This window comes from Haliotis rufescens, unplaced genomic scaffold, assembly GCF_023055435.1.
Source record: "Haliotis rufescens isolate VD_foot unplaced genomic scaffold, xgHalRufe1.0.p SCAF_11, whole genome shotgun sequence".
NCBI classification, from domain to species: Eukaryota; Metazoa; Mollusca; class Gastropoda; order Lepetellida; family Haliotidae; genus Haliotis; species Haliotis rufescens.
The window spans coordinates 6,460,856-6,532,944 of record NW_025963791.1 but is presented as its reverse complement, the minus strand read 5'-3'; the positions used below and the strand labels follow the sequence as shown (position 1 = coordinate 6,532,944).

The following is a 72,089-nucleotide window of genomic DNA, read 5'->3' as shown; positions in this document are numbered from 1 at the left end:
GCGTTAAACAACAAACAAACAAACAGTTGTCAATTTAAAAAAAACAATCTGGGTATACTTTCTTTTGCCCCTCAGTTTATTTAACAAAAACAAAATGAAACCCTGTCCCTGGTCTATAGCGATTATCTTTTTACATATACCTCGCATTGTAGGAAAATAAATAATGTTCCTTTTTCTTGGAGAAAGATGTCCAAAGAATATTATTTATCTTATTTATTTATTAACACCTGTTAGTGTTGAAAAAATAATTGCTTCTATCGTGCTCAACTACACTGTCGTTCAGACAGTTGTCTACAGGTAACCATGGTTATCGTCCAAACTGATGATTGTCCATTCACATTCATTTTAAAATTGTCTTTGTGTGAACAATATCGGTTAAATGAAGACTGGCGTGTGGCACGGTCTTGCATGCCCCTACTATGTTTGAATTGTTTGTGTATTTTGCGAATTTATTGTTTTAATTTCTTACTGACTAAGCAAAAGTAGAATTCATATTTTGGATAAAATATCGCTAACTTAAGATATTTTCAGTTAAAAATCAATATACATTTATGATAAATGAACTGAGAGGTATAGTTTCTTTTGCTCCTCAGTTTAGACATATTTAAATAAAGATAAACGTCAGACGTAATTGTGAGTGTTTGTTTGTTGTTATTTACTCATGGTAGAATGGAGATAAACATACTGTATTTTCAATGTAGATTTAACCGCGCTAAATTTAACATTTGAAACCTCACGCTGCGCGTTCGGTTGTTGACAGTTGTGCGCTACATGGATGAATAATGGCTCTGTACGTGAGACCGTTTGCTGGTGCAGTCAGACTGAACTTCATCATCATGGGCGATAACGCATGATAACGGCGTATAACGCGCGATAACGAGTAGGGACTGATATTATTGTAACAAATAAACTTACTTAGAGCAGGAGATCATTATCGGTATTGGCTACTCAGAACGATCTCTCGGGACGCCCTCTCGGGACACCCAGTCCTTCCAGCAACTCTACAGGAACTCAGCAATGTTCTCACTGAGGAGTGGGGCAATCTTCCCTTGGCAACCATCCAGTCACTTATTGGCAGCATGAGATTACGGTGCCAGGCTGTGATCGCATCACGTGGATCGCATACACGCTAATCAGCGTAATGTAAATGACCTTGGTCTATTGTGTATATTTGTACAGGTCTTTCAAGCACCCCTATATTTACGATGCTTAAGGATCAACCCATGACCACGTCATAAAGAGTTTTGGCTGCAGACGAATGATAGTCACCAGGCGATTCAGGCAGACTGGGCGGAAGAGAGAGTGACAGACCTCCTGTCACCGTCACCCAGGAAACTTTACATGCGTATCCTCCATCTGAGGAATGATATTACTGTGACGTCATTATCTGAGACAGTCATCCTGTCAGTTGATGGTTATAGGACCTGGGTACAATAACAGTGAGTGAGTGAGTGAGTGAGTGAGTGAGTGAGTGTGGTTTTACGCCGCTTTTAGCAATATTCCAGCAATATCACGGCGGGGGACACCAGAAATGGGCTTCACACATTGTACCCATGTCGGGAATCGAACCCGGGTCTTCAACGTGATGTGCAAACGCTTTAACCACTAGGCTACCCGACCGCCCCGGGTACAATAACAGGGCGTGCAGACCACTAAGAGACATATCGCCGACACTGTCAAGCATGTCCTGCTTGACTGCATTGATTTCCCATTTATGGAATAAATATTTCAAAGTTTCATCGCTCAAGGATCTCTTTTATCAAGTAAGTTCTCATTTAATTATTGTTTTTTAAAAAGAAATAGAATTATTCAATAAATTTTGAATATATGTTTTGTAATTAATAAATATTTTAAAATTGCTAGAGGATAACTTGTTAACTGAGATTGTTAGTGGCTTTACCCTTGATTGGGGTTGAAGTAGTGTAAAATGATTGTCCCCCAGTGAGGGTACGCCAGACCACGTCATTCAAAGTAATGTTTTTCCAACACAATTTTAATCGTAGTATATATGTTCATTTAACCTCGCTAAATTTGTCTTTAATCGCCAACAGCAGAAGGGATGATGTAAATCCGGCTGGGGTCCATGCATGTAGCAAAAGTACTGTAAGTCCCCATGGACCCTTGCATGGTGATCTACCTTCAGCTGCTGGCGATCTATAGCCCTTTTTCATATTGTACCTTTATTTATAGTGACATCTTTTAATAGTTGTATGCTAGATTTAAATATAATTCTGTGATATTCCAGTAATTTTAGTGTCCATCGATGATATATTTTAATTTAGTTAAAATAAATGTATTAAAAATGTATAATTTCTCGTCACGATAAGGCTGAAATATTGCCGATGTGACGTAAAGCATTAACTCACTCACTCACTCACATATACGCACGTATGTTTAGGTACACATGTGTAAAATTACTTACGTTAGTAAATGTTATTCATGTAAACGGGCTCCTGGTGTAAATATACATACGTAAGTAAACGCGTTCACATGACAAGTATACTCATGTATGTATATTTACACACACATGTAAATATACACATATATGTATAGATATGCATGTGAACGGGGTATAAGGCATCATGCAAGAGTCTCATCACGCGCAATGGCCACGGCCGAGGCTGTTCTTGGTTGAGTATCGATTTATACAATAACATAGAGTCTGGAGTTCGGCGTGACGAGCGAACGCTTTAACCACTAGGCTACCCGACCCCCCCCCCCCCCCCCCCCCCCCCTGTGATGTTAGAGATAAAACCTGCTATTGGTATTGGGCTCAGAAATTGGTGCCAACCCTTTGGGATTCGAGTTGGAATATTGGCCCCCAGTTACCTGTGCTTGTCGCTACAAGCGTCTAAAAAGATCAGGTGGTAATTCTCGCGGACTTGGTTAATATCATTAATCGATGCTAATGATATCAATCACTCTATTGTTTGATCCAGATAAGATTATTTACAGATTACCGTCACATTGGAATATAATAAATGTATCGTTAAACAATATTTTTCATTGAATATCTAGTAAATTATATGCTTCAGATAAAACAGTTGCCAACCAGGCACCTAAACTAATTCCATTTTATTTTAATCAAGGGGGCACAGGTCGTCCAGTCGTCTAAGGCGCCGTAATGAAGAGTTTTGCATCCCTTGGGCACGCCCAAAACCTATGATCGTGAGTTCGAATTCTGGTTCGCCTAGATTATGTTTCTAGGTTTGTCAGCACCATACCTGTGTTCGTGTGTTTCACCAAAATGATAAACGTCTAAGACCTGCATTGCATTTGGATTGTGATATTACTGGAATCGTGTTCAAAGCAGCGTTAAACTCAACCCACTCACTCGCCAAATAAAGATTGCTGGTGATGATATATATAGTAGAAATATTCTATAAAAAGACATTTGCCTGGATTTTATTTTATTTTCACATTAACACTTGCAATCAACAAGAAGAATGACTCATGCACAAGCCAATAACAAACGTATTTATTCATAGGCGTCTGACGTCAGCAGTGTTGCTCTTGGAAATTAATCCTCCAGTGCATATAAAAGGTGAAGACAAATGCGTGTTGGTATCACTTTCTGTCTAGATCTCGAGAGTGCCATATCTGAGCGTTACAAGGTTTCCCCACTGCATGGCCGTCAGCGTAGACGCTGTCTGCACCCCTGTAGACGTGCTTGACGGTGGTTTCCTGTCAAAATGGGACGTCGGGCGGGTCTTCTGGCGACAATCCCTGCACATCTGAGGCGACGACGTACGGTTTGTGAAGATATTCGTCGTAGGCCAGGGATGCTTTTTGCAGTCACTGTTGCTGGCTGGAATCGATTTTGTAGGTGTTGTTCGAATCCAGTTGTCTTGTCGAATATTGGTTACGCGTGGCCTGCCACTCCGAGGATGGTCTCTGACTGCATTCATCTGTTGCCAACGTTGCCATAACACCAAATGGTGTTTCTGTTGACGTAAATTGTCTTGCAACATCACGTTGACTCGATCCTGCTTCAAGCACAGTGCTTGTGATTTATTGCTTTGATCATTGTCGGGGCTGATTATCTAGCTGTCTTCCCTTTGTCCACAGCCATTTCCATTCTATTACCTAGCAGTACTAATTATCCCGGGCCTCCCGCTTGCCCATTGCCCATAACTAATCAGTGATTATTTAAGTCCTGGCTTCCAGTTCCGTCGCTAGCAACTATCAGCGTCAATTATCTGGTTTCTTTCCTTGCTAAGTTTCAACCTTTGTTATCTTATTACTTTTGTTATTCTTACAGGTACGTTTATTTGTTCTCTGCCTCATAGCATTTATTCACCCGATGAAGGAGTTAGTATATACTCCGAAACGTTGTGTTCCTCATGATAAAGAAGTTGATATCCATAAATTCTATTTCTTAAATGTTAAATTGTTTTCTGTTTTCACAGCTCAACGAAAATAGTACAACTGGAGTGAGCATCGTTAAAAATACATCTCACAAATGTCACTCAACTTCCAGAACTATTTAATAGGATTGGCATTTATTTGAACTGAGGTTTCTGCAAAAAAATATGAATCAGAATGTCTTGAATGTTCTTGAAATAAAACAAACGATCGAATCACGCATTGGTGTTTAAATAGTGGTAACTGACCCATACGTTTTGTTTCCCCTGTCGGTTTCGTTTGTATTTATATGAAGTATGAAATGGAAAATATACGTACGGATAAATGGAATCACTGTAAATGTTACCAGATTGGCTCATTCCAAGTGAACCAGGGTGTAGGTTGAACAGGCTGTGTTGGTGGGAGTCAAGCTAATTGTGGTAAAAAGTTCTCATCGCTGAGAGAATCCCCCAAGGAAGCAGTGAGGAGGTTTTCAAAGATGATAGAACTTTATGTCTGCTTAAACGACAAAGGCTGCACAACTCCGAACTTCACAAATAACAAAGAGGCCAGTCTGTGCGATCGCAAATGTCGCAGGTTTGCGTGCCATGTACTTTCTCAAACATCAACACATCTCCTCGCTTTATGTCGGCACTACAGTTGATGCGAATCCTATATCGCAGCACAGAAATAAAAGTAGCAAAGAGTTGCTTCCATTCCAAAATTTCAACAGTTCACTTTATGTACGTCAGCTGTCATGAATATGGCCGTGTTTTCAAACCATTGTGAAACTTGAAATTTTTTTTTCAAAAATAACAAGAGTTTGCCAATAACGAGGCTATATCCCCCGCCCCTGTTGCAGAATTTATGACATAATTAAATCTAAACAAACCCTAACCTTTTTTAACCGAGGTGGAACTTGTCATGGAAATTGTAAAAAAAAAGAAAGAGTTTGGAACCTAAGTCCATCTTGTTGCCATGGAAAAAAATAAAAATTTCTAAAATTTCTAAATAGCAAAAGGCACCAGTTTAGCATGTACCTGACAAACCTGCAAAGTTTGATGGAAAAATATTGAACGGTTTAGGAGTTAAGCTCTGGAAACGAACCCTACCCTAACAGAACCTAAGTCCATCTTGTTGTCATGGAGAAATAAAAAATTTCTAAAATTTCTAAATAGCAAAAGGCAGCAGTTCAGAATGTACGTGACAGACCTGCAAAGTTTGATGAAAAAATATTGAACGGTTTATGAGTTAGGCAGGATGCACACTACGACCGTTATTTTTGACGCATGCGTTTACGGATGCGTTAGGGTGCGATTTGATCAATACACAATATGCGAATTACACGGGTTCTGTCATGCGATGAACTATGCGATAATTGTCTTTTCATATCTTTTAGATGTTTGAGAAAGAGAAAGGGGGAAAGAGAAAATGGTGGATCCATCCTTTCACCAACAATCGTCTGGATGAGGGATCCTTCCATCGTTTGGTGAAGGAACTAGAAGGGGATTGTGATGAGTTCCATGGATATTTCAGAATGTCGAAAGATATGTTCGATTACGTTTTGGCGAAAATTGAAGATGTCATCAAAAGACAATTCCGCAAGTCCATTTCACCTAGGGAGAGATTGGCAGTTACATTAAGGTCAGTTACGTTCATTTAGCGTTGGTTTAAAAAAGAACAAAATTCAAAATCATTGAATATGAACTTTAATTTTTAATATCATCCACTCTTCTGTGTATGGTACAAAATAAGATTTCAAAAATCTAAATAAAATACTATTTGTCAAAAATTGTGAGCCATACTCTTTGTCAAATATAGTGAGCTATACTCTTTGTCAACTATTGTGAGCCAATCTGATATTCAAATATTGTTACATATTCCACATTTGTGGTTGGTATTCAAAAGAACCCTCTTGCTGTGGGTAGTAACTTTGATTGTGGACATCTGAACCAAAAGTAGCTTCGTGGAACACCTGAACAATTTTGATTTTGACCATGCTCTTGCTGGATTCTGAAAGTTGACTCAGTTGAGCAGCATATGACATCATAGGACACTGGCAAATATTTTATCCTGTTGTTCTTGCCTCTCCTGGTTTCTCTCATGACTCACCTTTAACATCGACACTATTTGAGATGACTATTTGTTGTTGGATAATTGTTTCACCTGTTTCTTTTTGGGTGGTGCGGGTGAAGGAGAAACAGACCTTGAAGAGCAGCTTGGGAGGGAGACACAGACATGCTACGTTTCTTCCGCCTGAAATAGATAGAAATGATAGTTAATGTTTTTACATATCAAATGAAAAATGTGCTTTTTATTTTCAGATATCTGGCCACAGGGGAATCTTTCACGTCTCTTTCCTACAACTATAGAATCGGAGCAACAACTATTGGTCTCATTGTGAAGGACGTCTGTGCTGCTATCTGGCAGACAATGCAGCCAGAGTTTATGAAGGTGCCATCAACATCTGATGATTGGAGAGAAGTAGCCAATGGGTTTGAGGAATCTTGGCAGTTCCCAAATTGCTGTGGAGCTGTCGATGGAAAACATGTAGTGATGAAAGCCCCACCCAACTCGGGATCAGTATTTTACAATTAAAAAGGCGCATTCTCCATCATCATCCTGGCTGCAGTTGATGCCTAGTACAGGTTCATCACACTTGATGTAGGATCATATGGTATGAACAATGATTCTGGTGTATTTCGCTCATCAAAATTTGGACAGGCACTAAAAAATGAATCTCTCTCGTTGCCACAAGACAGAGCACTCCCAGGAGCTGAGGATTTTGGAGAACTCCCCTACGTATTTATAACTGATGAAGGTTTGCCCTTGCTGAAGAATCTCATGAGACCATATGGAGGTCGAGGAAGAACAGAAGAGGAGCGTATTTTTAACTATCGCCTCAGCCGAGCCAGGAGGATAGTCGAGAGTGCTTTTGGGATTCTGGCTACAAGATGGATAGTGTTTCACACCAAAATAATGACGGAACCGAGCACAGTGGCATATGTGGCAGTGCCAGCACCACCTTTTCTGCTTTCTTTCAATTCTCTTTTTTGCGCTTGTACGTGTCCTTTAAACTTCTCCAACGAGTTTTAGCTGAAACAAATAAACACAGTAAATACAGTAAAATACAATAAATGTATAAGATAAACACGCACAAGCGTGTGATTTGGTAGTTTACATTGCATCATAGGAACACGTGTTGTTTTTTCATAGAGAAAAGTATAAAAATAACGGAGCAAATCACCTGTTTCATACAACACGAGCAGCCATGTGGTTGGAAAACCCCTTTCTAAAGTGCCAATTAATGACGTCACCCATGGATTTCCCTTGTGATTTGGAATGCGTTGCGTTAAAAATAGGAGCACCTCCTATCCAAATCGCATCGCATCGCATGGCAGTCAATTTTCGCACGTAGTGTGTGACCTTAATGACAAAACCACTGCTTGCGTTTTTTCGATCACATCCCATGACGCAACGGATTGAAATTCGGACGTAGTGTGCATCCCGCCTTATGCTCCGAAACGTGACGGACGGATGTATGGACGGACAGATGGACGGAGCCCGTTTCTTTATTCCCCGCCAACTTTGTTGGGCGGGGGATAATTATGGAAGCCCTGAGCCACCGTCTCAAGGGAGGTCTTATCTCCCACAGAATACACAACATGAGGTGTCCGAAAAAAGGAGGTGATTCAGGTGTATCAAGGAGGTCATTTATGATCATTCTGCCCTTCACGTCAATGTCTTTGGTGTAGCGTTCTTGCACTATTGGCCAGTAGACCTGATTACAGGTCTTGTTTACAAGCTGGTTGATGATGGTCATAGACGATACATACTGACGTCAACGTTGTGTGAAAACAACCCCGCCATCCCTGTCTGACAAGGATGGCCACTCCCTGTCTGATATGATAATCAGAGCTTAATTTCCGATAATACAGGCCTGGGAGGTTATGAAACTACATACTTTTAGGCGATAAGTACCTCCCAGGCGAGTGTTCCCTGTTTTTGATCAGTCACGAAGTCAGCGAGCCTGACCAACCGATACGTTAGTCGCGACTTACATGTACGACAAGCATCCTGCAGTTTTGGTCAGTTGACGATGTATCACTTCACAGCACACAGTTGAGATATAGATTGTTCTTAAATCATGTTTAATAGATCTAGATGAAAAGAACAAGAAAAATGGTGTAGTCTGTATTTGATGACAATAGATAAATACATGGTTGAAACAGATTGAGACATTTAGATTGTAAAGATTCAATAGAGACATCTGACTTGGTTCAGATTCCAATTTCAAGACACGATAGAATATAAGCTTCCGTCAAATGTGATAGTCTCCCCTCATCATTAAAAACAGGACCCGTGAAGATCCAGGGTGGAATAGGTCTTCAGCAACCCACGCTTTCCGTAATGTGCTTGTCGTAAGTGGTAAGTGGTGACTAACGGGATCGGGTGGTCAAGCTTGCTGACTTGGTTGATGCATGTCATCGTATCCCAATTCCGTGGATCGATGCTCATGATGTCAATCACTGGATTGTCTGGTCCAGACTCGATTATTTACAGACCGCCGCCATATAGCTGGAATATTGCTGAGTTCGGCGTTAAACAACAAACCAACCAAACCAAATGTTTCGATTGTCTGTGGTCTGTGACTTTATGCCCTAAAACTACCAAAACTAGTGCTAGCCCACTGAGATAAAAGGCCCTATTGTTTAACCTCTCAGTGCCGAGAGCAAGACAGATAAAGAACAAGTACCATCTTTTAACATTTACTGGTGGACGCGGCCGGGCATCGAACAACCAACCTTCTGCTCTCCGGGCATAGTGGGGCTGATATGAGTGATGTTAGAGTGAGTGAGTGAGTTTGGTTTTACGCCGCTTTTAGCAATATTCCAGCAATATCACAGCGGGAGACTCCAGAAATGGGCTTCACACATTGTACCCATGTCAGGAATCGAACCCGGGTCTTCGGCGTGACGAGCGAACGCTTTAACCACTAGGCTACCCGACCGCCCCCGTGGTGTTAGAGATAAAACCTGCTATTGGTATTGGGCTCACAATTTTGTGCCAACCCTTTGGGATTCCAGTAAGAATATTGGCCCCCAGTAACCTATGCTTGTCGCAACAAGCGTCTAAAAAGATCAGGTGGTAATTCTCGCGGACTTGGTTAATATCATTAATCGATGCTAATGATATCAATCACTGTATTGTCTGATCCAGATAAGATTATTTACAGATTACCGTCACATTGGAATATAATACATGCAGCGTTAAACAATATTTTTCATTGAATATCTAGTAAATTATATGCTTCAGATAAAAAACAGTTGCCAACCAGGCACCTAAACTAATTCCATTTTATTTTAATCAAGGGGGCACAGGTCGTCCAGTCGTCTAAGGCGCCGTAATGAAGAGTTGCATCCCTTGGGCACGCCCAAAACCTATAATCGTGAGTTCGAATTCTGGTTCGCCTAGATTATGTTTCTAGGTTTGTCAGCACCATACCTGTGTTCGTGTGTTTCACCAAAGTGGTAAACGTCTAAGACCTGCATTACATTTGGCTTGTGATATTACTGGAATCGTGTTCAAAGCAGCGTTAAACTCAACCCACTCACTCGCCAAATAAAGATTGCTGGTGATGATATATATCGTAGAAATATTCTATGTATATCAATATTTATTTCACGTACTGAAGAGGCCACAGGCCTATAGTACAATTTGAAGAACATACAATTTTATACAATTTATGTACATATCTCACCAAATCACCTCACGTCATTCCACATCGCATCTCAACACAGTCACATAATTTCACACATACAGTACAATACCATACCCTGTAATTTCATAACTTCTATTTTACCATATCACAACTTGTTATATCAAGATACTCAGTTGAAATTTCAAGTTATTATCTTGGAATTTCAACTTGGTATGTACCTTGAAATTTCAACTTAGTATCTTGAAATTTCAATAAAAAGAATTTAAAAATGTCCCTAAAAGGCTTCCGTACCTGACTCCTTGACAAAGTCAGTCATAATTCCCTTACTTAAGAAAGGAAACAAACAAAATCCAGATAATGACCGATAAATATCTCTTTTGTGTGTACTACACTTTACACTTCCATATTAAAAACCAGACATCTAATTGGGCAAATGTTAGAGATAAACGTGACAGAAATTCAGGCTGGTTTTCGACGGCTTAATTATTCGAGTAAATATCCGATAGAGTCTATTTAGATTTTTAAACACACAATAAATATTTGCCAAATATTTATATAACGCCGTGAATTGTGATTTGGCGAGGTTTACAATGAATCTAATTTTCAGAAGTCACTTTCAGTAATTTTGAATTGCCTAAAATGACAGTAAATGATAAACAGAAGGGGGAATTTAAAACTGTGCACATGAAGTGTATTAGTCTGCGTGATGTATTTTGAATTTTATTCCATTTCGAAATCAGGGTTGAAGAGGAGGGACATATGTGTCGCTGTGGCATCCAGGGGGTTGACACTCTGAAAAAAACGATAACGTTGACATAACAACAGATAATGTAACTGATAATAATACAAAACAAACTCGCAGACGAAGACGAGTTTGTTTATTTTTATTATTAATTACACAGTCCTGTTGTTCACGACAGACGTAGGTGAACATTCGACTGAAGCACGAGCAACTTATGAGGGACTTACACTCAGGAAAGTAGTCCGTCATCATCTGACCTCAGGTCATCACCATGGAGTAGCCAATCACGGGCCTGGAATTCGATCTCACACATATGTTTGATACGAGTTATCTCAAATGGGTTTCTCACCCACAGGTGTGCAAGAAATCACATTTCAACATGTCATACCACACAACACATTAGCAATTTCATAGCTTGTCCCATCATATCTTATCATATCATACCATATAATGCCATGTCTTTCCATGCCAATTTATATCATATCAATCAATCAATATTTATTCAACACTGGAAGACCGCAAGCCATATAATATGTACACTAAAAAACAGTATTTACCCAATCTCTATAATACACATAACATATTGCATCATATCCCCTCATGTATCATATCACACCACAACACTTATATCACATCATGTCATGTCACATCATATCATTTCATATACATATAACTATACTAAACCCTTTGTAATATCACGTCCCACAATATCATATGACAGCCTTATAGTTTAATACCATTTCTAACTCTTTTGTTTGTAGTTTATTCAAATGGCAAATATCTATAAAAGTGTACTTAATGTATATACACAATAGTTTCATAATACCAAGCAGCTAAGATTATTCTTTCATAAGGTTCTGTCGGTATAAAAAGGCATAATATATGTACATGGAAACATTTTGTAAGATACTTCTTTTTGTGTTTGACAGCAGTGTTACAAATTTAATAATATTAGGGTACCTGTAATAATAGGCTTGCAGCTTGCAGCTTCTCTAAGGTGTAAATACACTGGACATACAAGTAAGAACGCAAGTAAATATTCTATAAAAAGACACATCAATTGCCTGGAAGAAATTTTATTTTAACATTAACACTTGCAATCAACAACAAGAATGACTCATGCACAAGCCAATAACAAACAGATATATTCAAAGACGTCTGACGTCAGCAGTGTTTTCCTTGGAACTTATGCCTCCAGTGCATATAAAAGGTGAAGACAAATGCGTGTTGGTATCACTTTCTTTCTAGATCTCGAGAGTGCCATTTCTGAGCGTTACAAGGTTTTCATCTGATAAACATGTCCTTGCCTCCACCTTCATTCAACTCTTCCACGTCTGGATCTGAGGGATCTTTCAGGATCGCTGTGATGGGAGCTTCGGCAGTAGGTAAGAGCGCCATTATCAACCAGTTAATCTATGGAAAGTTTCTCCGAGGCTACGCGGCCACGATACAAGAACGCTATATTACCGACATAGACGTGAACGGCAGACACGTCGTGCTTGACATCTTCGATACCCCCGGGGCTTACTGTTTCGCCAACGTAAGGAAACTGGCCATGACCAACGCCGATGCCTTTGTGTTGGTGTATTCTGTGGGAGACGAGTCATCCTTTGAGACCATGGCTAATCTGAGACATTTGATTGTCCAAGAGAAATCTGTCGACGTTCCTATCCTTGTTGTAGGAAACAAGACTGATCTGACAACCACCGATCGCTTCATATCCAAAGACAAAGCTCAATGCATGGTGACAAGCGGCTGGAATCACGGCTATATGGAAGCCTCGGCCAAAGACAACGCCAACATTACCGAAATATTCCAGCTGATTGTGAGCCAAACAAGATCCTATTTAACCGACAAAAGACGGCGCATGACTACACCAACTGCCGCCCTAAAGGCACTTAGACGCAAACTGACGAGGTCCAAAACCTTCAACTAATATAAAAGTTCTCACCATGGGGGTGGTCACCGATTGAATGGTCTAACTGAAGTGCTGATTGTTATGCTTGAACATTATGACGTTTTTATGATGAGTGTCCGCACTTAACTGAATATTCTAAGCATGATAGGTTCATATAACTGTCTAGTTTATTGTAAATAAAATATTAAATCTGAAGCCTATTGTTCTGTTTTTTTTCCAAGCAGTGGATATTAAGACCGGCTACTTCTTGCTTAACAAAGGTATAAGAATATATAACGAAACATCACTATTTCAGTATCATAAAGAAGTTGTAGACATAAACGTTCTGTCTACCTTGTCATCCGTTAACTTCCATGAAGTCCCTATCAAACGAAGCTACATAACTGCATGACAGCTGGTGGCGCGTGTCACAGACGGCTACCACTAAGGCGCATGATCCAAGTACACGATTCATGATTCTAAATTATTTATACATACGCGACCGACTGAAGGAGTAATAAAAAGACATCACAAATTCATACATGCATACAGAGAGAGAGAGAGAGAGAGAGAGAGAGAGAGAGAGAGAGAGAGAGAGAGAGAGAGAGAATGGCAAGTCCCTTGGACATGGCGACATTATAATTGAAATGTTAAAATGTTCTGAACCTGTCATATTTCTATTCTTATTAAACAAGCTATTTGATTCTGAGGTATTTCCTGACTACGGAAGCCTTTCATGGGTCATTTGCTCTAAAACAATTCTAATTTTTTTGAAATTTCAAGTTACTAAGTTGAAATTTCAAGATACTAAGTTGAAATATCAAGATACTCAGTTGAAATTTCAAGTTATTATCTTGAAATTTCAACTTGGTATGTACCTTGAAATTTCAATAAAAAAAAAATTAAAAATGGCCCTAAAAGGCTTCCGTACCTGACTCCTTGACAAAGTCAGTCATAATTCCCTTACTTAAGAAAGGAAACAAACAAAATCCAGATAATGACCGATAAATATCTCTTTTGTGTGTACTACACTTTACACCTCCATATTAAAAACCAGACATCTAATTGGGCAAATGTTAGAGATAAACGTGACAGAAATTCAGGCTGGTTTTCGACGGGAAATTCTGCAATGGATCATGTTTTCACTTGCAAGTGAACAAAACTGTTCCCTTTGTTGACTTTCGAAAGGCACTCGTCTCGTAGTAAGCTTTGGAATTGTTTCTTCGCATCTGGTTTAAGCGGGCCAAAGTTAAGAGCCCTTAAAGCCATCTGTACCTCGATGAAAACATGTGTAAGATGCAGCGATGGTGTGTGCTGGACTGTCATATCGGTTTCAAACAAGGCTGTATATATTTAGCCCTCTTTTATTTTCATTCTTTATCAATGAAATTTAATTATCTTTGGAAACTTTAGAACAATGGCCATAATGCCACGTTATCGCATTGTCGCGCTTTGGTTAAGTTTGACATCTTTTGCTTGTTTTTGTATGGGCGACAACGCGACACCTAGTTGAGACCATTTATATTTGCCTTTGTCCAGTTTGTGCTTTTAAGGACAAAACCCTTGTAAGGGGTATTGTCATAGCTTTCTCATAACACCAAATTTCTGTTATTTGGAAATATACTAAACCAAATTAAAAACTTCACAATCCTAAAATTTTAACATTTTGACCAGTTATCATTGCGGGCTGTTACGACGTAAATTGTAATAAAAAGGTAAATTGTAATACTTGCAGCAAATTGTAATAATTTTGACGTAAATTGAAATAACAACGTAATTTGTAATAATATTTGACGTAAATTGTAATACGCAAATTGTAATAAAAATTGACGTAAATTGTAATAACCTTACTACCGTAGTGTCCAAGACGCCAATTGACTAGAAATGATCTTTGTCAGTTGAGCTTGTGTTTCACATGTACAATTCGAGAAATACTGTGTATGATGACAAACGTACAAAACTGTTTAGTTAGGGATTGTTGGTATAGGCTTTATCGTACAATCGTCATTAAAGGGTGGCATCAACATAGTGAAAGACATTTATTGGAAGTGATTTGATGTTTGTGGCATGCTATCATCTACGTAGAAGATACTACCATCTGCGTAGAAATACTATCATCTACGTAGAAGATACTCTCATCTACGTAGAAGATACTTTCATCTACGTAGAAGATACCTCCTTCTACGTATATGATAGTATCTTCTACATAGATGATAGTATGCCATCTAGATACTATCGTCCACTTACATACTGTCATCTAGAGTATGTAGAAGTGCAGTCATATATGTGATACCAATGACATAGAGCTCACATTTACTGTCATTACATACACACCTACATGCGCGCGCACACACACACACATACATACATACATACATACATACATACATACATACATACATACATACATACATACATACATGCATAAACACATACACAAACACACACATACATACATACCTATGTGTGTATGTGTTTGTATGTATGTGTGTATGTATGTGTGTGTGTATACTGATGAGGGCATAGTATCGGGGATAAATATAATTTGGTTTCTTAGTTAGTCACTATTTTTTTCATTTGAATGTTAAGATGGTATGCTATAATTTCAATATTTTATTACAGTGCTTGATGTTAGCTGGAATTATTTTAATCCTCTTAAACCCCCAGAGAAGATTATCCTCTGAGGTAATTTTTGTCCGTATATATGTCACAAATTAAGGATAACTTATGAAAAACGTAATTATCTGTTTCGACAATTATGTACCGCATTATACGTGAGGTACCAAATTTGGTATCAAGGTTGCTTGGCGCAATCAATCAACGATTGTCGAGTTTAATGATCTTAGAATATTCTTCGTATAAGGTCAAAGAGAATATTTACGTTAGTGACAAAACCCTTTTCATTATAGATTTTCCATCCTTTCAATTTTGATCAAAACAAATATATTTCAGCACTAATTGATTGCAACAAATTTATTATACATTCTGATGCTCTTTGAAACTCAACAAGACATGCCCGAAGTTACCGGATATTATTTTTTATGCTTTGAACTATGATTTCGTGCCGTTATCATGATGGATTCTGTTTTTGTTGTTGGGGCAAGGAGTTATTATCCCAGCAAAAGTTGTCAGTAAGTTGTTGTTAGTTCTTCATGACATATGAAAGGAATCGAGACAGTTACATTTATTCATTTATTTCATTAAATATACTTCTTGTTATGAAAGGAAATATTATATGTTATATTAATTATCCATATGTTAATCATATATTGCTACAAATATTGCATAAGTTAACATGGTTTGCATTTATTTATTATTATTTCTTTATCTGTGAAAAGTTCACAGAGATCGAGAATACACAATATCTAATAGTATATGCAATGTAGGTAAAAAATATCCACGCCCCTCTTTTGATATTAATAAAAACATTGTATATAATGTTATGTATTAAGTATTTTCCTTTCCCATGCATGGGAAATCTATGCTGCATTTGCTGACGACTGTTTTTTTTTCCATTTGACATTGCACAGGAGATTTGTCACTCATTTGATGTATTTGAATTCTTCGTCAAAATATAATACAAAACACACAGAGTATTTCTCAAATAAATAAGAAAACTAAGTTCATTCTAGTAATTAATCCTCCTCTGGACAACTATAGAAATGAAATTCCAATGCGTTTATATATACATATAATTATACAACAATTCACGATAACGACCTCAATCCTCCCCCACACCCTTACTTTAATGACAATTGTACGATAAACCCTGTACCAACCCTGACAAGGATAGGTTCTAGTCATTTAACGCCTTCGACACTATAACTTATAAGGTTATTACAATTTATGTAAAGAGTTATTACATTTTACCGCAAGTTGAGATTATTACAATTTACGTCAATTTTTATTACAATTTACGTTGTTATTACAATTTACGTCAAAATTATTACAATTTGCTGCAAGTATTACAATTTACCTTTTTATTACAATTTACGTTGTTATTACAATTTACGTCAACATTATTACAATTTGCTGCAAGTATTACAATTTACCTTTTTATTACAATTTACGTCGTAACACGGGCCCTTATTGTGTATTTAAACAGTAATGGCCACGTATTGTCTTCAGATAACACCCGTTTTTGTGCAGGTGAATCGATCAAAATCATGTGCACAGCACTAAAGTGGTAAAAGTGTTTTTTAACGTGCAACTGGTCACGTGGCCATAATACCGCACGTGTTTTCAGCCATACTTGTTAGCAGTCATTAACAAAAAAGAAAAACACAAGAAAACAAAAGTCTTTACGGCCATTTGTCATGCCACGCCTTTCAAATGTGCAACGTGAACGTGCCATCGGCATGTTGCAGACGGGAACGTCCGTAGCTGAAGTCGCAAGGACGATGGGTTGTAGTCGACGGACTGTTTATGATTTACAGACGCGTCTACAGCAAACGGGTACCACCGCTGATCGCCCTCGGCCAGGTCGACCACGTGTGACGTCACATGCAGAGGATCGTCAGATTGTCTTACGTCACCTCCGTAACCGATTTTTGACGGCTACATCAACCAGAAATGAACTGTTTAGGGGTAGATTGAGTGCGCGAACTGTTCGAAACCGTCTGAGAACTGCTCACCTTCAAGCACGACGGCCATACTGCAGGCCGATTCTGACTCAATTACACAGACGTCAACGGCAATTGTTGGCACAGCGACACTTACGAGGGACTCAGAGGAATTGGAATCAAGTCGTCTTCAGTGATGAATCCTGATTGAGTCTTCGATTTGCTGATGGTAGGGTGAGGGTGTGGTGGCAACCTCAACGCTGCTGCTTACCGCGACCAGGTACTGGCACCAGAACTTCTGCCTTTTATGGCAGCACATGCACCCGGTTTGATCTTCCAACACGACAATACCAGACCCCACACAGCAATTTTGACAAGGAATTTCCTTCAGAATGCGGGAGTCAACGTCATCGACTGGCCGTCAAGGTCACCCGACCTCAATCCCATCGAATGCCCTTGGCAGAAGTCTGCGCACTCTCAAGAACCAACCACAGAATTTGCAAGATCTTGGCACCATTTTGCAGCAACAATGGCGTCGTCTTCCCAATCATGTGTTCACAAGCATCACAAGGTTCATGCTGAGGCGTTGTGTGGCAGTTGTCAATGCTCATGGTGGCCATACACGCTACTGAACTTGTGTGCCATCAGATTCTCGGGCTTGGGACTTATGATTTAAACTGTTGATGTTATTACCGAATACCGTAGGTGCTTGGAACAAATTATTGTTACCACCGTTAAATAAAATCCTTTTTTGGACATTAATGATTAAAAATTACCTTCTCTGATACATTTGTCCGTTGTATATCATATATGGGATTACTTTTAAAAATGTGAAGTTTTTAATTTGACTCAGTATATATCTTAATCAACTAATATTTGTAAATTAATATGACTCTTTTAAAGGTAAATTCAATGTAGGCAATGCACAAACTGACCGCCGCGTACCAGTGATTTATATTTCACATAATATTTATGCAGCTAAACACACTGTGACCCAGAGACTCCTTAAGAAAATCTACCTTGTCAGACTTGTCATTCTTTCATGGTGCCGGTGATTAGTGTCTTAACTTAAGGTCACATGGTCTGCGCACATTTTCTTTCCGACCACGACCTATACTGAACAAAGTTTAGGATCATGGATATTTTAATGAAATTGTGTGCTCAGGCTTCTTTACCAAAACATATTCCCCAAAATATTCATGAGTTTTTTGTTCAGTATACTAGTATATTGAAAGTGAGGAGTGAACGGTGAACATTCATGCAACGTCATTTTGTCATGTTTTCATTGTAATTTTGTTCATTCTCTAAAATAAAAATTAGTTGTTTGTTTGTTGTTTAACGGAAAGAATAGGTCTTTAGCAACCCATGCTAGCCGTAAAAGGCGACTATGCTTGTCGTAAGAGGCGACTCACAGGATATGGTGTTCAGGCTCGCTGACTTGGTTGATGCTTGTCATCGGTCCATATTGCATGGATCGATAATCATATTATCAATCACTGGATTGTCTGGTCAAGACTCGATTATTTACAGACCCCCTCATATAGTTGGAATGATGCTGAGTGCGGCGTTAATCAACAAACAAATAAAACAAAGTAAGATCACGGCAAGGTTTCGGAATTGGAATAATGACCGCATTTCGTCCCGGCGAAGGGAAGTTATCCGTTGTCGAGATATTATCAAATATAGTTAACAATCTCTCTAAACAGGAATTAGGTAAATTTTTAAGTGACTGATACTGGATATTATCAGCACCTGTAGCCGTGTCATGAGCTTGCCGTAAGGTGGTATGCAGCTCATAAATGGAAAAAATTTCACATTATAATCCTTACCATTATCAAAAGTGAAATTAATTTTCTTTCTTTGTTGTAAAATCCTGGACTACTAGATGTAATGCATAAAAATTAGTCCTCAGTCCTCTACAATGCCACTGCATAATATAATTAGAATAAACTATCTCTTTGGTGGATTGATGGGGGATCTACCCCACACTTTCTTGGAGGGCGACAAGCTGTGTGCCCTAGGATGGATGTTTTTCTGACACATCCATGTCCTCAAGGGATCCAAGCTTATGAAACAGTTTCATTTGGATATCAGACCATTTGGAGATTCGGCCACTTTGATATTTGTTGTAAGATTCTGCTCTAGATTTGATTAAGGTTTTAAACAAATGTGTATCTTGTGTTCTGGAGGTAATTGAGATGATGATGTTTCTCGATCACAAGATGACTGAACTTGGAAGTGATTCTGGAGTTTGAGTTGACTGTTCAGGTGAAACACCGAGGAGATACCGTTTTCACCCATGTCAAGTCTTCTTTGAGAGGCATTTAGAAGTTGGAGTACTAAGTAAGGATAAGATATATGGATGAACAAATCTTTATTACAATAACCTACTTAACTGTATAAAACACTTGTCAACCATACTCTGTACATCACTTGCTTGATAACTGTGTTAGAACCTACTACCGAACGTCGCTCCTAATTGTAATAGAGAAGTTGTTCACCAATATATCTTAACCTTACTCATGTCAAGTCTGTTTGACAGTTAACAAGATCTGGTTACTGACGAATTTGATACTTTAGTGGTTGTTTCAGAAGGAGGTGTTCTAGTGATGGAAGCTTAGGTTTCTTTTGGGTCTGAGTTTTGAACAAGTATTTTTGCGTCGGCAAAACTAATGTTGCTGGTGAATTTTATTTTGTTTATTTCCATTTGCTGTTTCCAGATTGAACAGTTTTTAGAGAGAGACGAGTGATCTCAGGAGCAGTTATGGCATCTTTTAACGTTCCTGACACAGTCTTCCGTCTCACCACAGTGAGCACATGTAACAGACAATGTGCAAGTTGGTGGTTTGTTGGTTTGTGTTTAACGCCGCACTCAGCAATATTCCAGCTATATGACGGCGGTCTGTAAATAATCGAGTCTGGACCAGACAATCCAGTGATTGATATTATGAGCATCGATCTACGCAATTGGGATACGCAACGTCGCCTTTTACGGCAAGCATGGGTTACTGAAGACCTTTTCTACCCCGGATCTCACGGGCCCATTGTATCGTTTTAACCATGCATCAACCAAGTCAACGAACCTCACCACCCGATCCCGTTAACCGCCTTTTACGATAAGCATGGGTTGTTGAAGACCTAATCTTCCCTAGAGGGTCATGGGTTTTCAGTCAAGAATTCATCCGTACAAACACGGGTACATATGGCACAAGTCAAAATTGGGAACTACAAATGTGTCGAAACTGAAATTGTACCCAACACATCTACCACAATGAAAGCCTCACTAATACCCCGTTCACATGCACAACATTTACTCACATAAGTAATTTTTCACATGTGTACATGTAAATGTACTATGCGTTAACATGAAATATAATGAATGTGTGTAAATGAAGTATGTAAATGGTGTAAGGTACACATATTCATCAGTCTTTTCACCACGTTCAACATGAAAAGGTTGTTTTCCAAAAACGTCAGTTGTGAAGAGAGTTACGTCACAGAAATATTCGCATGAAGCAACATGTGTTTGGTCTAATCTGTACAAAACTTTTCCCTCCTTGAAACCCAAAGGAAATTCTGTCCATCCAGCTCTGAATGTCCGCGTAAAAGTCGGTAATGCTGTGTTCTGAACAGCCTCAACTTAAGAATACAGAATTGTTTGGTGTTGGCACATTAACAGATATATTAATTAGATCATCCTCTGGCATTGGTATAAGCGTTCCCATGACAACATATGCATCCAGCGCAAATTTGCACTTGTGTAAATTTACATTTGCATCTGATCCAGACATATACCCCGTTCACATGCGCCTCTATACATATGTGTGTATATGTGCATACGTGTGTAGAAATACATACGTGAGTATACTTGTCATGTGAACGCGTTTACTCGTGTGTATATTTACACCAGGAGCAAATTTGCATCATGTCTGGAGCAGGTGCAAATGTAAGTTTAAATTTGCACTGTGTGTATATGTTGCAATGTGAACGTTTATGTCAACGTAAGAGGATGATCTAATATAATATCTGTCCTTTTGCCAACTTTTATGTGTATATGCAGAGTTGAGCGTACGGTGTTTTCTTATGGTTTCAAGGAGTCAACATTTTGTGTAAAAATTAAATCAAACACATGTGGCTTCACGTGAAAATAATTTTGGGTGAAGTAACTCTCTTTTCATGAAACTTTTATTGGAGTGAGTGAGTGAGTGAGTTATTATTTAAAGTCACATGAGCAGTATTTCAGTACTTTTATTGGAAGACAACCTGTTTTGTGTTGAAAGTCGTTAACAGACAATTTACATACATTATTTACACACCTAAGATGCTTTTCATGTGAACGCATAGTAAATTTACATATACGCACGTATGTATAGGTACACATGTGTAAAATTACTTACGTTAGTAAATGCTGTGCATGTGAACGATCTCATGGTGTAAATATACATACGTAAGTAAACGCGTTGACATGACAAGTATACTCACGTATGTATATTTACACACATATGCAAATATACACATATATGTATAGAAATGCATGTGAACGGGGTATAAGGCATCATGCAAGAGTCTCATCACGCGCAATGGCCACGGCCGAGGCTGTTCTTGGTTGAGTATTGATTTATACAATAACATAGGAGTCTGTTGACGGGCTGTCATAGAAGAGGAGGGGTAGCCTTGTGGTTAAAGCGTTCGCTCGACACGCCCAAGAACTGGGTTCGATTCCCCACATGGGTACAATGCGTGAGGTCCCTTTCTGGTGTCCACCGCCGTGATATTGCTGGAGTATTTCTAAAAATGCGGCGTAAAACCATACTCACTCACGAATTTAGCTGTGGTAGAAAAATGGCAATCATCTTTAAACGGTCATCTTTGGAGGTCATAACACTGTCATTTCTTACCTCAGTCGTCACTGAACCAATTTAATTTACACAGAATTACCAAGCCACAGATGAAGCTTTAAAAACTGTTGCAGGAATGAGTGATGATTAAATAGACATTAAATTAACAACAGTTCTTTCAGTTGTCAATGAAGATCCGGGATAGAACAGGTCTTCAGCAAACCTTGCTTGCCGTAAAAGGCGACTATGCTTGTCGTAAAAGGCTACTAACGGGATCGAGTGGGCAGGTTCGCTGACTTGGTTGATGCAAGCCATCGATCCCAATTGCGTGCTGACGCGTGAAGATTCTTGGGTAGAATAGGTATTCAGCAACCCATGCTTGCCGTAAAAGGTGACTATGCTTGTCGTAAAAGGCGACTAATGGTCAGGCTCGCAGACTTGGTTGATGCATGTCATCGATCCTAATTGCGTGGATCGATGCTCATGATATCAATCACTGGATTGTCTGGTCATATAGCTGGAATATTGCCGAGTGTGGCATAAAACAACAAACTAACCAACAACCAATTGCGTGCTCATGAAGTCAATCACTGGATCGCCTGGTCCGGAGTCGATTATTTACAGACCGCCGTCATAGAGCTGGAATATTGCTGAGTGCGGCGTTAAACAACAAACAAACAGTTGTCAATTTCATAAAAACAATCTGGGTATCATTTCTTTTGCCCCTCAGTTTATTTAACAAAAACAAAATGAAACCCTGTCCCTGGTCTATAGCGATTATCTTTTCACATATACCTCGCATTGTAGGAAAATAAATAATGTTCCTTTTTCTTGGAGAAAGATGTCCAAAGAATATTATTTATCTTATTTATTTATTAACACCTGTTAGGGTTGAAAAAATAATTGCTTCTAGCGTGCTCAACTACACTGTCGTTCAGACAGTTGTCTACAGGTAACCATGGTTATCGTCCAAACTGATGATTGTCCATTCACATTCATTTTAAAATTGTCTTTGTGTGAACAATATCGGTTAAATGAATACTGACGTGTGGCACGATCTTGCATGCCCCTACCATGTTTGAATTGTTTGTGTATTTTGCGAATTTATTGTTTTAATTTCCTACTGACTAAGCAAAAGTAGAATTCGTATTTGGATATAATATCGCTAACTTAAGATATTTTCAGTTGAGACATATTAAATAAAGATAAACGTCAGACGTAATTGTGAGTGTTTGTTTGTTGTTTAACGCCGCACTCAGCAATATTCCAGCTATATGACGGCGGTCTGTAAATAATCGAGTTTGGACCAGAATATCCAGTGATTGACGTCATGAGCATCGATCCACGCAATTGGGATACGATGACATGCATCAACCAAGTCAGCGAGGCTGACCACCCGATCCCCATCACCACAAGCATAGTCGCCTTTTACGGCTAGCAAGGGTTGCTGATCTCGTAATTGTGATTGTGATTCGGTGATTGTCCACAGTGAGGAAGAGGAAGATGAAACTTAATTTATATATTAATTTTGATTTAGGTTACAACAAGGTATCATCTCTATTTAATAGTGATTCTACCATGAATTTGGCATTTACTCGATTCCGATTGGTCAATAAGAGGCTATTAAATCACAATAAACCCCCTCTGATTGAAACAGCTGGTTTGACGACCGCATCACCGCGGAAGCTGATATTCACAGAATAGTACTTTTTTCAGTCATTGTCGGTAGGCATATTTAAATTATTATATCTTCAATTACAGGTTACAAAATGCTCAGGTGCAGTTACTACAATATTCAAAGGACGTGTAGCAATGCATTTCGTGCAGAAAACACGATAGAAATCTACAAAGGGAATGTATTTACATTTTGGAGACATCAGAGAGCTTGGAATTTTGGCGCTTTTCTATATACGACTGTGACGTCATAGCTTTTGCGTCACAATGACCGATATGACGTCATAATGGTGACGCGCGATGTAGAGCGAAAGCCTTGCAAAGTTTGCTTTGTTTTCTTTACGGATGCCCACCTCATGTTAGCTTACCAAGTCGCCGTGCTTATATGCTTTCAATGCCAGTCATATGTTCGAGTGAAGTATTACGATGTAAACAAACTGCTTGAGTATACACAGCACCATATTTTGTTCGGTGATTCCGTAATTCAGATCGATAACCCACTCAAAACGCTGACCTCAACCCATGCCGCTTCACTCAGTATATTTGCTAACAAAAAAGAGTTCGCATTTTATTTACTCATGGTAGAATGGAAATAAACATACTGTGTTTTCAATGTAGAGCAAGGTAACCTGTAGATTTAACCGCGCTAAATTGAACATTTGAAACCTCACGCTGCGCGTTCGGTTCCAATTCAATTTAGCGCGGTTAATCTACATTTAACGTAGCTCTACATTGAAAACACAGTATGTTTATCTCCTAATTCATAAATACATGATCACAATATAGTCCGAATGGTTCAATCGACTCAATGGACCCATGAAGATCCGGGGTAGAATAGGTCTTCAGAAACCCCTCCTCGCCGTAAAAGGCGACAATGCGTATCCTAATTGCGTAGATCGATGCTCATAATGTCGATCACTAGATTGTCTGGTCCAAATTTGATTATTTACAGACCGCCGTCATAAAGCTGGGCAATTGCTGAGTGCGGCGTTACACAAGAAACAAACAAACAAACAATCGACTCAAAGCTTTTAGTAGAGATTTCTTTTGGTAATGGAAAGGGTTTTGTTGCTTTTTTTACAAACCTGTGAACGTATCCACTCATGGAGAGGTTATTAAACACGTTTGTTACATGTATTTCATTACTCGGGGTAATAATCGCTTTATTCCTGATGATCGTGGTGGAGAATACTTGATATGCATGTGGTTTAAGTTCAGCATGTCACGGATGGACTGTTCACTTGCGATGCTGCAAGGAGTTGTCTAAACATAGTTTTATTTAAGAAGAATATGGAGCCGTACTGGCTTGTGCGAATACCTTTCCATTACAAATTATATGAAACTGGGTCTAATTAAATATACTACTCAATGTATGCTAAGGATAACATTTTAATGATATCCAAAGTCATCCAACAAATTGAAATGTCCCGGTACACAATTATTGGGTAACCCCTATAGGACCCCAGTTTTATGAATGAACCGATCTCCATGTCCTACAGCGGGCTACGCTGACAGGTGTGTGCTACATGGATGCATTCTGGCTATGTACGTGAGACCGTATGCTGGGGCAGTCAGACTGAACTTCATCATCATGGGCGATAACGCATGATAACGGCATATGACGCGCGATAACGAGTAGGGCACTGATATTATTGTAACAAATAAACTTACTTAGAGCAGGAGATCATTATCGGTATTGGCTACTCAAGACGCCCTCTCAGGACGCCCTCTCAGGACGCCCTCTCGGGACACCCGGTCCTTCCAGCAACTCTACAGGAACTCAGCAATGTTCTCACTGAGGAGTGGGGCAATCTTCCCTTGACAACCATCCAGTCACTTATTGGCAACATGAGATTACGGTGCCAGGCTGTGATCGCATCACGTGGATCGCATACACGCTAATCAGCGTAATGAAAATGACCTTGGTCTATTGTGTATATTTGTACAGGTCTTTCAAGCACCCCTATATTTACGGTGCTTAAGGATCAACGCATGACCACGTCATAAAGAGTTTTGGCTGCAGACGAATGATAGTCACCAGGCGATTCAGGCAGACTGGGCGGAAGAGAGAGTGACAGACCTCCTGTCACCACAACCCAGGAAACTTTACATGCGTATCCTCCATCTGAGGAATGATATTACTGCGACGTCATTATCTGAGACAGTTATCCTGTCAGTCGATGGTTATAGATCCTGGGTACAATAACAGGGCGTGCAGACCACTAAGAGACATATCGCCGACACTGTCAAGCATGTCCTGCTTGACTGCATTGATTTTCCCATTTATGGAATAAATATTTCAAAGTTTCATCGCTCAAGGATCTCTTTTATCAAGTAAGTTCTTATTTAATTATTGTTTTTTAAAAAGAAATAGAATTATTAAATAAATTTTGAATATATGTTTTGTAATTAATAAATATATTTTAGAATTGGTAGAGAAAAACTTGTTAAATGAGATTGTTAGTGGCTTTACCCTTGATGGGTGTTGAAGTAGTGTAAAATGATTGTCCCCCAGAGAGGGTATGTCAGACCACGTCATTCAAAGTAATGTTTTTCCACCACAATTTTAATCGTAGTATATATGTTCATTTAACCTGGCTAAATTTGTCATTAATCGCCAACAGCGGAAGGGATGATGTAAATTCGGCTTGGGTCCATGCAGGTAGCAAAAGTACTGTAAGTCCCCATGGACCCTAGCCAACAAATTAAAATGTCCCGGTACACAATTATTTGGTAACCCCTATAGGACCCCAGTTTTATGAATGAACCGATCTCCATGTCCTACAGCGGGCAACGCTGACAGGTGTGTGCTACATGGATGAATTCTGGCTATGTACGTGAGACCGTATGCTTGTGCAGTCAGACTGAACTTCATCATCATGGGCGATAACGCATGATAACGGCATATGACGCGCGATAACGAGTAGGCACTGATATTATTGTAACAAATAAACTTACTTAGAGCAGGAGATCATTATCGGTATTGGCTACTCAGGACGCCTTCTCAGGACACCCTCTCAGGACACCCGGTCCTTCCAGCAACTCTAGGGGCGGTCGGGTAGCCTTGCGGTTAAAGCGTTCGCTCATCATGCAGAAGACCCGGGTTCGATTCCCGACATGGGTACAATGTGTGAAGCCCATTTCTGGTGTCCCCCGCCGTGATATTGCTGGAATATTGCTAAAGGCGGCGTAAAACCAAACTCACTCACTCACTCCAGCAACTCTACAGGAACTCAGCAATGTTCTCACTGAGGAGTGGGGCAATCTTCCCTTGGCAACCATCAAGTCACTTATTGGCAGCATGAGATTACGGTGCCAGGCTGTGATCGCATCACGTGGATCGCATACACGCTAATCAGCGTAATGAAAATGACCTTGGTCTATTGTGTATATTTGTACAGGTCTTTCAAGCACCCTTATATTTACGATGCTTAAGGATCAACGCATGACCACGTCATAAAGAGTTTTGGGTGCAGACGAATGATAGTCACCAGGCGATTCAGGCAGACTGGGCGGAAGAGAGAGTGACAGACCTCCTGTCACCGTCACCCAGGAAACTTTACCTGCGTATCCTCCATCTGAGGAATGATATTACTGTGACGTTATTATCTGAGACAGTCATCCTGTCAGTCGATGGTTATAGGTCCTGGGTACAATAACAGTGAGTGAGTGAGTGAGTGAGTGAGTGAGAGAGAGAGAGAGAGAGAGAGAGAGAGAGAGAGAGAGAGAGAGAGAGAGAGAGAGAGAGAGAGAGAGAGAGAGAGAGAGAGAGAGAGAGAGAGAGAGAGAGAGAGAGAGAGAGAGAGAGTGAGTGAGTGAGTGAGTGAGTATGGTTTTACGCCGCTTTTAGCAAAATTCCAGCAATATCACGGCGGGGGACACCAGAAATGGGCTTCACACATTGTACCCATGTTGGGAATCGAACCCGGGTCTTCAACGTGATGTGCAAACGCTTTAACCACTAGGCTACCCGACCGCCCCGGGTACAATAACAGGGCGTGCAGACCACTAAGAGACATATCGCCGACACTGTCAAGCATGTCCTGCTTGACTGCATTGATTTTCCCATTTATGGAATAAATATTTCAAAGTTTCATCGCTCAAGGATCTCTTTTATCAAATAAGTTCTCATTTAATTATTGTTTTTTTTAAAGAAATAGAATTATTAAATAAATTTTGAATATATGTTTTGTAATTAATAAATATTTTAGAATTGGTAGAGAAAAACTTGTTAACTGAGATTGTTAGTGGCTTTACCCTTGATGGGTGTTGAAGTAGTGTAAAATGATTGTCCCCCAGAGAGGGTATGTCAGACCACGTCATTCAAAGTAATGTTTTTCCACCACAATTTTAATCGTAGTATATATGTTCATTTTACCTGGCTAAATTTGTCATTAATCGCCAACAGCGGAAGGGATGATGTAAATTCGGCTAGGGTCCATGCAGGTAGCAAAAGTACTGTAAGTCCCCATGGACCCTAGCATGGTGATCTACCTTCAGCTGCTGGCGATCTATAGCCCGTTTTTATATTGTACCGTCATTTATAGTGATACCTCTTAATAGTTGTATGCTAGTTTTAAATATTAATCTGTGATATTCCAGTAATTTTAGTGTCCATCAATGATTTTAAAATAATTAAAATGAATGCTTTAAAAATGTATAATTGCTCGTCACGATATGGTTGAAATATTGCCGATGTGACGTAAAGCATTAACTCACTCACTCACTCACATATACGCACGTATGTTTAGGTACACATGTGTAAAATTACTTACGTTAGTAAATGTTATTCATGTAAACGGGCTCCTGGTGTAAATATACATACGTAAGTAAACGCGTTCACATGACAAGTATACACACGTCTGTATATTTACACACATATGCAAATATACACATATATGTATAGAAATGCATGTGAACGGGGTATAAGCCATCATGCAAGAGTCTCATAACACGGATTAGCCACGGCCGAGGCTGTTCTTGGTTGAGTATTGATTTATACAATAACATAGGAGTCTGTTGACGGGCTTTCATAGGAGAGGAGGGGTAGCCTTGTGGTTAAAGCGTTCGCTCGCCACGCCGAAGAACTGGGTTCGATTCCTCATATGGGTACAATGCGTGAGGTCCCTTTCTGGTGTCCACCGCCGTGATATTGCTGGAGTATTTCTAAAAAAGCGGCGTAAAACCATACTCACTCACCAGAAAAATGGCAATCATCTTTAAACGTTGTGAGACTGGTGGTCATAACACTGTCATTTCTTACCTCAGTCGTCACTGAACCAATTTAATTTACACAGAATTACCAAGCCACAGATGACTCTATAAAAACTGTTGCAGGAATGAGTGATGATTAAATAGACATTAAATTAACAACAGTTCTTTCAGTTGTCAATGAAGATCCGGTATAGCATAGGTCTTCAGCAAACCTTGCTTGCCGTAAAAGGCGACTATGCTTGTCGTAAAAAGGCGACTAACGGGATCGAGTGGTCAGGTTCGCTGACTTGGTTGATGCAAGCCATCGATCCCAATTGCGTGCTGACCCGTGGAGATTCCGGGGTAGAATAGGTCTTCAGCAACCCATGCTTGCCGTAAAAGGTGACTATGCTTGTCGTAAAAGGCGACTAATGGTCAGGCTCGCAGACTTGGTTGATGCATGCCATCGATCCCAATTGCGTGGATCGATTCTCATGATATCAATCACTGGATTGCCTGGTCCAGGCTCGATTATTTACAGACCGCCGTCATAGAGCTGGAATATTGCTGAGTGCGGCGTTAAACAACAAACAAACAAACAGTTGTCAATTTAAAAAAAACAATCTGGGTATACGTTCTTTTGCCCCTCAGTTTATTTAACAAAAACAAAATCAAACCCTGTCCCTGGTCTATAGCGATTATCTTTTTACATATACCTCGCATTGTAGGAAAATAAATAATGTTCCTTTTTCTTGGAGAAAGATGTCCAAAGAATATTATTTATCTTATTTATTTATTAACACCTGTTAGTGTTGAAAAGATAATTGCTTCCATCGTGCTCAACTACACTGTCGTTCAGACAGTTGTCTACAGGTAACCATGGTTATCGTCCAAACTGATGATTGTCCATTCACATTCATTTTAAAATTGTCTTTGTGTGAACAATATCGGTTAAATGAAGACTGACGTGTGACATGATCTTGCATGCCCCCTACCATGTTTGAATTGTTTGTGTATTTTGCGAATTTATTGTTTTAATTTCTTACTGACTAAACGCAAGTAGAATTCATATTTTGGATATAATATCGCTAACTTAAGACATTTACATTTATGATAAATGAACTGAGAGGTATAGTTTCTTTTGCTCCTCAGTTTAGACATATTAAATAAAGATAAACGTCAGACGTAATTGTGAGTGTTTATTTGTTGTTTAACGCCGCACTCAGCAATATTCCAGCTATATGACGGCGGTCTGTAAATAATCGAGTCTGGACCAGAAAATCCAGTGATTGACGTCATGAGCATCGATCCACGCAATTGGGATACGATGACATGCATCAACCAAGTCAGCGAGGCTGACCACCCGATCCCCATCACCACAAGCATAGTCGCCTTTTACGGCTAGCAAGGGTTGCTGATCTCGTAATTGTGATTGTGATTCGGTGATTGTCCACAGTGAGGAAGAGGAAGATGAAACTTAATTTATATATTAATTTTGATTTAGGTTACAACAAGGTATCATCACTATTTTATAGTGATTCTACCATGAATTTGGAATTTACTCGATTCCGATTGGTCAATAAGAGGCTATTAAATCACAATAAACCCCCTCTGATTGAAACTGCTGGTTTGACGACCACATCACCGCGGAAGCTGATATTCACAGAATAGTACTTTTTCAGTCATTGTCGGTAGGTATATTTAAATAATTATATCTACAATTACAGGTTACAAAATGCTCAGGTGCAGTTACTACAATATTCAAAGGACGTGTAGCAATGCATTTCGTGCAGTAAACACGATAGAAATCTACAAAGGGAATGTATTTACGTTTTGGAGACATCAGAAAACTTGGAATTTTGGCGCTTTTCTATATACGACTGTGACGTCATAGCTTTTGCGTCACAATGACCGATATGACGTCATAATGGTGACGCGCGATGTAGAGCGAAAGCCTTGCAAAGTTTGCTTTGTTTTCTTTACGGATGCCCACCTCATGTTAGCTTACCAAGTTGCCGTGCTTATATGCTTTCAATGCCAGTCATATGTTCGAGTGAAGTATTACGATGTAAACAAACTGCTTGAGTATACACAGCACCATATTTTGTTCGATGATTCCGTAATTCAGATCGATAACCCACTCAAAACGCTGAACTCAACCCATGCCGCTTCACTCAGTATATTTGCTAACAAAAAAGAGTTCGCATTTTATTTACTCATGGTAGAATGGAAATAAACATACTGTGTTTTCAATGTAGAGCAAGGTAACCTGTAGATTTAACCGCGCTAAATTGAACATTTGAAACCTCACGCTGCGCGTTCGGTTCCAATTCAATTTAGCGCGGTTAATCTACATTTAACGTAGCTCTACATTGAAAACACAGTATGTTATCTCCTAATTCATAAATACATGATCACAATATAGTCCGAATGGTTCAATCGACTCAATGGACCCGTGAAGATCCGAGGAAGATAAGGTCTTCAGAAACCCCTCCTTGCCGTAAAAGGCGACAATGCGTATCCTAATTGCGTAGATCGATGCTCATAATGTCGATCACCAGATTATCTGGTCCAAATTTGATAATTTACTGACCGCCGTCATAAAGCTGGACTATTGCTGAGTGCGGCGTTAAACAAGAAACAAACAAACAAACAATCGACTCAAAGCTTTTCGTAGAGATTTCTTTTGGTAATGGAAAGGGTTTTGTCGCTTTTTTTACAAACCTATGAACGTATCCACTCATGGAGAGGTTAATTAAACACGTTTGTTACATGTATTTCATTACTCGGGGTAATAATCGCTTTATTCCTGATGATCGTGGTGGAGAATACTTGATATGCATGTGGTTTAAGTTCAGCATGTCACGGATGGACTGTTCACTTGCGATGCTGCAAGGAGTTGTCTAAACATAGTTTTATTTAAGAAGAATATGGAGCCGTACTGGCTTGTGCGAATACCTTTCCATTACAAATTATATGAAACTGGGTCTAATTAAATATACTACTCAATGTATGCTAAGGATAACATTTTAATGATATCCAAAGTCATCCAACAAATTGAAATGTCCCGGTACACAATTATTGGGTAACCCCTATAGGACCCCAGTTTTATGAATGAACCGATCTCCATGTCCTACAGTGGGCTACGCTGACAGGTGTGTGCTACATGGATGAATTCTGGCTATGTACGTGAGACCGTATGCTTGTGCAGTCAGACTGAACTTCATCATCATGGGCGATAACGCATGATAACGGCATATGACGCGCGATAACGAGTAGGCACTGATATTATTGTAACAAATAAACTTACTTATTACTTGCCCGTGAAGAGATCACCCGTTTAATAAACATACAGCTGTATTACACATTGTGTAATACCAAAACGCGTGCTTGTGTACTCTCGGAACACGGTTCACGAACAAATATTAAAAAGCTCTCAACATCGCTTGGCTTATTCAAAGACATTGCGTGTGGAGTTGATAGATCACTGAGAGGAGCTCATGCACACTCGATGACCCCAGCAACCTTGTTGCTAGGGTGACGTCACATGGCATTGTTTCGCAGATGGGTCTTGCAACAAAATTCCACAAATTACGTCATCGGGTATTGTGACGTTATTGTAAAGTTTGAGGTACAAGGCCCGTTCCACAAGGCGATCGTATTGTAGCGCAACGACAGTCGTTAGTCTAAGTTAAAGTATGTGAGTTGCGATAGTCTTAGCCCTACGATAATTTTGTGAATTCTAAAGGTGGACCGTTGTATGGTATTAAATTCATACCTTTTAACTTTTGACGTGTTTGAAGTATTATTCTGTTAAACTCAATTGGACTATGCCGTGGATCGCGTAGGTGTCAGCTAGCCTATTCATACTCAACAGTATAATTCTAAAAACGTTGTAAATGGCAAGTAATAAATAAAATACTAAACTCGCTCCCGTGTAAAACCAATTTTATGAAACTCGCGAATAGTTGTGGTATCTGACTCGCTTTCGCTCGTCAGATACCAGAACTATTCACTCATTTCATAAAATTGGTATTACACGGGAGCTCGTTTAGTATTCTATATTTAGAGCAGGAGATCATTATCGGTATTGGCTACTCAGGACGCCCTCTCAGGACGCCCTCTCAGGACGCCCTCTCGGGACACCCGGTCCTTCCAGCAACTCTACAGGAACTCAGCAATGTTCTCACTGAGGAGTGGGGCAATCTTCCCTTGGCAACAATCCAGTCACTTATTGGCAACATGAGATTACGGTGCCAGGCTGTGATCGCATCACGTGGATCGCATACACGCTAATCAGCGTAATGAAAATGACCTTGGTCTATTGTGTATATTTGTACAGGTCTTTCACACACCCCTATATTTACGGTGCTTAAGGATCAACGCATGACCACGTCATAAAGAGTTTTGGCTGCAGACGAATGATAGTCACCAGGCGATTCAGGCAGACTGGGCGGAAGAGAGAGTGACAGACCTCCTGTCACCGTCACCCAGGAAACTTTACCTGCGTATCCTCCATCTGAGGAATGATATTACTGGGACGTCATTATCTGAGACAGTCATCCTGTCAGTCGATGGTTATAGGTCCTGGGTACAATAACAGGGCGTGCAGACCACTAAGAGACATATCTCCGACACTGCAACGCTGGTAGAACAGAAACTGGCAAAGAGTCATGTAATGTTATGTGGGTTATCTTGAATCAGGGGTAACTATTGTATCTATACAAGATAGACTCATTGACTTGGAGCAATCTAGTGTAATCCTCCATCTTGGTATGCATGCATTTAGTACAAGGGATATAACTTTACATATCATACAGATCTCAATAAAGTGAAGCACTCATATAATCTCGCAGATTTGCCACAATCACTACATCTTCCTTCTAAAAAAATGAAAGTTAGACGTTAAAGTTCTACACATATAAAAGCCCAATTAAAGGTTTGTCAACATAAGTACAAACTGCAATGAAATAAAACAGTAAGCACATTTGCTTGAACGCCGTCATATAGCTGGAATATTGCTGTGTGTGGCGTTAAACAACAAGCAAACAAACAAACAAACAAGGGAGATAATTCTACATGGCATACAGATCTCAATTATAGTGAAGCACTCACATAATCTGGCAGATTTGCCACAATCACCAATCACTTCAAGTCATGTTCACAGGAGATATCAGATTCAAGCTTTTCCTGGCAGGAGTAAGAATTAGTGTCAACCTCTGATAAGGAGAAGGTTGTTGCATCTATGTCAAGGTGACATTTGTAGCCCTGTCAATGCAGCGTCATTAGCCCTTCAATGCGGCATCTTTAGCCAAGTCAAGACAGATCTGGTGATTTTGGAATGAAACATCACTGGCGATGTTACAATGACCAGCCTTGCTACCCTCGGGCTGCACTACAGTTTTTGCAACAGAACAGGACATACCCTGTTTCCACAAGATAACAGAAGGCTCCATAAGACATCCTACCTTGACCAGCATCTGTAGCCCTGTCAATGTGGCGTCATTAGCCCTGTCAAAGATAGCATCTGTAGCCCTGTCAATGTGGCGTCATTAGCCCTGTCAATGTGGCATCTGTAGCCCTGTCAATGTGGCGTCATTAGCCCTGTCAAGGTGGCATCTGTAGCCCTGTAAATGCAGTGTCATTAGTCCTGTCAATGTGGCATCTGTAGCCCTGTCAATGCGGTGGCATTAGCCCTGTCAACGTGGCAGCTGTAGCCCTGTCAATGCGGCATCCTTAGCATTGCCAAGGTGGCATCTGTAGCCCTGTCAATGCGGCATCATTAGCCCTGCAATGCGGTGTCATTAGTCTTGTCAACATGGCACCTGCAGCCCTGTCAATGCAATGTCATTAGCCCTGTCAAGGTGGCATCTGTAGCCCTGTCAATGCGGTGGCATTAGCCCTGTCAAGGTGGCATCTGTAGCCCTGTCAATGCGATGTCATTAGCCCTGTCAAGGTGGCATCTTGAACCCTTTCAATGCGGTGTCATTATCCCTGTCAAGGTGGCATCTGTAGCCCTGTCAATGCGGCATCATTAGCCCTGTCAATGCGGCATCATTAGCCCTGTCAATGCGATGTCATTAGCCCTGTCAAGATGGCATCTGTAGCCCTTTCAATGCGGCATCATTAGCACTGTCAAGGTGGCATCTGTAGCCCTGTCAATGCGGCATCATTAGCCCTGTCAATGCGGCATCATTAGCCCTGTCAATGTGGTGTCATCAGTCCTGTCAACGTGGCACCTGTAGCCCTGTCAATGCAGCGTCATTAGCCTTGTCAACGTGGCATCTGTATCCCTGTCAATTCAGCGTCATTGACCCTGCAATGCAGCATCTTTAGCCAAGTCAAGACGGATCTGGTGATTTTGGAATGAAAAATCACTGGACAGTGTTACCTTGACCAGCCTCGCTACCCTCGAGCTGCACTACAGTTTTTGCAACAGAACAGGACATACCCTGTTTCCACAAGATAACACAAGGCTGTATAAAACATCTTACCTTGACCAGCACAATCACCTTCAGAACTCTTGTGGGATCACCTTGACCATCCAATTAGAATAAGACCAAGTCACCCACATGTCGCCGGACATATTAAAAGATGTTTCAAATTCCACGACTTGTCTCTATGTTATTTTACGTACGCTTCTTCTCTCACACGCAGTATCTCGTGCGCACACCTGGGAAATGTGAAGTGGATAATTTCTAAAAAGACTTTTTGTGACGCCACCTCGAGGGAAGACCTTCTTGCCCCTTGACTGAACATCAATTTATATTTAAAACCATCTTCACCTCCTCAGTCCACTTAATTACATTGTTGACTATCCCTTTCTACACTACTCATCAACGGGACTCTTGCTTCCTTGACTGAACATTAATTAATATCGAGATGATCGATATCTTTTGCAGCCAATAAACCGTTCTAAAATTAAGTTCACAGCCTCAGTCCACTTGATTACATAGTTGGCTAGGACCCGCGATACTTATAGTGAGGATAAGTTAGCACAGACCCTCTGAGGATAATGGTGTCGAATCTCATTTCTTGTGATCAGACGTATCACATAATCTTCACGAGATTTTGTTTTGAAGCAGATGGAGGCATTTTTTTTTTACAACCCAATCCCATTAGTGGCCTCTTACAACAAGCATTGTCGCCTTTTACAGCAAACATTGTTTGCTGAAGACCTAATCTAACCCGGATCTTCACGGGTCAAATAATAAAGTTGGTTTATTATACTAATGTAGATCCACAGGAATCAGTCAATGGTTATAGATCTAATAAATATCTGCAATATGATAATTTGTACAATATATTGCGTTTAATTTGTTTTCCAACAACATGTTGTCCGTCAAAAGTTGTTTTAGATTAAATGGTTGAAACAATATTGTTACATATTTTATCACTAAATTACTCAAATCACTAAATCACTCAGAAATATTCCAGCTATATATGACGGCGGCCTGTAAATAATCGAGTCTGGACCAGACAATCCAGTGATTGACATCATGTGCATCGATCCACGGAATTGGGCATCAAGCAAGTCAGCGAGCTTGACCACAAAGATCCCATAAGTCGCCTTTTACGACAACAATAGTCGCCTTTTACGGCAGGCGTGGGTTGCTGAAGACCTATTCCACCCCGGATCTTCACCCCTGTTTTTAGTGATGAGGGGAGACTATCACATTTGACTGAAGCTAACATTCTCTCCTGCCTTGGTATTGGAATCTGAACCTAGTGAGATGTCTCTATTGAATCTTTATAATCTAAATGTCCTATTCTGTTTCCACCATACAGACTATACCATTTTTCCTGTATCTCAAACGAAACCAAAAATAGCATGAACAGGGCAATACCCCATTTACCAAAACAATATATGGAAAATAATTGCCGTAAAATGAGATTCGAACCCAAACGCCCTCTCGATGGTGTTGCGGGTCCTCATATGGGCGGTGGGAACCTTTCTTCTGGTTGATTCTATGGCTCTTGTACAGGTGTCAGTATCTAGAGTCTGCATGCATACCAGCAATACAATATTGTTCATGTAAATACGGTGGAGAGTAGAAGAGAGTGAGTGAGTGAGTGAGTGAGTATGATTTTACACCGCTTTTAGCAATATTCCAGCAATATCAAGGCGGGGGACACCAGAAATGGGCTTCACACGTTGTACCCATGTGAATCGAACCCCGGTCTACTGCGTGACGAGCGAACGCTTTAACCACTAGTCTATCCGACCGCCCCAGAGTAGAAGAGAGGTATAACACTATTACATCCTCATTTAATTAATTTACTAAATTATATAGATTAATGTTAAGCTATCTATTTAGAACTTTGTTAATTAATTAATAATAATCGGCAATATCTCTTCGTTTAACGAGCTCGTTGAAGACTCATTGTCATATTTGGCATTCCTCTTCATTGCCACAATTATGCCTATGTACCCTAATGGCGTATAGCGTGAAACGCTCGTGCAGGTCGTGCTTATCGTGTGGAACATTCTATTAGTTTGAAGGGTCTACGTTTGTTCGCTTCTCTCGCTCCCGTCAATATCTGCTTCCCCTGAATAAATCATGGATCCAATTTAAATTGATATTCAGTGTGAATATACTTGAATGCTGCAGAAAGGTAATAAATATAGAAAATCAAATTTATGATTGGATGTAAATCGATCAGCTTTATCACTATGTTAAATCTGGCACATCTTCTACTATCAGCGTCAAGTGGAATGATTTTCAGTCTCGGATAACAGGGGCACGGTTGGCCCAATCGTCTCAGGTGCCGCAATTCGCTTTGTAGAGTTGCGTCCCTTGGGCACGCCAGAAACCTATCATTGTGGGTTCGAATCCAGGTTCGCCCCAATTATATTTCTAGGTTTGTCAGCACCATACCCGTGCTCGTGGGTTTCACCGAAGTGGTAAACATCTTATACCTGCATCACTTCAGGCTCTCCTCCCACATTAAGCTGACACGCCATGATATAACTGGAATAATGTTAAAAGCGGCGTTAAACCCAACTCACTCACTCACATAGGATGATTTCCGTTTTCTACGCCATGCCTCAAACCCTCAGCAGAACGTTGGCCGCGTCCAAACATAACCTACTGTCTTCAACCTCTTTGTAAATAATATTTTATGTGGGAACGTTTTGCTCTGATAGTCGACTGTAGTAGAGTAAACATACTGTAAATACGGGTTCCATCTTGCTTTCGAGCTCCGAACAATAACTATTTCAATGCTATACCGATGTTTTCAGGGTCCCTTTTTAATATAGAGTGAGTGAGTGAGTGAGTGAGTGAGTGAGTGAGTGAGTGAGTGAGTATGATTTTACACCGCTTTTAGCAATATTCCAGCAATATCACGGCGGGGGATACAAGAAATGGGCTTCACACATTGTACCCATGTCGGGAATTGAACCCGGGTCTTCGGCGTGACCAGCGAACGCTTTAACCACTAGGCTACCCGCCCCCCCCCCCCCCCCCCGCCCCCCCCCCCCCCCCCCCCCCTTTCTCAATATAGAACTATCCTCCCTGATACCGCGCATCACTGAATAGAATTACTGATGTACTATGATTCACATCTCGTGAATGTGTTTCATAGTTTTCATAACGATATAACGATTCAGTACTCAACTATTTCATGGTTTGGTTTGAAAGACAGATGTAACACTCCTCGGTCTTGGTCGGCATTGTACAGTAGCGGAGACTGAGTTACCCATGATATAGTCGGAATCGTACAACAAATTCTTATAAAATAAAAAAAACAACAACATAATTCCAGGTAATATTATCCATAATAAATGAGAACAACACGAAATTGAAATGACGAATGATTTTTATTAATTTGTTAACAACACCAATGATAGACACTCCTATCTTACATTCCTTGTGCACACATCTATTGACGAACAAAACTGTAAATGGATTGCATTCCACGTAGTATGTGATGGTGAATACGTGCACTGTCATCAACTTTCTACAACAAGACATACAATATACGGGCGAAGTCAACATCATAGCCACATTAGGCGACTAACGGGATCGGGTGGTCAGCCTTCCTGACTTGGTTGATGCACGTCATCGTATCCCAATTGCGTGGATCGATGCTCATGATGTCATTCACTGGATTGTCTGGTTCAGACTCGATTATTTACAGACTGCCGTCATATAGCTGGATTATTGCTGAATGCGGCGTTAAACAACAAACAAACAAACCATCGTAGCCACATTAGGTTTGGTAAATGAAATAACAGGACGAAAAGACACTGAAAATTACCGATTGTTTGCTTGTAAAACCAGATAGTGGTCAACACGTTCATTCAACAAACTAAATGAGTTACAGCGTAGCACTGTAAAAATCAAGATAATTCAAAGTTACCCTTTGTAAAAAGCGAGTTCAGTACGTCGTGGTACCGGGTCTCATTTCAACGTCACCTGATCTGCGTTTAACATCAGTATTACATCATGGCTGACATCGCCCATCTAACGCTGACGACAGGGGGAAATGGAAGCCCAACTGCCTCATCACCATCTTGAAGACGTCGCACACATCTTCGTAGACTTTAGCCGACACTTCTAAATATATATGGCCCCAGTTGCTTTTCACTACAGCTTCAATAAGTGCTCGATGGACGTGACGCTTGCGTTTTTTCAGATCCAGCTTGTTCCCTACGATCACAATGGGGACGTTTCTGCTTTTGTTCAGGGCCAGTATTTCGTCTCTAATGTCCTTGACAATTTTGAAGGAGTGTTTGTCTTGAAGAGAATACACCAGAATGAAGGCATCACCTTGAAGCATAACGCGTTGTTTCGTAGATGATCCCAGCTCAGCCCCCGAAACGTCCAACACCTCCAGCTTGAGGCATTGATCTTCCAACTGGAAGTCTTCCTGGTGGAGGTGGAGACCCGCTCTTTCCGGGTCAGACCTTAACCTGCCGTACATAAACTGCTCAGCTAAAGTTGTTTTACCTACTCCCGGCGGCCCCATGACGACAACGCTGAGCACAGACTCTCTTTCTGACGTCGACTTCGACGGCGAGAGGGATTTCATCTTCATCCGACGAAACAGCTTCATGAACTTGGATCCGAAAGGCATCGTTCAGTGTTAGTGCAGCAGTGGAGTTCCTGGTAGAGTAATGTTGTAAATCAATACGTGAGGTTTTATAGTGCCATCTGTCGTCAAAACCATTCTCATCGTCTCCTAGCGACAGCAATGATAGTTGTTTTTGTCACACCTTGTTTCTGAATGCTGCATCAATAATGTATGTATGACAACAGTTAAGTGACTAATCATTTATAAGTCGTGCCTACGTAGAAGATAGTAAGTCCTACGTGCGAGATACAAAGTCCTTCGTAGGAGATACTTAGAGAAAAACGGGGACACGGGTGGCCCAGTCGTCTAAGGTGCCGCGATTCGCTGTGCAGAGTTGCCTCCCTTGGGTACATCAGAAACCTATGATTGTGAGTTCGAATCCCGGTAGGCCCCGATTGTGTTTCTAGGTTTGTCATCACCATACCCGTGCTCGTGGGTTTCACCGAAGTGAGACCTGCATCACATTAAGCTTACATGCGGTGATGTAATTGGAATAATGTTAAAAGCGGCGTTAAACCCAACTCGCTCACTCACACACTTAGACAAAAAAAAATCACCGTGGCCCTACTACGCTTCCGTAAATTCTTAATTCCGATCAGCGATCAGCGATCAGCCAGTCTGCCCGTCCGTCCGTCCGTCTGTCTGTCCGTAATCATTTCCTTTTCCGGGCCAGAACTCGAAAATAATTCAGTGTATTTGATGGAAACTTGGCAAATCTATCAGCCACATACTGTGGTGACTTTTGCTATTTAGGAATTTTAGAATTTTATATTTTTACGTTTCCATGGCAACAAATTGGACTTGGGTTCAATAAGGGTGGTGTTCCTTTCCAGAGCGTAACTCAAAAACTGTTAAATGCTTTCTTTAAAAAACTTTGTATGTCTACCAGGCACATACTGAGCTGGTGCCTTTGCTATTTTAGAATTTTTTATCATTTATGTTTCCATGGCAACAAGTTGGACTTAGGCTCTAGAGGGTAGAGTTCGTTTCCGGAGCATAACTCAAAACCCATTCAATACTTTCTAACAAAACTTTGCATGTCTATCAGACTCATGCTGAACTGGTGCCTTTTGCTATTTAGGCATTTTAGAAATATTTATTTTTTTACGTTTCTATGGCAACAAGTTGGACTTTCATTTTGGGTGGGTTCACTTATGGAGTATAACAAATTAACTGATAAATATTTCCTTGCCAAACATTGCATGTCTATATATAAAGCACATACTGAACTGGTGCCATTTGATATTAAGGAGTTTTAGAAATGTTTATTTTAGAATGTCCATGGCAGCTATTTTTGACATGGGCTCAGAGAAATGTTGGGTCAGTTACCTGGTTTGGGACCATAACGTGTTAAAATGGGCGGGGGATAAAGATGACTTCATTGACTATGTTACGATGGTTTTGTTATTGTTTCTTGTAATTTGTCATTTGTTTGTATAAAAAAACCCACAGAAACACACTTGTTTTACTTTCCATTTCATATGGATGCGACCATGGTGGATCTTTTGTGGGTAAACAATGTATGCTTCTTCAAGAACATTCAACTGTTGACTCATCACACACAGAATTACACATTAACTTGTGGTTACTTTACAGACAGCTGCCGGGGGGATTTGTCATCTTTCTGATGACTCTTGTTTTGAGTTCCCAAAACATATCCACCTTATTCCTTTGTTCCAGCAAGAAAACAGCGTCATCACTATCCAACCCCCCCACCCCCCACCCCCCACCCAACAAAGTCTAAAACATTCTACGTAGAACTCTGAAGTTGGCAGTATGTTCCCCATGATCCCCGCGAGCTATTAGTGAGTGAGTGAGTTGGGTTTAACGCCGCTTTTAACAGCATTACAGTTATATCACTGCGTGTCAGCTTAATGTGGGAGGAAAGTCCGAAATGATGCAGGTCTCAGACGTTTACCACTTCGGAAACCCACGAGCACGGGTATGGTGCTGACAACCCTAGAAACATAATCGGGGCGAATCTGGATTCGAACCCACAATCATAGGTTTCTGGCGTGCCCAAGGGACGCAACTCTGCCTTAGACGACACGGCAGCCTTTTGCGTTACCCACAGCGGAACACCGGAGAACAAGGTGGCCACACTATCCGACGTGACTCAATTCGTTGAGCTGGGTTGTGTCCCTTGGCCGTCCCAGGATCCGCTGAACGCGGGTTCAGCTCCCAGCATTATGCCCGTCCTCGTGTATTTCACCCTCTTTAAGCTGCCCTAGCAGACAGACGTCGACAGACAGACAGACAGGCTGCCCCAACGTGATATATTGACATACCGTTCAAAGAGGCGTTATAACAAACCTGCGCAATGGCTCCTACCACTGTTTCATAACTGTTTCATGACTTAACCATTGAAGTCCTCACACCTGAACACTGAATGTTTTCAGCTGAGGAGACCCAGTTAAAGGTTAAAAGTAACCCGTAGGCCACGCGGTCCTTAAGTACGGCATGTGTTATGCTGTCAATTACCATGTAAACAGGGGGTTAAGCGAGCCGACAGGATAGGTGACAAGAGGTAAACATTGTAGAGATGATAGTCAGGTTGTGGCCGAGACAGTCACGCACTCGGCCGCTCAGTACAGCCGACGGCATGGGAAGATATGATAGTCGTGTTGTGACGAATCTGAAAAAGAATATACCCTCAGTATGTTCACTCTCTTGTACTTGAGAGTTTGCGAATGAAAATCCGGGGTAGAATGGGTCTTCAGCAACCCATGCTTGCCGTAAAAAAAGCGACTATGCTTGTCGTAAGATGCGACTTACGGGATCGGGTGGTCAGGCTCGCTGACTAAGTTGATGCATGTCATCGAATAGCGTGGATCGATGCTCATGATGACAATCACTGGATTGTCTGGTCTAGACTCGATTATTTACAGACCGCCGCCATGCATATTTATTCGTAAAGAGGATTAAGTGTCAAAGCATTTCATTTGACAAATTGATTTTGATGACATTCTCAGAAGTCGGAAGACCCAACAGAAATTGTGTATGAAGGGCTGACCATCGTTTCAGTGTTGCAAAAATATTTCTTCATTGAAATCACAAGGAACATATTATTTGTCATAAGGGACATAGTACCTATCATAAGGAACATAATGCTTATCATAACGAACATAATACTTATAACGAACATAATACCTGTCATAAGGAACATAATACCTATCACAAGGAACATAATACTTATAAGGAACATAATATCTATCATAAGGAACAAAATATTTATCATAAGGAACATAATATTTATCATAAGGAACATAATATTTATCATAAGGAACATAATTATTATCATAAGGATCATACTATCTATCATAAGGAACATAATATATATCATAAGAAACATAATACTTATCACCAGGAACATAATACCTATCATAAGGAACATAATACCTATCATAGGGAAAATAATACCTATCATAAGGAACATAATATCTATCATAAGGAACATAATACCTATCATAAGGAACATAATACCTATCATAAGGAACATAATACCTATCATAAGGAACATAATATCTATCATAAGGAAAATAATACCTATCATAAGGAACATAATATCTATCATAAGGAACATAATACCTATCATAAGGAACATAATACCTATCATAAGGAACATAATACCTATCATAAGGAACATAATACCTATCATAAGGAACATAATATCTATCATAAGGAACATAATATCTATCATAAGGAAAATAATACCTATCATAAGGAACATAATATCTATCATAAGGAACATAATATCTATCATAAGGAACATAATACTTATCATAAGGAACATAATACCTATCATAAGGAACATAATATCTATCATAAGGAACATAATACCTATCATAAGGAACATAATATCTATCATAAGGAAAATAATACCTATCATAAGGAACATAATATTTGTCATAAGGAATATAATGCTTATTACAAGGAACATAATACCTATCATATATATTGGGGCATTGGGGCCTATTACAGAAAATAGTACAGTGATAGCACATTGGGCAAATTCACCGACAAATGAGGCTCCAAGAAAATAATGTCAAAATGTCAAATGTAAAAAATACAAAGACATTTTACAAACAAGAATGCGATGAGGATTTGTCATAGCAGTTATGCCATACACCTATATTGAAGTAATTTTGAGATGGCGTGTGGTTAATCGAAACCCCACATGGGTACATGTGCGCAGCCCATTTCTGGTGTCCACCTCTGTAATATTGCTGGAATATTGCTTAAGGCCTAAAACTCAACCTCTTCACTCTCCTCGTGGTTTTCAAAGAGTAAGTAAGGTTTCGCGCCGCTTTTAACAATATTCCCGCGATACCACGACATGGTAACACCGACAATGGGCTTCACACAACTCTGTAACCATTATGGTACTCTACCCTTTCAATATAAAAAGTGGAAGGTCGGTGATTCGATCCCACCAACCCCCCTCGCCCCTAACCAACCCCACCCACACCCCACACCCCACCCCCCACCCCCCACCCACCCCCCTCGCCCCTAACCAACCCCACTCACACCCCAAGAGCGACGTTTCGGTGTAGGTTCTAACTTCTAACCTGTATATATACTTGTCAACCATACTCTGTACATCACTTGCTTGATAACGGTGTTAGAACCTACACCGAAACGTACGTAGCTCTTAATTCTAATAAAGAAGTTGTTCATCCATAAATCCTATCCTTACTTATCCCAAAATGCTGTTATTGTGCCTGGTGCTCGGCATTAAGGGGATAAATCAAGAACTCCGAATCAAGATCGATATTGTGAACAATAATCCACGCTTCGATGACAAGCAATCAATCAATCGAGCCTGACCACCCGATCCACTTAGTTACCTCTTACGACCAGCATAGGTTGCTGGTGACCTATTCTAACCCGTATGTCCGCTGGGGTATTTTTGTAAATACAAAAAATCGGACACCTAATTCGTATAAATAGCATGTGACAAACACATACTTATGTTATAATCTCCACTGCAATTAACTAAACGGCGATGGTGATCAAGACAAGTCCAGCTTCCCACTGATCACAAAATGCGGAAAAAACAACCACAGATAGTTGGTATGCGTAGTATGCTAAAGAGTCAGGTAAGCTCACAAACAATGTCAGAGTTGATAATGTGTGTGTGTGTGTGTGTGTGTGTGTGTGTGTGTGTGTGTGTGTGTGTGTGTGTGTGTGTGTGTGTGTGGTGTTGATTAACGCCACACCCAATAACGCAATAATCCAGGTATATGACGGCGGCCTGTAAATATTCGGGTCTGAACCAGACAATCCAATGATCGATATTGTGAGCAACAATCCACGTCGTCGGGGTACGATGACACGCGATCAAACAAGTCGCCGAGCCTGACCACCCGATCCACTAAGTCATCCCTCACGACCAGCTTAGGTTGCCGTGGAACTAAAGATTACTGATGTATCAGGCTTATGACAATGACATGTTTAAAATGCGCAATAATATCCTTTCAGATATGCATTATTTTAGAAAAAATGAATGTGTATGACGTTTGTTAAAGGAGACCCTGTATTGGTTTTACACGACACTTTAACTAGTGTACTTGCTCATACTAATAAGGGGTTAAATGTAATAACAGTAAATTCATAATCTGTTTGTACCACATAAAAGCTACCCATGACCGATTACGTATGAATGCTTATGACCTTTTAAAACAACCCGTCAAGTTAAATAACAGTTATGTTCATTATTCATATGTGTTATATATTTCATTATATATTCCCCGTCATATAGCTAGAATATTGCGGAGTGCGGCGTTAAACAACAAACAAAAACCAAAACATTATATTTCCGTCACATGCTCAGATTGATATCTTACTTACCACATGTCTTCTATACATCACAAATAGTAATAGAAATAATAATGCTAATGGTTATGATGATGATGATGACGATGGTGGTTATAGTAACAATACCAGCTTGAAATAACATGAGGCTTTATAATGAGCACTGTATGCATGAATATCTATGCGCCTGACATATAGTTGAATATCATAGTGAGTTCGTCATTTTATCATTACTGTTACATCGCATTAAGTACTACACAAACTCAAACACAACGTGAAGTTATACCAATATTTCTTTAATCGATAACAAGTTCAGCAGATTTGATAAAATGTCACGTATAACTTTATCAGTATACTACAAAAGGTGTAAATATTCTTTCGCCACAACCAAAAATAGTTAAATCTTTTGATGACAGAAAATTTCACAGGAGAACGGTCGGTTCGAAAAACCATTCGTTTTATGAAGTCCATAATTTTCCCACAGGATGAACATTGCAGATGAGATCCCATTATATTTCTGATTAAGTTGAACATGTAACGAGTAAGTTTGTGTAAACCTATACACGCAAGTACAGTTTCGTCGTTGTCCCACGCACCAGCGGGTGCCCGACCGTCTATTGTTGCAACTCCCGTGGTCCACCCCAAGGCTTCCCCGTGCGTGCTGACAGGGCTGTAGGGCTCTCTTCCTTCACACTGCGGCTGTTCGCGGTGAGGTGACGGCTACCTAATGAGAGACAGTCATTGTAGGTGGAAGTGAATAAAACCAGCTGACTCTGGACAACTTGGACACTTCATCACAATCGCCGTGACAGTAACTTGGTGAGTAGTAATATGTCGTAACATTTATATCTACGTATGACGATTTAATTGAAATATTTCTGGATTTAACAGATTAAGATCAGTGTCATATATTACTTGAATTTCAAAGTTAAACAACATTAGTACTTTAAGGAAGGGAATTTATGGATGTCAACTTCTTTATTATGACGAAACACAACGTTTCGGAGTATATGCTTACTTCTTCATCAAGTGAATCATTCCTTCATCCAATAAAGAAATAAGCATATACTCCGAAACGTTGTGTTTCGTCATATTAAATAAGTTGATATCTATAAGTTCTCTTCCTTATGTGTATCACTTCTAAATGCCATTCAAAAACGTGATTAATTCTTTAGTTGTATGTCTTATAGCCCAGATAAGGGATGATAGCAGTTGTTTTGGTGGCAGTTTTAGTTTTTCATATAAAGATATTTATGACTTGTCAGATCTTTATATACCCCTATTTACCGAGAGATTACACGTGAAATCATTAAAGCAACTAATTATAAAGTTCTGATGCCATACTTTTAATAAGTAATATCTAAGTTGTCACAATTGCCTGTGCAGACGCGCCACCTAGGCTTGCCTGAAACTTGTGACCGTGTGTTCGAATTTCGGGTCACCTTGATCATGTGCCTAAGTTTGTCAGCATCTGTACTTGCGGGTTTCACTCAAGTGGTTAACGTGTAAGATCTGGATCACTTTGGGCTTTCTTTCCATATTACACTGAGACGCCGTGATAAAACTGTAATATTGTTTCATATCGGCATTAAACCAAACTTTCTCACTCACTCACCCAAGTGCTGCATTGAAACATTGCATTGAAAGAATAAACAAGTTGAAATCCTCGACAGGATAATTAATTTTACATAAAAACTGTTATTGTACTGCTTAGTACTTAGTTTGGATAGAGATTGCTTTTATATTCCAGAAATATTTACATTAATTGATAAAAAAAGGTATGTAATTCAGCTGTTTGATGCCTCGGGAACAAAGCTCCTTTCTTTAAAGTTACCAATAGGTCATCCTCCCTACTTTGTAATCCTTTTAAATCTGCAAGAATTTGGGAATTTTAACTAGTTCGGAGTAACTGGGGAGTGTGTGTGTGTGTGTGTGTGTGTGTGTGTGTGTGTGTGTGTGTGTGTGTGTGTGTGTGTGTGTGTGTGTGTGTGTGTGTGTGTTGGGTAGTTTGCACTGATTTAGAGACGTTACATTTTATTTAATACCCAAAACACATACGTGAGGTAACCTTTTAATCTTTCATGTCATTCTTATTTTCCATCGTCAAAATAGTATTCTCCTTTCTCACAAACAACACCTGTCTACGTCAGTGATTCGGCTGTATGACAGTGACAACAGTCAATATTGTTCTAACTGAAGTTTCTTTTTCGACAGTGGCGTAACTACCTTACGGGCATAAACACAATTGCCCCTACATATTTTGTCTACTTGCCTTTGCGGCAATCCATCGTTCCACCCGAGGGAGTAATTGCCCATTATCTTAGATTTTGCCTGGAGACTAGATATTTGTTCAGCTACAGCTGCAAAACCAGATATGTTAAAACACTTTTTAATTGAAATTATAATCCTAAATATTTCTTTTAACAGCCTTAAGTATAATTATTATTTTAAGCATTGTTTTCTGGGACAATATATTTCGATTCATATGTCATAATAAATGATGAATGTTGTTACGCCTAAAGTTCTAAATGTTCCTGCTTATGAATTAACGACGTACTTATATGTGCATCTTTAAATGTATATTTATGAATAATATCTGTTAATTTATAATCGTATATGATAAATACCGTATCTTTTTATACATTGTATATACAATGAGCATGGTGTATACTGACAGGACTTATCTGACGACAAATCGAAACTGGTTGACGCTTTAAATCCGAACTTTCCTTTTTCAAGTACCGAGTTCATCTCAACACATGATTTTCAAACATTATAAAATGAAACACTACAATTATTTTAAATATAGTACATCGTTGAAACAGCAAGGTAGTCTACATAGTTGCTTCCGCTACCTAGCGGTTGGTGTGGATGAGGAAGCTACTACATACACATCTGCATACCAGGCATGCGACTACCGGACATAGGTAGACGACACGCCGAAGTACACAAGGATGACCTTTATAGCTTAAACTTTGTCTCACTAGGAATGTTATTTGTGTGTAAAATACTGGATACTTGTAGATATGTGATGAAAAACAAGTGCATGTTTTCGATTGTCAGTGTTTTTGTCTGTTTTTCGACATCGCTGGAGAGTATCTACGTGTGGGTGAAGGTATTATGGAAATCTGTTTTCATATACAGAACGTTTCTTAATTGTTTGTCGGGGTATTTTGGGTACGGTGGTGTAAACAAAGCGACAAAACACTTTCCATATTTATAGGATATCTGCTAAAAGCAGAGTCGATTTATTGATTTATTATCTTGTGCAGGTTTTTATGAATCAGTATGAAATAGTGATTATGTGTGCGAAAAGGTGAACGTATCCTGCCCCATGGGTGGCACCAGTCACAAACACACGCAAAGGCAAGGCAATTACTCACCTGAAAAAAACACCACGGGAACATATGGTACAAGTCAAAATAGGGAAGTGTATCAGACATCACTTTTGTCCGTGTAAGGGGCGGCAGTTCCGTAGCAGTGCAGGTATCCACGGATCGTAGCTTCTATCCCATTATTCGTCCTGTTTATGATCTTCGTTTGTTAGCATCGTATCCTGCGCGTGGGTTTCACCAAAGTCGTAATCAAGATCAATGCAACTTTCCTCCCTGACAACGGCGTGATATAACTGAAATATTGATTAAATCGACGTTAAACCTAACCTAACCTAGATAACCTAATGAAGTTAGTGTTATAAAATACGGGTGTATATATCTGTAATAATAATAACTATAAATTGGGGTAGCCTAGTGGTTAAAGCGTTCGCTCGTAGCGAGGAAGGCCTGGGTTTGATTCCCGACATGGGTACAATGTGTGAAGCCAATTTCCAGTGTCACCCGCCATGACATTGCTGGAATATTGCTAAAAGCGGCTTTAAACCGTACCCACTCCCTGTTAGACGATTACCACTTTGGTGAAAGCGGCAAGGAATGATAGGTCCTGATAAACGAAGATCTTAAACAGGAATGGAATCGAACCTACGATCTGCGGATCCTTGTACTACTTAGGAACGCAACTGAACACAGAAACGACCTCTTCTTTTTTTAACAGTATATCACTGATGCCACGACCTGCTATTTCAATCAGATAGAAACCGAAAGTGTGGCTGATCATAGTGAGTGAGTATGGTTTTACGCCGCTTTTTGCAATATTCCACCAATACCACGGCGAGAAAAGGGCTTCACACATTGTACCCATGTCCGGAATCGAACCCAGGTCTTCGGCGTGACGAGCGAACGCTTTAACCGCTAGGCTACCAGACCGCACCTGACAGAACCATGACCAGTGGATCGTGGCTCGATTAGCGACGCTACACTTACCAGCTAATTGCGGCGTCTTAGTCCATTGACCCCATAGTTTTAAGAATACGTTAAGTGCTGGATACGTTGGTTTACAGATTATCAATTATTAGATGTCACTTAAGTCTAGTATTGGCGTTCTGTAATGTCGAGTCTCCGATTGGTTCAGAATGTTAGCATTGTCGCGAATTTACAGCACTACCTCCGCGGTTGCAGTTTGGAACGTTGCATTGATCTCACACACTGTATAAACACACATCGGTGTGTCATGTGCTTTCATTATCAATCATTGCTTGTTTCAATGCTTAATGTTAAACTACGCTCGGCTATTTGGCAGTCGTTGCAAGTTTGGAGCCACCAAAGCCTAAATTGTTTCACTACAACCTCAAATTTTCCGAGGCATATGGACCGCTTCCGTGTTCTGGTGGATAGAGTGTCTGCCCGGAGTGCGGAAGGTCGGTGGTTCGATCCCCGGTACATCATACCAAACGACGTTAAGAGATGGTACTTGTTCGTTCCCTGCCTGACGGTCGACATTAAGGGTATAAAGCATGGTTCGGAGTTAGTATATTGTGTCTGAGTGGGGTATTCATGTTAAACTGCGGCATTGTATCTCAGTGTGCTAGCACTATAAAACCGGCATTAGGCCGGACTAACACACACACACACACACACACACACACACACACACACACACACACACACACACACACACACACACACACACACACACGTAAATGCACGTCGCTATATACGTGGAATAATCTTGAATTCGACGTTAAACCCCATTTCACCGAACCTCACATCCAGTTTTAAAACCCCATTTCACCTCACCTAACATCTTGTTTGTAAACCGTGTCTTAAATATATACTGTGCAATGATATTATTGTTTTTAAATCATTGTAGTCATTATTTGTAGCATTAGCTTGAATGTATTGCAACATATCTTAACAAGATAAACTTTGAATCAGATGTCATAATTGGTACTTTCTGTATGACGTTTTAACCCGTGAAGATCCCCGATTTGAAAAGGTCTTGAAAAGGACTATGCTTGTCGTAAGAGGCGACTAACGGGATCGGGTGGTCAGGCTCGCTGACTTGGTTGATGCATGTCATCGTGGATCGATGCTCATGATGCCAATCACTGGATTGTCTGGTCCAGTTGATTATTTACAGACCGCCGTCATATAGTGCGGCGTTAAACAACAAACAAACAAACAAACAAACAAACAAACAAACTCTCTTGTAGCACAAGTTGGTCACTATGACCAAAGTTCGGGTATCACTGAGGCCGTCACACACGGCGCACCGACATTATAGTACCGCCTCTGTGACCTAGTTGATAGAGCGTCTGTCCGAAGAGCATGGTATCTCAATGGGCTATGACGTTTTTCTCCACAGGCCAGGATGACGGCCCCCGTCTCTCCCCGCACCCTGCTGCTGACGTTGTTTATCGCTGCCACCGGGTGTCACGGTTATGTTCGGTTCTGCTACTTCACCAACTGGTCCCAGTACCGACTGAACGCGACGTTCAGCCCGCAGGACATCGACCCAGCGCTGTGCACACACATCATCTACGCCTTCGCCGCCCTCGAAAACAACACCATCAACCCCACCGAATACAACGACTTCACTCTGTAGGTTAATCCATGTTCTGCTTGGCGTCACGGGTGGCATGCTCGTCTCAGGTGCCCACAGACAATTGTTCCTGAAAATAGGTTTGCCTCAGGTTTTATGAACATGCTGGATATCCTGCTAAAATGTGAAAACAAAAATTGCACAGCTACTCTTTTCGAAGTAGTATTGCAGGATCTGAAGCAGTGATGAAGAACAAACATTCGTCCCATTATTCCACCCCGGATAAATTCTTGCTGATCTCTAACGCCCAAATGCATCAAGCAAATAAATCTTTATCATTATCGTTATTAATATTAATATTAATTGTTCCCCGGCAGATATGGTCAAATAATGTCCTTCAAGAAGTCCAACCCATTATTATTATTATTATTATTAATAATTGTTCCCTGGCAGATATGGTCAAATAGTGTCCTTGAAGAAGTCCTACCCATCATTATTATTATTATTATTAATTGTTCCTTGGCAGATATGGTCAAATAATGTCATTGAAGAACTCAAACCCATTATCATTATTATTATCATTATTAATATCAATATTAATTGTTCCCTGGCAGATATGGTCAAATAATGTCATTGAAGAAGTCCAACCCAGCCCTGAAGGTTCTGTTGGCCATCGGAGGCTGGGAGGCGGACAATGACCAGTTCACCAGACTGGTGTCCAGTGCAGCCAACATGGCGAGTTTTTCAGAGACGTCCATAGGTTATCTCAGGGAGCACAAGTTTGATGGCCTTGACATTGATTGGGAGTACCCTGCCGGAAGAGGAGGGCCAGCAACCGACAGAGCCAGGTTTACAACACTGGTGCAGGTATGTCGAGGTGAAGGGAAGGGGTCTGTAAATAATCGTGTCTGGACCAGACAATCCTGTGATTGAAATCATGAACATCGATCCACACAATTGGGATACGATGACATGCATCAACCAAGTCAGCGAACCTGACCACCCGATCCCGTTAGTCGGCTCTTAGGACAAGCATAGGGGCCTATTACAGCAAGCATTGGTTGTTGAAGACGAATTCTAGTCCGGATCTTCACAGGTCCAAACTTAGGCAAGTGTCACACATTGGCATTGTTATAAAATATGTTGCAAGTGTAGATGTATGTTCACTGTAGATATCGTAGCTCTAAAGTACAAGTGGGGCGGTCGGGTAGCCTAGTGGTTAAAGCGTTCGCTCGTCACGCCGAAGACCCGGGTTCGATTCCCGACATGGGTACAATGTGTGAAGCCCATTTCTGGTGTCCCCCGCCCTGATATTGCTGGAATATTGCTAAAAGCGGCGTAAAACCATTCTCACTCACGCACTCACTAAATTACAAGTTACATCAAAGAGATCCTCATAGTTCGTCATTAAAAACACAGTTGTGGTAAAACCATGGCTTTGGTGGAAATTATCGCCCTGTAATCGAGCCAAGCTTTTAACGACCATTTCTGGAATATGGTTGGCCTCAGTTATTTAGTATATCGTATATCCATTCTATTATGACATAATATATTCGTACCCTGGACCTATTCAGCACCTTTATGGGTCGGTTTCAATGATACGACACTTACAAATACCGTCAAATCAAATGACGCCGTTCTTCCATTTAAACAAGCATTGGCATCATTTGTACTCATGTCGACTTTTGTGTGCTGTCGCAAATACAACAGGAATGTCTTGTAGCATAAAGACTTCGCTCCCCTGTCTTAGTTGCTTTTTCGTAGTCTCTTTTTCCATCTTAAAAAAATATATTTTGTGATTCGTTGAAATACTCCGAGGGATCGCTCGTATGAGGTCGTGCTTTTGAATGTAGACATATGCCGAACTCGTGTTTAGACATGTCAGACGAAGCATTTTGATTGGTTGTTATATCTCATGAGCAAGAGAATTTCTGTGCTGAGGTGGTGTTAAAAGAGATGGAGCAGGTGGCGTAATTTCTAAAACGAATCTTTGTTGGTGAATGGCTCTGGGGTATTGAATGTAATAGAATGTAGATGTAACACACTAAATAATCGAGGATGGGAGATGGGTGGAATCAATAGCTAACAGGGATGGTAGGCACTGTCTGGGGCAGAATAGTCCAAGTAGATGTGGTTGTGGATTGGGTGGTCACAATGTCTGACTAGATAATTCTGTATCATCGTACCCCGACGGCGTAGTACGTTGTCCATTCCATATGATAACAATATACCGTATTCGGCGTAATAAGCGCCCAGGGCGCTCTCAAAATTAGAAATAGGGGGCTCTTATTAGAATATAATTTTGATGAGAGAAAAATACAGAGTTGAAAGATCGTAATTTTCGTGATTTATGGTGACAGCCTGAAAAGATACAAAAGAAAAGTCTTTGCGTATTATACACGACAGATATATTTTCCAGAATTTAATTGCCCATAATAAAGGAGGCATATAACACACGAGTGCATATTATACACAAATAAATAAGTGTTCATTGATCAATCGGAAGAATGCCAGTTGGGATTGTTCACTATTAGCAAATATTGCCGTGGGCGCTTATTAGAGCGGGGCGCTTATAACGTCGAATACCGTAGGTTATTTCTCGAGAGAGAAGAACCACAGACTGTGTGCACGAGAAAACATTTATAAATATATTTATTAAACCAAAATCAAGATGACAGGATTACAAACATAAAATGTTATACTTAACAGCGTCAGCATGTTTTAGCATTAAACAGATAAATTTGGGGAGATTCTTTTAGTCTTTTAAAATTATACACATTTGGCCATACATAAATTTTGTTAGGAATGTTTATAATTCGCTGCTGGGAAAGAGCTTCACATCCAAACAGAAAATGAAACACGACTCCAACCGCAGGAGAACTGCACATAATCGGACCAATCTGAAAATATTGTGCTCAAGGCCTGTTAAAATTACCAATTTTAGTTTTTAATGTTAAAGTTGATAATATATACTGAACAACAAAAGTTCCTGTGACATTAAATACGATTTAATGCAAAGTTATGGTTTTTTTTACAAAATCTGAAACAATTTCGGTTTGCAACAGATAATAGACTCCTGTAAGTGTTCATATGGTTTAATTTGGCATACTGACTTCAGAAAATGCGTGATTTCATAAAAAAAACATGAACATGCCAAAATGTCAATTTACAAATCAATAGCGTCAATCTCTGGTCAACCTCTGGTTGCGATGCAAGCAACACATCTTCGTCTCATGGAATGGACCAGGTGTCCTGTGAGATATCTGTCCATATCTGCTGGAGCATGTTTCGAAGTTCCTGGAGTGTCTGTGGAACACGTGGTTAACGTCGAAGGCGCCGATCCATGTCATCCCACATGTGCTCGATTGGTGAGAGATCAGGGGAGCGAGCCGGCCAGGGGATGACATTCACGTTGTTTTGTTGAAGGGAATACTGAATCGAGCCAAATGAGGCCGGGCGTTGTCATGTTGAAAGGTAATGCCTGGGCCATGACGACGCAAAAACGGTAGAACAACAGGGCCGATGATCTCGTCGCGGTAGAGTTGTCCATTGAGATTACCCTCTACCACTATCAAACGGGTCCTCTGTCTTGCTGTAATCCCACCCCATACCATAACATTGCCGCCCCCAAACCGATCTTCTTCCATGACACAATGATTGACGTAACGTTCACCTCGACGTCGGTACACTCGAATCCGTCCATCGCTGTGGCTGAGGTGAAAACGAGACTCGTCAGTGAATAGAACTTGTCCCCACTGCATGGCCGTTCAGCGAAGACTCTGTCTGCACCGTTGTAGACGTGCTTGAAAGTGGTTTCCTGTCAAAATAGGATGTCTGGCAGGTCTTCTGGTGACAATCCCTGCACATCTGAGGCAGCGACGTACGGTTTGTGAAGATATTCATCGAAGGCCAGGGATGCGTCTTGCAGTCACTGTTGCTGGCTGGAATCGATTTCGTAGGTGTGTTGTTCGAATCCAGTTTTCTTTTCGATTATTGGTTACGCATGGCCTGCCACTCCGAGGATGGTCTCTGACTGCTTTCGTCTGTTTCCAACGTTACCCTAAACACCAAATGGTGTTTCTGTGGACGTTATATTGCCTTGCAACATCACGTTGACTCGATCCTGCTTCAAGCATACCAATGGCTCGCAGACGCTCATTTTCGGACAGGCGTGGCATTTCGTAATGTTGAATAATTGCGTAATTTTATTGTTTTTCTGAGTGGTTGTTCTCAGCACGATGCTAAACAATGCATATGGAATCCCCTTAACGCACATGTTTTTATACCTATTCTTGAGTAGTGAAATGCATGGGGCTTGCATAAAAGTCAACTTTTGCATGGAATGCATGCTTTTCTGCAGCAGTTGCGTTTTTGTGATTTGATTCCATACACGTACTACAATATTGAAAACCAAACTTTACTTGTTTGAAAAACAACTGAAATATTGGCTTTCACAAGAATATTTGTTGTTAAGTATATATTTTAGATAGATATTCCTCACATATTCATTTCCGTTTCTTCGTTTTATGTAACACATTTCAATTTAAGATCAAATTAAAAGAGTGAGTGAGTGAGTGGGTATGGTTTTACGCCGCTTTTAGCAATATTCCGGCAATATCACGGCGGGGGACACCAGAAATGGGCTTCACACATTGTACCCATGTCGGGAATCGAACCCGGGTCTTCAGCGTGACGAGCCAAATTAAAAGAACTAAAAAGAAGAAGACACTCATCAATTACTCATCTCTGTGTCATCGTTTCCACACCAACATCAACGATATTTAACAGTTTATCTCGTAGGTTATTTCCCAGCTCCCTGGCATGACATCAGTTGCCTATCCCTGATTATAAACCTCCTGCTACGTTTGCCTAATTTGTATTGTAATTATCTTCCTATCTCATACAACATGTTGGAACTTGTCGAAACTTTTTTTCTATACATTTTAGAAAGGTCAGTTTTTAATTGTTGAAGTGAAGTCATTTGGGTGCAGTTGTCATACATATGTGTTGGTTTATGTTATTGACCTGTTGTTGGTTTCTGTTTTTAAACCGTTTTGTTTCTAAGTCGATCCCTTTTAACCAATGGTTTTGCAATCCCAACTATACATGTTAGCAATCGAGCAAACCAAATACTCGACCGGCGCCTATAGTCAATTTCGCAGAGGCAACACATGTTCTGTGACTATAACGAGCGCTCAGTTATGACTTTGACAAATATAGAATACAATTATTATATTCATAAAATGACTGAGATTTATGATCAATTCAAAAGATAAAAAAACCAAACAACTTTTTATTACACACTCCAAATAATATTATTTCTGACCTTCCCAAAGCAGGACTGCAAAATCGTTTTCGTCTATGCGTAAGGAGACCAGTGAAGATCCGGGGTAGAATAGGTCTTCAGCAACCCATGCTTGCCGTAAAAGGCGACTAGGCTTGTCGTATGAGGCGACTAACGGGATCGGGTGGTCAGACTCGCTGACTTGGTTGATGCATGTCATCGATCTCAATTGCGTGGATCGATGCTCATGATATTAATCACTGGATTGTCTCTTCCAGACTCGATTATTTACAGACCGCCGTCATGTAGCTGGAATATTGCTGAGTGCGGCGTTAAACAACAAGAATGCAACCAACCAACCAATATATCCGTAAGGCCTCAATGTGTGATTGAGGAACAAACTGGGAATCAATATAGTATATGTGGGATCGAATTCCAGGATCGGGAACTGTTAGCAAGTATGACAGGTTACTGTTCAGGGCCCCGTTCCACAAAGCGATCGTAGTGCTAAGATGATCGTAACTCCCATACTTTAACATAGACTTACGACAGACTTAGCACTAAGATCGCTTTGTGGAACGGGGCCCTGGACCGGAGGTACCTGGTTTGTAGAGGCCTACTTGGTTATTACAATGTGTGCAGAGGCTTACTTCAGTGGAGAAACAGGTTTCTCACAAAGTTTCTTAAACCCCACGAGAGTCGACAAAATATATCAACCCCACAAAAGGCGTGTGTTGTTCAAAGCCTTGCACGACAGGCATGGGTTGCTGAAAATCAATTCTAACCCGGATCTTCACCGATGGATGGATCGGGTGGCCAGGCTCGGCGACTTGGTTCGTTGCTTGTCATCGTATACCAATTGCGTTGATCAATGCGCTTGATGGAATTCTGTCTGGTCCCGACTCGATTATTTATAGACCGCTGTACATAATATTGGTGGAATATTTCTGGTGGCGTTTAATTCAAAATACAGGAGGTTTCTATTAGTACTTGGTGTATAAGGATTTATACCGAAAAGACTGCCTTTACAGTAAATAAAGAAGTCGTTATCCATAAATTGTGAACCCGTGAAGATCCGGGCTAAAATAGGTCTCCAGCAACCCATGCTTGCCGTAAAAGGCCACTATGCTTGTCGTAAAAGGCGACTAACGGGATCGGGTGGTCAGGCTCGCTGACTTGGTTAATGTATGTCATCGATCCCAATTGTGTGGATCGATACTCATGATATTAATAACTGGATTGTCTGTTCCAGACTCGATTATTTACAGACCGCCGTCATATAGCTGGAATATTGCTGAATGCGGCGTTAAACAACCAACCAACCAACCAACCATAAATTGTGTCTACTTTGTCGTCGGTCAACTAAATAATGCCTATTGGTGTGTTACAGACGCTGAATGCGGCTTTCACCGAGGAGTCAAGGATAAGTAAAAAGCCGAGACTGCTGTTGACCATCGCCGTTGTTGCTGGCATCAACCAAGCAAACAACTACTACCAGATCGAAGAGATCAGCCGGTAGGTCAAACAGCGCTTACACGTAGAGAAGTTATAACCTCGTTGTGTCGAATTTCCGGTTGTCTCGAACTCATTTGAGAGATCCAAGCATCAAAATTAAGCATAAAACGTTCCTGATGTCTTGAACATCGGATAACTCGAACCCTTTTCAGTTCCCCACGAGTTCGACACAACGAGGTTCGACCGATACAAAGCGTCATTATTAAAGGTCACCTTGGTGTGTAGGGTGTCAAACATAGACATATGCTGACAAGCGTCAATAGGTCCGAGACCCGTGAAGATCCGGGGTAGAATTGGTCTTCGGCTACGGATGCTTGCTGTAAAAGGCGACTATGCTTGTCGGAAGAGGCGACTAACGGGATCGGGTGGTCAGACTCGCTGACTTGGTTGATGCATGTCATTGATCCCAGTTGGCGGATCGATGCATATGATATCAATCACTGGATTGTCTGGTCCCGATTCGATTGTTTACAGACCGCCGTCATATAGCTGGATTATTGCTGAGTACGGCGTTAAACAAACAAACAAACAAGGGTACACTATAAACGGGATTCACATATGTGAGGTATCGAACCCGGGTCGTCGGCTTGACGAACGATGACTGTCACTACTTGGCTACCCTGCGGGCTCTAGTGTCTGACACCAAAATGCCTAATAAAATACAGTGAACTACGGTTATAACGAACTCAAAGGGACCACTAATTTTAGTTCGTTATAACCGTAATTCGTTAAAAGCATATATACAGCATAACTACAGAAAATAGTCGGGACTAAAAGGTTAGTTCGTTATATCCGTCAGTTCGTAATAAGCGCGTTCGTTATAACCGTAGTTTACTGTAGTAAGTTTATTTTGTTTCTACGTGACAATTGAAATAAACATCTGAATCTCCAAAGACGTTAATGAACACCCGATGATTTTTCATATGATTTTTTCATATGATTATTGTTAAGCTGTCATGAACATAACGTATTAACTATTGTCATATAAAATAGTGGGGTGTACTTTATATCTTTGGAGTAGTATATTAGATATAAAAAAAAGGAATTATTTGACAGAATTGAACTATGTTTTGATTCGAGTTGGAGTAGGCTTCAATATATACTCACCGACAAAAGAAACGCGAATACCATACATGTTTGCTAAAATATGAAGAATTACTCATATTCAAGAGATATTAGATTGGTTCGACGCACAATCTGTTGTCATAATGCTGTTTTGATTTTGCAGCAATATTGACTTCATTAATATTATGGCCTACGACTTCCATGGCAGTTGGGAGAGCACAACAGGGATTCACAGCGCCCTCTACCGGGATGTGGTATGTATGATTAAGTCAGTTGTAATATGGCCGATCTTTTGGACATTGTACACTGTTCCCACAAATTGGATACGTTGTCCTCGGAGTGTGTGAATGGGTGAATATGGTTTTACGCCGCTGTTAGCAATATTCCTGCAATATCACGGTTGGGGACGCCAGAAATAGGCTTCACACATTGTTCCCATGTGGGAAATGGAACACGGGTCTTTGGCGTGACGAGCGAAAGCTTTAACCACTAGGCTACCCCAACGCCCCATTTTTTCTCGGAGCCACTGTGGATAAAAGGATGGCAATTTGCATATATCATCAAGGGAAAATTATGTAGATCAAGTTTGTTTGCAAACTGGCATTGAGAATATATATTTTACAGTTGTGGCCCTTTAGTTTTTTGGATTTTGGACTATACTCCGTAATGGGACACATTTTCCCTGAAACCGCTATTGATACAAGGGCTACCTTTTGCATACATCATTAAAGGATAAATATAGAGATGTAATTTGAGAATCAACTTCGAGAATTAATATTGTACAGAGTGAGCTTTGAAATATTTTTTGGGACTTGGTGCTCAGTACTGTCAATGGGGTTTTCTCGGAAACCATTTTCGACGACGGGTAAGGGGCGTAACTCTAAACAGCAAGTTGCGACGCCGTGGTATATATTCGTTTTTAACCTAGCTCATTTAAGTGGAAATGAAGGACCGATATTTGTTTTTAACATTTCTTCACCGTGAAAAAACACCCGGAATTCCCGCATTCCAGACAAAAAAGTATAAAGCGGCAATCTGCATTGTTTTTGGACAGCGTTAATACTGTAAAGAGTACAGGCAAGATTGACAAGCTTTCGCCGTATTAAAATATGGAATTTTCAAAAGGTTAGTCACCAAACATTCCTGCAATAGTGCTCCTGCACAGTTCACCATCATGTACGTATTCAGTCAAGGCTAAGAGCTTCAAAAAGAGCGGATCGTTTATTTCAAGGGTTGTTTTTGCAGGATGACTCGATCACCGGTTGGTTGAACGCTAAAGCTCCACGTGAGAAGCTGGTCCTTGGTATGGCTGCATATGGACGCACGTTCCGTCTAGCATCGAGAGATCCCAACCCCACCAACTTTGGACTTGGTCAGCGTTCTGCAGGACCCGGGATGGCCGGACCAAACACGAGATCTAACGGAAGTCTCGCCTATTTTGAGGTACTAGCGAGACCATCGGTATACTACCTGAAAAGCCGAAGCGGTAATATTACTTTGTGGAACGGGGTCCTCATAGGCTTTGGTGGTTAGTGTGTACGACCCTCTTTTGATTGTCCATCCTGTTATGGCACCCTGGACCCATTCGTTACTATAGCTTCGTTAGAGTCCAATCAATTTACACTCATGGGCGAAGGAAAGTCTGTGCTAAGTTAGTGATAAGAGAGATTGAGACTACCGAAAAGATTAATTGAGGAATGGATCTAGGGTTTTATCGTATTAGAATTGACATACAATGCATTCTACCCTGGATGATCGTGGAGGATCCACGGCTGACATGTATAACATAAAGGCGATGTAAAAGCGGCCTCATTTTCATTCAACCTAGATCTGTGAGCTGTTAGTGAAGGGAAACTGGAGTGGTACGTACAGCGCCATTCACGACAGTCCCATGGCCTATGGTTATGTCGGCAACGACATCAACTGGGTTGGGTACGACAATATTCTCAGCGTCCGAGAAAAGGTAGGTCTTTAAATCGGTTACTAATCCTAGGTACTGTTGCCAACTGTAGGTATTCTGTTGCCAGCTGTATGTATACTGTTGCCAGCTGTAGGTATTATGTGGCCAAATGTAGGTATTATTGTGCCAAATATAGGTATCTGTTGCCAACTGTAGGTATTCTGTTGCCAAATGTAGGTATTATTGTGCCAAATGTAGGTATCAGTTGCCAGCAGTAGGTATTATGTTGCCAAATGTAGGTATTATTGTGCCAAATGTAGGTATCTGTTGCCAAATGTAGGTATTATTGTGCCAAATGTAGGTATTATTGTGCCAAATGTAGGTATTATTGTGCCAAATGTAGGTATCTGTTGCCAGCAGTAGGTATCTGTTGCCAAATGTAGGTATTACTGTTCCAAATGTAGGTATTATTGTGCCAAATGTAGGTATCAGTTACCAGCAGTAGGTATTATGTAGCCAAATGTAGGTATTATTGTTCCAAATGTAGGTATATGTTGCCAGCAGTAGGTATTATGTTGCCAAATGTAGGTATTGTTGTGCTAAATGTAGGTATCTGTTGCCAGCAGTAGGTATTATGTTGCCAAATGTAGGTATCGTTGTGCTAAATGTAGGTATCTGTTGTCAGCTATAGGAATTGTGTTTCAGATGTAGATATTGTGTCCCAGTTGTAGTCATTGTGTTCCAACTGCTGACATTGTGTTCAAGTAGCCTCGTGTGATTGATATGTAATAGGGTTCCTGTTGTCTTATCTGATTTGTCGATCTGTGGTTTGCTTCCAGGCGAAGTACATCCGGGATCGCGGTCTGGCCGGGTCTATGATCTGGTCCCTAGACCAAGACGATTTCCGGAACCTCTGCGGAGACAACCGCTTCCCGCTAGCTGGCGCCCTACTGGAACACCTGCCGTCTGACGGAGAAGTGTAAGTGGCTTTACATCAATATATATCTGGTAGCTTCTCATCAAGCATGTCAACCTATATCAAGAAGGAAAACGGTACTGTGATCGTGACTTTAAACATCATGATATGTTTTCTTGCTCTTTGAAAATATAAAGTCGACTGTGTTTTAATTGGGCTGAAGATAAAAAGTGAACAAATCCATTTTTTTTATCCAGGTTTTGCCGAGACATTTTTGTGTGTTATTTTAATTTGAAGATGTCATTAAAAACTCGAATCAAGTTACTCTGATCTGGCCGGTTCGTCGCGGACAACAGATGTAGGATTGACCAATCTCCGAGATCATATTGCCCAAATCGTTCAGATAGTTATCATTGAGCAATAAATGCACATGATCACAGTTACCTTTGCCTGTGAGAATGTATATACAGTAAAATACGGTTATAACGAACTCGAAGGGACTACTAATTGTAATTCGTTATAACCGTAGTTCGTTATAAGCATATGTACAGCATCTATACAGAAAATGGACGACACCAAGAAACAGTTCGTTATATCCGACAGTTCGTTATAAGCGTGTTCGTTATAAACGTAGTTTACTGTACGCTGCATCCTAAACCGCCGGGCAAAAGAAAGAATACCCTGAAACATTGGATTTGACCAAATATTAAAAACATCAAAACGTTATTTGGCTGAAAACAGTCGTTGAAATACTACCACTGTAACGTCCAAATCACAACTGTGATACCTTTATACAATACATCACCATCAAATAACCTTTTCTTGTTTGTTTCATTTTTAAGCCTCCATCAAACTTGGATGTATACATGGATGTTTCTTTAGCGTTAGCCCATCAGTTTATATATAACAATGTAGCAGCTTCAATTACACAATATATACGTATTTTATGGCATTATTATTTAAGAAATATTATATTTTACATATAACAATGAACCTTGTGAATAGCTACATAGTTCATATTGTATATCCCTGCATTGTTATGATATTTAAGCTTTACCTTATTTGCACATGCTTCATATACACATACGCTGGGGCGGCTTGGTAGCACAGTTGTCAAAGTGTTCGTTCGTCACATAGCTGAACCAGGTTCACTTCCAAGATTGGTACTAGGTACCTGGTGACAGGTAATGTTGGTTCAAGAAATCTCTCTCAATCAGCTAGACACCAAATATGCACTGTAGCCTACCATGACCTGATTCTTGCAAAATAACCGAGCTCTGCACATTGCCCATTGGTCACCATGTGGCCCGCCATTAACAGACGTCTACGCCAAGACAGTCTGTCCATTTGAAATTCGGTCAGTGATCCAGGACATGCCAAAACAGGGCTACAGCCTCACACAGAAGTGAGTCGAGTTTGACGTGCTGCTTTGAAATAATTGTCAGTAATTAAACGCAGCTTTACACACAAGGGAGTCGAGTTTGACGCGTGGTTTGAAAGGTGTATCAGTAATGCAAGCTTTACGTGTCTGGCAAACGCGGATCGCAGAAGCTCTTCATTTTAGTGAAAGCCACGAGCACGGTAATAATGTAACTGTATCATTGTCGGACGTCAGGAACTCAAATCGACGTAAGGTGGGAGGAAAACCCAAACTGTCGTAGATCGTAGACAGTTACCACTTTCGTGAAACTCGTGAGCAGTGAGTGCAGAGAGACCAAATATCCTAGCCCAGGCAGTCCGTGTTTCTACTACTACCGGTGCATCTTCGACTGTGCTTTCGCAAAGCACAGTAGAACATTTTAGGGCTGGGACGAGTCCAAATTTACTACCCGGGTACCCACCCCCTATTACCCGACCCTCTCCGGGTACCCACTGTATGTCTCAAGGGATACAAAATGTCCGATTGGGAATTTTTTTTAACACAGCACTTGCAAAACGTATTTAGATACACGTATTAAACGATCTGGTCATGCATACACTGAAGTAGACTTATCTTTATTCATATCTTTATTCAACCATATGAAAAGTCAGAAGGAATGGGTGCATAGTCAGAAAGAAATGCGAACATTAGTGACTTGTAGTGTAGAGTTCTAGATAATTTTTGTCATTAAACAATATATCACATGACTAACCACGGGTCCGGGTAGTCCTGTGGGTACCCGGGTCCAACTCAGTACCCACCCGACCCGGGTACCCGAGTTACCCGTCCCAGCCCAAGTAGAAATGTCATTGTATTAACAGCTACCTTGAATCTTATTATCTGTGGAATCTTATATAGGCAACTACTATTTTCGACCAATCTGGAAGTTAAAACTTGGTGGATTCTAGAATATACTGGAAACAACGTTACCTAAGGCTATAACACAAACGCTACCTCTATACATATGTGTGTATATGTGTCATGTGAACGCGTTTACTCACGTATGTATATTAACACCAGGATCAAATTTGCTGTATGCTTGGAGCAGGTGCAAATGTAAATTTACACCATTGCAAATATGCGCTGGGTGTATATGTTGTAAATGGAACTTTTATGCCAATGCCAGAGAATGATCTAATTAATATATCTGTTGATTTGCCAACGCCAAACAAATCGGACCACATATGTATCCTGAAGTTGAGGCTGATAAGAACACAGCAATACCGACTTTTATGCGGACATTCAGAGCTGGGTGGGCAGTGTTTCCTTTGGGTTTCAAAGAGTGAAAAAGTTATGTACAGATTAAACAAAACACATGTTGCTTCATGTGAAGGTTTCTGTGACTTAACTCTCTTCTCAAGTGACTTTTGGTGAAAACAACTTTTTTTCCTGTTGAACGTCCTAAAAAGACTGATGAATATGTGTACCTTACACCATTTACATACTTCATTTACACACATTAATTAATTTCCATGTTAACGCATAGTACATTTACATGTACACATGTGTGCATAGTTACACATGTGCAAAATTACTTATGGGAGTAAATGTTGTGCATGTGAACGGGGTATCAGTGAACAGGACGTTGTTTCACCTCACCTCATCCTTGATGAGTGAATGAGTTGTATTTAACGCCACGCGTTGTACATTATTTCAGTCCTATTAGGTGTGTGTGTAAGATGTGGATGGAAAAAAACCAAAATGATGCAGGCTATGGTCGCTTAGCCAAGTGGTAAAAAGCGTTTGCGCCCGGTTCGATTTCCTACATGGGAACATTCCTCTTCTGTGATAAAAGATAAAAGCGGCGTCAAACCAAACTCACTAACTCATTTACCACTTTGGTGAAACGGACGCGTGTAAGGTGCTGACAACCAGTGATCATAATCAGTGGATTTGAACCCGCGGTAATAGGATCATGATACGCCTAAGGGAAGCAACTCTGCTCATCAAATACCGATGAATTACACGACGTTTCTTTCCGTGCCAGTTCCCTTGAAGAACAACTGCCTTCAGGGGATATAAACTTCTATGCTACCTTTTGGAGTTTTGCTTCCAACTGCTTTAAAGGATGCCACAATCACTTCGCTTCAACTGTCTTATTCTGCGAAAGATGGAGGCAGGCAATATTTTATTGCAGCACAGCTTAGCTTACCGTATTAAAAGCTACTTTGTTATGCAAATGACTAACTGCACTCAGTATTTACCCCAGCACCCTGACAAATATATCAGTGGAGCACCTTATACAGAGCGATTAATATGTTGCTGATGTTAGTGGGGAGACAACGACAACTCAGGCTGAAACTTCAACAACAACACAAGATGAAACAACAACAACACAGGCTGAAACTACAACAACACAACATGAAACTACAACTACACGGGAAGACACGACAACTCGCCAACCGACAACCACGCTCACAGAGGTCTCGGAAACATCTAGGTACACCGAGAGACAATCCAAGGAGACTGGTCAGCAATGAACCAGACGGAGGCGTTTCTCGTCCAGCCGTTTGATAGAGGAGGGAATTCCAGATAAACCGTTTTAATGAACCACTTCTTTCCTTACTTGATCAAAACATGAGATGTCCTTTTTCAAGATGCTAAATATACAGTAAAGTGTATGCCCCTAAGGGAAATATATGTGTCATTTTACGAGTATACCTATATCTGAGATTAGATAAACAATTTTGTGTTTTTATTCTGCAGACAGGGTAATGTTGATTAAATATAAATGTCTACTTCATCTGCAGTGATGATTCTACACCTTCTGACCCGGGCTGGGTTACAACGACACCAACGCCTTCAACGCAGACTACGACAACTCCTATACCCACAGAGGGAACAAGTGTTCCAACAACAAAAGCCCCACGAAAGCCTACTCTGAGACCCCCAAGGATCCCCTTCTCAAGGCCAATAGCGCCTTACAGATGCAACTTTAGACTTGCAGGTGAAAATCTTTATTTGAAGAGATGTTGTGAAATACCCTTTTCTTGTGACTTGACCCGTCATGCATACCATTGGGCAGGTCTTGCAAAGCGGTATAAGTGCTACAAGTATTGCATGTTCATGTGTAGAGGTTGCACTAGGCGTACATAGGCAGTACAAAAAAGCGATCTTTGCGTTACGACTCTCTACGGTGGCTTTGTGGAACGGGTCTCATAAGCCGTAAAATGCCTTTGCTTCTACCATTACATGTCTCCTTTAGATCTTTATAAGTAAACATGATTTGTAGGCATATTATGTTCGTATTCTCCTCATTCATTTCCAACATTTAGGGTATCAGAGTAAGTGCTCTCGGCTTTTTGCTATTCTATTTAGTGTGTTGTCCCGAGGATGGTGTCACGTGTAAGGCAAATCTAACTTTCCTACAGAGTGTGGAGAGTGTCTAAACCTACAGCTATATCAGACGCGTGCAGTTGTGTTATGTCTTTTGTCTGATCTTTGAAACACAGTGAAACCAGACATCATCCCCTGATAATATACTGTACTCTTCCATGATAAAATACTTTTCCTATGAGGGGGCAAGGTTAGCCCAGTCGTCTAAGGCTCTGCGTTTTGCTGTGAGCAGAGGCGTCCATTGGGCACCTACGATCGTGGGTTCAAATCCCGGTTCACCCTGATGATGTTTTTGGATTTGTCAGCGCCATGCCCGTCTTCGTGGGTTTCACCAAAGTGGTAGACGTCTTAGACCTACATCACTTCGGGCTTTCCTCCCACAATAAGCTGATATAACCGGAGCACTGCTGAAAGCGGTGTTAAAACCAACTCACTTACTCTTCCTGTGCTATACTTTCTCTGCTGATGATATATATTCTTTGGCGATATAGGTTCTTTTCTGGTCCACCCGGCTGAGAACAAAATCCTAGGCATTCCTCATTGCTGGTTTTAAGAGGCGATACAACTGGATCAGATCCTGTGACTGATTGTTATTATCCCCAGTTACTATGGGTCATTACTCAGTCTCTGATTTGCCTGACCAAGACTCCATTATTTACATGCCGTCGTAATATGGCTGCATATTGCTATTGCGTTTAACAATATTCACGTTTGGAATGATATAAATAATTATCTGGTGAAAACATACACTCCTCTCACGTGATGTCCATTTCCTTCTGAGGATATACAATCCTTTAAGTTGATGTTATATAGGTGTATATCTTGGACGCGACGTTAAACCCCATTTCACCTCACCTCTTAGGTGACACGTATTCTCTGATTATTATATTCTTTCTCGTCTCCATATTTTCTAGATGCCAACCCCGACTCTCTGGTCCAGGGTAACCCTCGCATGTTCGTGGCCTGGAGGCGAGGAGTAATGAGCATCGTGTGTACCTGTCCTGGAGCTTTTGTCTACAACCCCTGCATCAAGCGCTGTGACTACAAGACCAACAGGGCTACCTGCAGTAGGTGGTTCTAATGGCCATGAACCAAGGAAGTCAAACACTACCGAAATTCTGAAAAACAGCATTCTTTGACAGAGGTTAAGACCAAACTATGACTCAACAACCGATACTATATTCTCTTTGTAAAGATCTATTTGAAAGGCTCTTTTCAAATTACCTCAATTTCTTTTGTAAAAATGTATACATTGATATAGCTGTATTACATTCCTATATCTTGACCGGGTGTAATATGACATGGTATTAAGTGGCCATTTCATATTTAAAGCCCCACAAAATATGTCAAAGAAGAAAGCGCATGTGATTCATACCTTGACTTGGATTATTGTATCGTTATTTTATAAGATTTATATTTTTGTATCCATTAGAAAATATTTTCTTCTTAATAAATATCCTGCAGGTGCAAGGCGTTTAGTGTTTGTTATGATTAATAAGGACTGAGTCAGATCTGATCAATCTGATGCTGACGTAGGTTATCAAGTTTGTGTCAATAATAATATAACTGTTGCCCATCCGTTGGTATTTGATGACAGACTTCAACACTCCGGGGTTCCCAAAGGTGGTGCTCCTATGACAGCATGAAATGTAGAAGTGTCATTGTGTGAACAGCTAACTTGAATCATAGTCTCTGTGGAATCTTATACAGCAACTACTGTTCTGAACCGCAAAAGAAACGTCATCTCAAGTAACATTGCATGAAAAATTGTCATTTAACTATATGGGTAATTTTTGTCAAAGTTTCTAAGATTTAACATTACCTTGTCCGGAAAAATGAAATTTGATGATAAAAAACAAAGGAGATGACAATAAAACCGATCGCCCAAACGCATCACGGCAACAGCCATGGTGACCCGATGCACGTGAGTTCCTTGCAAAATGAAATGCACATGCATTTCCCCATTTCTTGCCCTATAAAAATCCACCCAGATCGAATAACATTCAATAGTTATTGAATTGCTACCACATGTCAAGATTGACAAGAATTCACACTTTGGGGTAGAAGTATGGGTTCACAAAGGTGGTGCTTCTAAGATACCTAACAGTTTAGTACATTGGGAAATACAACACACAAGTTTACAGCAAGAAAAATGTAATACATTACGATAAGAGTTGCTGTGTTAATTTAAGCGTAATAATATCACTAGGAATTTTACAATTAGTGTACATGTTATAATATTGTGCATAAGAACATAAATCACTATTCTACCATGTATTAGGAAGTTACTCGATTCTGATTAGTCAATCAGAGGCTATTAAATCATAATAAACCCCCTCTACAATGACAGTTGCAAAGTAATACATGCAAAGTTGCGGTTACTGCGACATTCAAAGGATATGGGGCAAAACATTTCGTGCAGAAAACATGATAGAAACCTTCAAAGAGAATGTATTTTAAGTTTTGGGGACAACAGAGAGCTTGGAATTTGGCGCTTTTCCATATACAATTGTAACGTCATATCTTTTGCGTCACAATGACCGATATGACGTCATAATGGTGCGGTGTAGAACGAAAGCTTTGCAAAGCTTGCTTAGTTTTCTTTCTTATTACCAAGTTGCCGTGCATATATGCCTTCAATGCCTGTTACATGTTCGAGTGAAGTATTACGGTGTTAACAAACTGTCTGAGCATATACAACGCCATATTTTGTTTAAAGGCTGTTGTCAGTCAATCCGTAATTCACATCGACAACCCACTGAAAACACTTCACTCAATATGTTTGCTAGCACGAAAGAGTGCCCGTTTTACTTAGTCATGGTAGAATGGAGATAAACATATTGTGTTTTCCATATAGAGCTAGGTTACCTGTAGATTTAACCGCGCTAAATTTAACATTTGAAATGAAGTTTCAACTTTTAAATCTAGCGCGGTTAAATCTGAAGGTAACCTAGCTCTACATTGAAAACACAGTATGTTTATCTCCTGATTCAGTGTCACAAACGCTTCGGACATTAAACCTATAATTTATTAGAATAGCCTAAACTGAAACACTGAACGTTCACACGAAGGGTGTTGGGGTAGTGAAGTGGGTTAAACGTTCGTACTTTGTGCTTAAGACTCGTGTTTGATTCCGATATGGTCCAATGTGTACAGTCCTTCCTTAATATCGGAAGTCTTGCAGGAGAGCTGGCGTAACCTTGTGGTTAAAATGTTCACTCTTAACGCCGAAGGACCGGTTTCGTACCAACACATTGGCCGTGATATAAAGGGAATGTTGCTGAAAGCTGTGCTACACTTCAGGAGAGTTTGCAGGAATCTTGATAAAAGCCAATCACACTCACACTTGGAATAAGGATCGCGTTTGTTTGCATGTGGTGATGCTTTTGCGAGACAGCGATTAGAACGAAATCATATAGGGTCATTTACAGAGAATATGCAAAAAATGGGTGGGCTCGGTTCTACTTTCTGCAAACAAACATGGTGTTGTACTTGTCTATGATAGATCAATTCATTTAAGCTTATTGTAAGTCATACAATGTGTTTGTTATCATCATTATAGTAAAAGTACCGATAAAAAACATTCCGAAATGTCTAAAAATAAGTTTCAGCTGAAGCTGTTTTGCCTATTATCACTGTCCGCTGACTAATCATGTACCTTGTTATGTGATACGAGAGTATATTAATGCGCACATTTCAGGAAAATTTTCAAAGTTTGTGAGAAATGAGAATACCTATTTGTAACGATGACATTATAATTACGTTATTAAACTTGTGCCTTTTAAGTATGGTTAATAGCCTATATGAGTAAAAAAACATTATGTTTATCTCGTCAAGGCTATTTACGTACATTGTGTATTTCTAATCAAGGATATTTACTATCCACAACATACTCGCGTTCACAGTTCAGGAGCAGCGGTATGTCCTGAATTTTGGGGAGGAAAACTGAAAAAAGATTGTAAGTGTAGTAACCAAGCATCAGATATTCACAACGAGTGCTGGCTTGATACAAGCAAAAGTATGTTTATGACACTATACTAGATTTCCTTCAGAGATAAAATATGACATTAGTAATAGAAAAATAAAATTAAAGTCCTGAATATATACTGAATATTTATTAAACGAAAACTCTCTCTGCTGTATACAAAAACATAACAATCTTTATAAATAATGACACAATGTTCTTACTTAAGATGTGTATCATGTGAGCTTTTATATAATTTAAACCTTTCGGGGTAAACTACAATATATAACTCACACTTACATACATAATCCGGTTGGTCTTATGTCCGGGTTTGTATGTTTGTGCTCATACGGGCTTCCAGATAATCGGCTCCTGATCCACTGGATTTCACTGTAACATGTGCAGTGCTATTCCCCAAAAGTATTCATTGACAATCAGAAAAGTGGTTAGACATTTCAATTAGATGCTATGAACACCCAGATGTAACATGTCTTCCCTCATATCATTCGTTACCAACTCGTGTCATTCAAGGACACGGAATGTCATATTTTTCCCCCTTCATTTTTAGAGGCTGAAATATTATTTTTTCTTCATAAAAAGATAGCTGAGATTGGTTTTCTGTCACATTTCAAATTCAACATATATAAAGAATGTTAAAATTTTCTCAGTGTTCACTCAAACAGCTAAGACAGCACACTGAAAATAGCTTTAAAACAAAGCTTTTGTATGTAATACAAAAGACCATTTTTACAACACCGTGTGTCGTAAAAGCCAAGTGTGCAGTTGTCTTCAGATTGGCAGAAAATAGGTCAACTTGACATATTTGTACTCAAAACAGTTCGAAAAATGTACTTTTCAATTGCTAAGATTGTGGATGATGGACATAAAAAGCATAACTTTGTATGAAAACTGATGATAAAACGTTACCTAACTGAAATTTGGACACA

General features: G+C 40.3%; 5 protein-coding genes across 6 annotated transcripts; 4 read left to right on the top strand and 1 right to left on the bottom strand.

The window, feature by feature from the left end:
• The first annotated feature begins 4,932 nt into the window (after positions 1 to 4,932).
• LOC124134343 (protein ANTAGONIST OF LIKE HETEROCHROMATIN PROTEIN 1-like) lies at positions 4,933 to 6,942 on the top strand. The gene is made up of 3 exons (XM_046499108.2): positions 4,933 to 4,941; positions 5,744 to 5,988; positions 6,669 to 6,942. Exons 1-3 carry the CDS (start codon positions 4,933 to 4,935, stop codon positions 6,940 to 6,942), a joined length of 528 nt encoding a protein of 175 aa, XP_046355064.2.
• Positions 6,943 to 12,105: 5,163 nt separating this feature from the next.
• LOC124134344 (ras-related protein Rap-1b-like) lies at positions 12,106 to 12,744 on the top strand. Its single transcript, XM_046499109.2, has one exon. It carries the CDS (start codon positions 12,106 to 12,108, stop codon positions 12,742 to 12,744), a length of 639 nt encoding a protein of 212 aa, XP_046355065.2.
• A 26,677-nt stretch (positions 12,745 to 39,421) lies between these two features.
• Positions 39,422 to 40,054, bottom strand: LOC124134345 (ras-related protein Rap-2a-like). The gene has a single exon (XM_046499110.2). It carries the CDS (start codon positions 40,052 to 40,054, stop codon positions 39,422 to 39,424), a length of 633 nt encoding a protein of 210 aa, XP_046355066.1.
• A 1,272-nt stretch (positions 40,055 to 41,326) lies between these two features.
• LOC125378054 (histidine-rich glycoprotein-like) lies at positions 41,327 to 44,039 on the top strand. The gene is made up of 2 exons (XM_048392858.1): positions 41,327 to 41,371; positions 43,233 to 44,039. Exons 1-2 carry the CDS (start codon positions 41,327 to 41,329, stop codon positions 44,037 to 44,039), a joined length of 852 nt encoding a protein of 283 aa, XP_048248815.1.
• A 2,543-nt stretch (positions 44,040 to 46,582) lies between these two features.
• LOC124134360 (chitotriosidase-1-like) lies at positions 46,583 to 68,642 on the top strand. 2 transcript variants are annotated; one of them, XM_046499129.2, is made up of 11 exons: positions 46,583 to 46,684; positions 51,566 to 51,801; positions 52,357 to 52,609; positions 58,417 to 58,541; positions 59,770 to 59,860; positions 60,852 to 61,049; positions 61,435 to 61,569; positions 62,346 to 62,485; positions 66,115 to 66,282; positions 66,593 to 66,789; positions 68,093 to 68,642. In XM_046499129.2, the coding sequence occupies exons 2-11, from the start codon at positions 51,572 to 51,574 to the stop codon at positions 68,257 to 68,259; spliced, it is 1,704 nt and encodes a 567-aa protein (XP_046355085.2). In that variant the 5' UTR covers positions 46,583 to 46,684; positions 51,566 to 51,571; the 3' UTR covers positions 68,260 to 68,642. The 2 variants fall into 2 exon arrangements, with proteins under 2 accessions (XP_046355085.2, XP_046355086.2); XM_046499130.2 differs by lacking the exon at positions 66,115 to 66,282.
• Positions 68,643 to 72,089: the final 3,447 nt, after the last annotated feature.

What these genes read in the sequence shown, in the direction of transcription:
- LOC124134345 (XM_046499110.2), bottom strand. Translation starts at nt 40,054, where the DNA reads ATGCCTTTCGGATCCAAGTTCATGAAGCTGTTTCGTCGGATGAAGATG.
- LOC124134344 (XM_046499109.2), top strand. Translation starts at nt 12,106, where the DNA reads ATGTCCTTGCCTCCACCTTCATTCAACTCTTCCACGTCTGGATCTGAG.
- LOC124134360 (XM_046499129.2), top strand. Translation starts at nt 51,572, where the DNA reads ATGACGGCCCCCGTCTCTCCCCGCACCCTGCTGCTGACGTTGTTTATC. An exon ending in TTCTCAGCGTCCGAGAAAAG is followed by an intron (nt 61,570 to 62,345) that starts GTAGGTCTTTAA and finishes GTTTGCTTCCAG; the next exon opens with GCGAAGTACATCCGGGATCG. An exon ending in ATGCAACTTTAGACTTGCAG is followed by an intron (nt 66,790 to 68,092) that starts GTGAAAATCTTT and finishes CATATTTTCTAG; the next exon opens with ATGCCAACCCCGACTCTCTG.
- LOC125378054 (XM_048392858.1), top strand. Translation starts at nt 41,327, where the DNA reads ATGTCCATGGCAGCTATTTTTGACATGGGCTCAGAGAAATGTTGG. An exon ending in TGGGCTCAGAGAAATGTTGG is followed by an intron (nt 41,372 to 43,232) that starts GTCAGTTACCTG and finishes ACCTATCACAAG; the next exon opens with GAACATAATACTTATAAGGA.
- LOC124134343 (XM_046499108.2), top strand. An exon ending in AGATTGGCAGTTACATTAAG is followed by an intron (nt 5,989 to 6,668) that starts GTCAGTTACGTT and finishes TTTTATTTTCAG; the next exon opens with ATATCTGGCCACAGGGGAAT.